The sequence below is a fragment of the Haliotis rubra genome, unplaced genomic scaffold, assembly GCF_003918875.1.
Source record: "Haliotis rubra isolate DU_JTF1 unplaced genomic scaffold, ASM391887v1 Scf199, whole genome shotgun sequence".
Classification (NCBI taxonomy): Eukaryota; Metazoa; Mollusca; class Gastropoda; order Lepetellida; family Haliotidae; genus Haliotis; species Haliotis rubra.
This window is the reverse complement of record NW_025765991.1, coordinates 1,360,041-1,422,285: the sequence shown is the minus strand read 5'-3', so window position 1 is coordinate 1,422,285 and position 62,245 is coordinate 1,360,041. Positions and strand designations below refer to the sequence as shown.

The following is a 62,245-nucleotide window of genomic DNA, read 5'->3' as shown; positions in this document are numbered from 1 at the left end:
TTTGAACACGTGTTTAATTCTTAGAAAACTGACTTCACTAACTGAAAAGTCATGACTGAATATTTCTCTAAGACTCCAGGAAGTTTATGTACATGATATATTAGTCATCACTTTAAAGTAGCATGTTGCATCATGTTATACACATCAGCAATAACAACTTGGATAGGAAAATCTGAAAACTGACGCTAACCAATTTTTTTCGATGATTGTTCGTTGGTAATGAAGCAATCATCAATTGTGAAATTTCAACCAATTCTCAACTCTAGTGTGTAGTAATGATATCTGACAGGACACGACGTGTACATATACAATTATACTCTCGTTTTTTCGATAATGATTAAACCCGTTTGTTTCGCATCCACCCTCAGTGGACCATGCTCCTGGACACAGAACAGAATACTGTATTCAAAATACAACCCAGTCCGAGGGAGACATGGTGTGTTTTTGTGTGGTGTAGTCGACCCTCTGTACCACAACCCAGTCCGAGGGAGACATGGTGTGTTTTTGTGTGGTGTAGTCGACCCTCTGTACCACAACCCAGTCCGAGGGAGACATGGTGTGTTTTGTGTGGTGTAGTCGACCCTCTGTACCACAACCCAGTCCGAGGGAGACATGGTGTGTTTTTGTGTGGTGTAGTCGACCCTCTGTACCACAACCCAGTCCGAGGGAGACATGGTGTGTTTTTGTGTGGTGTAGTCGACCCTCTGTACCACAACCCAGTCCGAGGGAGACATGGTGTGTTTTTGTGTAGTCGACCCTCTGTACCACAACCCAGTCCGAGGGAGACCCCCTCTGTACCACAACCCAGTCCGAGGGAGACATGGTGTGTTTTGTGTGGTGTAGTCGACCCTCTGTACCACAACCCAGTCCGAGGGAGACATGGTGTGTTTTGTGTGGTGTAGTCGACCCTCTGTACCACAACCCAGTCCGAGGGAGACATGGTGTGTTTTTGTGTGGTGTAGTCGACCCTCTGTACCACAACCCAGTCCGAGGGAGACATGGTGTGTTTTTGTGTGGTGTAGTCGACCCTCTGTACCACAACCCAGTCCGAGGGAGACATGGTGTGTTTTTTCGACCCTCTGTACCACAACCCAGTCCGAGGGAGACATGGTGTGTTTTTGTGTGGTGTAGTCGACCCTCTGTACCACAACCCAGTCCGAGGGAGACATGGTGTGTTTTTGTGTGGTGTGGTCGACCCTCTGTACCACAACCCAGTACTCAACGTTGTTTCCTCACTCACCCTAATTGTATTCGGCCTGCAGCCAGTAAGTATCAGTTGAGTAAGTGAGTGTTTGTGTTTTAGGTCCCCTTTCGCAGCCACATTCTAGCCACATTACGGCACATTACGGCACCCGTGGGAACAGTACCCCGTCTTCGGCCGGACATTTTAACCACTTTTACCCTGAAGAGTTTAAAGCATATCTTCATATTGTTTTCTGCAAAATGCTGTCAGTAAAATGTGAGAGTAGCTTGTCACCATAATTGTGTGGATACAATCGGCATAAACCCTTTTTCATAATTAATAATAAACCTCCGCTGAAAGCATCGTCGATTGTAGATTTCGAAAACCTTCAGCAACCCATGCTTGTTGTAAGAGGCAGCTAAAGAGCTCGGTTAGTCAGGTTCGCTCATCGTATCCATATTGCGTAGTTCGATTCTCATGCTGTTGATCAGTGGATTGTCTGGTCCAGACTTGATTATTTACAGACCGCCGTCATATAGCTGGAATGTTGTCGAGTGCGGCTTTAAGCAACAAACAAACAAAACGGTCATTTTGTATTTACATTTCATCTTCTATCAATTTGTCAGGGCGGTAGACTAGCAACTAGTCTCTAAATGAACATATTTTACAGAAAGAGTGAGTGAGTTAGTTTAGTTTTACGCCGCTTTTAGCAATATTCCAGCAACATCACGGCTGGGGACACCAGAATTAGGCTTCACACATTGCCGCCATGTGGGGAATCGAACCCGGGTCTTCGGCGTGACGAGCCAACGCTTTACCCACTAGGCTACCCTACCGCCCCTTTTACAGAAAGAAAAGTTCATAGTAAAAAAATATAATATAATGTAAGGAGACCTGAGACTTTCTTCATTTTCAACTGATGCTGTGGAAATCTAGACTTGCCATATTTTCTAGACTTGCGTGGGCTTTCTTGGATATATTTGATTCAGGGTCTGAAGCCTAGTGGTTAAAGCGTTCGCTCGCACGACGAAGACCCTGGTTTGATTCCCCACATGGGTACAATGTGTGAAGCCAATTTTTTGGTGTCTTCCGCTGTGATATTGACGGAATAACACTACTCTCGCTCTTACTCATTCTAACATTGAGGGGCGGTGGGGTAGCCTAATGGTTAAAGCGTTGGCTCGTCACGCCGAAGACCCGGGTTCGAAACCCCACATGGGCACAATGTGTGAAGCCCATTTCTGGTGTTCCCCGCCGTGATGTTGCTGGAATATTGCTAAAAGCGGCGTAAAACCAAACTCAGTCAGTCAGTCTAACATTGAAGTGGGTATGATACCATGGCCCAGAGTCCCTCTTTAAACACTATTTTAATGACATTTTACTATAATATGTTTTCCTTTGTCTAGACTGTCTACCGTGGTTGCACTACGACCGTCATGGCGTTTACACAAGGCCGAGGAAATCTCTTGTCATACTTGTTGATCCTGATCCCGTTTGGCATCGTCGCCTTTATGCTGGGAAAGTACTGCCAGAACTGTGTTGACGTGACCGTTGAAGAACGTATGCAACGCAGCTTGAAGGATCCAGAAAGAAGTGTAGGTCCGAGAGGGATGGCCCGAGTTTACACGTGGAACGGATATAAGTGGAGGAAGCTCCCAGAGTTCTGCTCCTATATGGAGACGAAAAACTGCCACAGACTCGTTTCACCAAGCGGAGACACACCAATATTTCTACACGATGTCAAAGACGACATTTGGGTATCTGGTTACATTGCAAAGACGGGATTGTGGGAACCCCAAAATCTGAACGTTATTTTGGAGCAGTTGAGGCTGGACAGTAAGATGGGCTTTATCGATTTAGGGTCCCATGTAGGTGCGTTTTCCTTGTCTGTTGCCAAAGCAGGTAAACAGGTGGTGTCTGTAGACCCCTTACCTTCAAACATTAGGAATATGTGTCAGTCGGTGGAATATGGTAAGCTTTCTGCTCAAATCACTTTAATTTTAAACGCTTTATCCAACACTCGCCAGGATGTGACGTTCAGTTTCACCTCGGGAACATAGCTGCCACTGAAATGAGGACATCACAAGATACGTCAGTATCTGGCTTCTGTAAGCGGCCTCTGATTGCCCATTCAGTTACATTGGATGATATTCTTCCTTTTGTGAAGTTTGATCGAGCTTTCATGAAGATTGACGTTGAGTCAATGGAATTTGAAGTTATATCAGGCGGAAGAAAACTTTTCAATCAGGTAGACGTGAAAGGGATTTTGATGGAATGGGAACACACGAAGGAAAGTCCGAAGGCAATCAAGCTCATCGATCTCCTTCAAGGCATGGGTTACACAGCCTTCTCTCCCTTTGATCAAGGTCACCCTTTGCTCGTCAGCCAATACAAGAACTGGACATACGATGTTATTTGGTTGAAGCACAAATAAAATATTCTTAATGATGCAACAACTTCTGATAACAGAATAATCGTCCTTCTATTCATTTGAATTAAAGATGTATCACGAAACCAAACTCCAGCTTGGCGATCAGAAACGAGCTATGTGTAAAATATCATTTTGCTGTTATCTGCTTGTTTAAAAAATATTATATAGGATCGCAGGTGAAAGCCTCTGAACACCATTCATTTTATCGTTCGTATGTAAAGGTAACTAGTGAAGGGGCGTTATTTGTGTAGTATCAAATGAAAAAAAGTTTTATGTTGAAAATATTGATTCTGATAACACAGACCAATTATCATTTCTCTCATTATTGAATATTTACTTTGACAAAATGTGATTTATCTCCATCTTGGAATGTATACTGACGTTCAAAAGATAGTACACACCTGATGCTTTGGTAAACTGTTTTCCTAAAAACAGCGTAATATTTAGAAAAGTGTTTTGATTGTGACTCACATTTCACAAACATTGTGTACCCATTGCAATAACACCATAGATATCGTACCCAATTGGAACATTGCTAGCAAAATGTTTACGTTTATAGTCTCAAAACACCATTTGTGCACTTTCTTTTGTACATCAGTATAGAAACATTCCTACCATTGAAAGTGCATTATCATTTGGTAAATGCAATTTGTGTAAACTGACATTAACATTTTAGAAAATACATTTTTCTTGAAAACTATGCTAAATTTTGATGCCACTAACAAAACCTTTTGTGATTGTCTGATCGGCATTCTAAAAGTTAGTGTGTTGAGAATGACGCATACAACTTTATGGATAAATGCTTCTTGTTGATATAGATTCTTACGCCGTTATGAAGCTGTTAATGGTGTAAAGGTTGTATGCTTCATTTTATTGACTCACTAGAATGCCGATCAAACAGCTGGTAAGAACTAAGACGTATATATTGAGACGGGGCAGCCATCAACAGCTTGATAACGCTGTAATAACGGTGTAACCTTCGTTTTAGTCTGTCTCACAGTCCCTGAACCACATAATTTTCCCTACTGCCTAACCCTCCCTGCAATGTAGTCTGTCTCACAGTCCCTGAACCACATTATTTTCCCTAATGCCTTACCCTCCCTGCAATGTAGTCTGTCTCACAGTCCCTGAACCACATTATTTTCCCTATGCCTAGCCCTCCCTGCAATGTAGTCTGTCTCACAGTCCCTGAACCACATTATTTTCCCTACTGCCTAGCCCTCCCTGCAATGTAGTCTGTCTCACAGTCCCTGAACCACACTATTTTCCCTATGCCTAGCCCTCCCTGCAATGTAGTCTGTCTCACAGTCCCTGAACCACATTATTTTCCCTACTGCCTAGCCCTCCCTGCAATGTAGTCTGTCTCACAGTCCCTGAACCACATTATTTTCCCTATGCCTAGCCCTCCCTGCAATGTAGTCTGTCTCACAGTCCCTGAACCACATTATTTTCCCTACTGCCTAGCCCTCCCTGCAATGTAGTCTGTCTCACAGTCCCTGAACCACATTATTTTCCCTACTGCCTAGCCCTCCCTGCAATGTAGTCTGTCTCACAGTCCCTGAACCACATTATTTTCCCTAATGCCTAGCCCTCCCTGCAATGCGAAAGCCTTAAATGAAGCAAGTCTAGATTTCCCAATCAAAATCACTGGGGCTCCTTTTCAATTTAAATGGATTTAGTTGTTACTATCAAAATGATATATATTCAGGGACTAAGCGTTAATCTACCTCCATTTATGCCTAGTGTCAGGTGGATTGTTGACTGTGCGTGCGTCATCATGAAGTCCAAAGATCAGGGGGAAATGATCCTCAGGGAAAATCTTTTCGGGGTAGAAGGGGGCGTTTAGTCCCCAACTGGCCTCTTCCAATTATGTACCACTTGTTATTATTCAATTACATGCTGTTGTTAATGTTAATCTGCTGTTTGTCATAACATACTATGTATATATACTTATCAAGATTTGGTTGTCACTTTTAGCTTGATAACGATGTAAGAATCTACATCAAAACGTCGCTCTATGTAATAAACAAGAAGTTGTCATCCATAAAGTTGTTTGTTTCATTCTTGACTCACCAACTTCTAGAATGCCGATTAAACAATTTACCAAAAGACTTAAAAAGATGAAAATTGTTATTTCCCTGCCTGCCTGCCATCTTGGTGATTAAACAAGGAAAGAATGAGTGAGTTTAGTTTTACGCCGTTTATAGCAATATTCCAGCAATATCATGGCGGGGAACACTAGAAATAGGCGTCAATGAAATGAAAAGTCGAACCCGGGTCTTCGGCGTGACAAGCGAACGCTTTAACCACTAGGTTACCCCACGAACCTGAGTGAAAAAGGATTCACCTGCTCGGGAGTCACTGTATTGGTTGTGAGAGGTGCATTCATCTTTCATACGTGCAGCATGTCATATCAGTGGGCGAGCAGTCCAGTATTACTCCAGCTCAGAACAAGCGGTCACACAACCAACACCACCTGGGGCCTCTTCACAAGGCGAACATACCGCTGCGATCGCTTTGTGAAATACATGCACACCCCCATGCGCCCAGATCTGCTGCTGGCGAGCGAATACTTTCAGCCGATTAGAGGGTGGTAGCTGTTCCCAAATTGACCTACTTAGACGCGATGGAGTCTCTACGGGGGAAGGTGACGATTGTAACGGGTAGGTACCTACTGTCAGCCTCGCCGATGTCAGGGTGACGGGTGGAGGAGGGGTGGTAGAGGTGGGTAGGGTGGTTACTGCAGACTCTGGTGGCGCATCTGTGACGACAGTCACCACGAGGACCGCAGCTGTAGTGGCCACTAAACTTTTCCTGGTCGTCGATATCGACGCGAGACGGCTTCCATGTCTCATACATCTACAAACCGTTACGTTTTGGTGGGCGTAGAGAGTCTTGTGTAACTCGCTTTGAAACGTCAACATTATAGCTCCACACCATCCTGTTTAGAGGAAGGGTAGGGGGTCAACAATAGGTTGTGCATAACATCATAACATGACGGGAATAGAGTATGGGACACGTCTTCTTAACAGGGGCGGATACAGCTTTTTGAGAAAGGGGTGTGGGGTGTGTGTACACTCTTGAGAGAAGGGGTTGGGGTGGTGCACACTACAATTTCACCAGTTTTCATGGGTCATATGATTAACTTTCGGGACAAAAGGGGTGGGGGTGGGGGGAGAGGTTGAGGTATTGTAAAACATATGTGCTGGACAAAAGACAATCTTTAGGTCTTTGATATGGAACTTCTTTCTACTAACTGGTATTCAATGTGAATAAGAACAATCCTGCGTGCACGGATATTTCAGAGAAAATAAATCAATGAAGGATTTTACAGGCACATCTTGCGGTTGCAGTGTGTGTGTTTGGCTTTACGCCGCGCCGCGTTCAGCAATATTCCAGAGCAATCTCACGGCGGGGACACCGTAAATGGGCTTGTACACAAGTGGGGAATCGAACCAGTGTGAGAAGCGAAAGCTTCAACCACTAGCTTCCTCCACCGCTTCCTGACCGACAACACGACAACAACGTATGCAGCCGGGCTGGGGTAATACTTATGCACAGGGGGACAGTAAGGCAACGATGAGAAGTTTAGACCCGGCCATCTTCTCCAAGCAAGAAGCGGGGTGTTGTACGGCGGCATTACGTCTCACGGAGCAGTGGTTGGTGGCTGAAACATTAATACTCTGCAATACATTGACATTTTTTAGGCTGACCTTTAGCCGGTTATCACATGACATTTTACTGATAATGGCCACATCTGTCAAGATGACTTTGCTTCTGTTCAAATACCGACAGCCTAGCTGTTGGAGCAGGGGACAGTTATTCAAAAGGTTGTATGTGATGCAAGCTTATATAATGTAAGTACATTAACAAATGGCCTCAGGTTTGTTTTCAACATTCTGTTTGGTTTCCACGTGAACAACTGACCTGTAGCGAGATCGGTATTACAATTTTTAAGTAGTGTGTACCTTAAAATGTTTACTTAATCTTTAGTACATTTGAAAAATTAAAATCTGATCCTCTGCGCCTTCGTGATTGATATTTTGTCCAATTATTGTAGGGGCGGTGGGGTAGCCTAGTGGTTAAAGCGTTCGCTCGTCACGCCGAAGACCCGGGTTCGATTCCCCACATGGGTACAATGTGTGAAGCCCAATTCTGGTGTTCCCCGCCGTGATAGTGCTGGAATAGCTGGAATAGTGCTTAAAGCGTCGTAAAACTAAACTCACACTCACTCCAATTATTTTAACAATTCTAGGACAATGAATAGTCGTTTTTCTCTGGCGAGGTTAACACTTTGATAAAACCCTCGGGTATGATGCTTACCAACCTACAGAAACATGGTTAGGATTCGAACCCGTTCGATCATGTTTCTCGCAAATCGGAGCATCACATATGTCTATGAATATCAAAGTCATGTCTCCATTTGATCATGACGTGAAGCCTACAATCGGAACACACTGTTCATTACAGGCGCAAGTTCGGGCATCGGAGCTGGTATCGCGAAGTATTTGGCGAAACAAGGATGTCGACTGTCTTTAACTGGACGGAAACAGGACAATCTGGAGGCTGTGGCAAAGGAAACTGGTCTGGGTGAAAGCGATGTTAGTAGTCCCATATTATACTGGCAATGTGATAATGAACATTTAGGTTCACATGAACTTAAAATCCAGCGTTAGCGTACAAAACTCATTCTTTATTACAGACACAGCTTTTTCTGAATATGGATGTACATTTTATTTTGTTGCATCAAGTGTCATATAATATCAAACAGTATGTCACTGTTCCGCGATAATCCCTAAAATTATGTATAGCAATGTTTCAAACACGTTTCATATAACGTTGCCTTGTGATATAGCTCCGTTTATCCAGAAACCTTCAATGTCTGACAATACGTGGTATTATATTGTATTCACATTTAATAAAACTATTCGGATTGTCTGCAGATCATCACCACGGTTGGAGATATAGCAAAACCAGAGGACAGACAGAACCTCGTGGACAGAACCATGGCCAAGTACGGTAGGATAGATATTCTGGTGAGTGCAAGGTAACACGGACAGTGGACACCGTGAAACCAATGACAGTGAGTGAGTGAGTGAGCTGGGTTTTACGTCGCTTTTAGAAATATTCAGGCCTTGAGATACCGGAAATGGACTTCACACATAGTATTCATGTTTAGAGTCGACCACGGGTCCTCTGACGAGAGATCATTGTCGCCGTCGGGCTACCCCTACGGCCCTAATGATAACAGAAGGACACAGTGCAGTGATTACGTTACTACAGTTTGCAAAAGCCACAAAAACATTTCCAGATGCAAGAAATGTCAATTATATTTACTGCCCATCGTGTAAATCAGATTATATCTCATTCATCGAAACTGGATATTCATAATAAATATAAATGCATGAATCACTGAATTACCTCCCTTGGGACCCACCAGAGGCCATGACCTCGAGTGTGTACCCGGTTATTTTTTAATTATTTAGCCCTGTATGTGAGACCTCACCAGTCCAATGCTAGCGGGTGATAAAGATATATGAGACCTGCTTCATTAGAGGCTCTCGACCCACATTCCACCTGACACGCCATAACATGAATGAAATACTGCTGAAGGCGCCGTTAGACCACACACTCACATATCTTGTCTAGTAGTGTAAATATATTCGTTGGGAGGGTTTGGTGGTGGGGGTGGTTTGTGGAGATAAAGAGACTGCCTGATTGGTTACAGGTCAACAACGCCGGCGTCCTTCAGGTGAGTCCACTCTCCGACGTCACCGAGGAACATTACGACAGCATCTTTAACATCAATCTGAAAGCACAGGTGTTTCTCACGAAACTCGCCATCCCACATCTGACTGAAACCAAAGGTATGCATTTGATGTATAAGGTTATTGTACTGGTAGTAGCAAGGGACAACGATGTAGATTCCTACACTAGCATAGATGTATGGTTACATTGTACTCCTGGTTACCTGACAGTGAGTGAGTGAGTGAGTGGATGGGTGGTTGGGTGAGTGAGTTAAGTTTATGTCATGTCGGCAATATTTTAGCCATATTGTAACTAGAAACTTTAATCTATTTATGTTTTCTAAAGATATGTGATCAGGGTATAGTAGGATTATATGTTACGGTTTTTTTGCATTCAGATGAGTATAAAGTATAATTTTTATACAATACAGGCGATTACTCACTTTCCGCAATCATAAGAAATATCTAGGAAAAGCATTTACATAACATACACAACATAACAGTCCATTTGTATAGCGCTAATTCCATGCCCAATGCATGTCTAAGTGCACAGCTCAGAGAAGATAGATTCAGAGAAGATAAGCTTGTCTGAAGAAATAGGTTTAAGGCTTGTTTTGAAGGTTGATAGTGATTCTGAAAGACGAATCATCTGTATCATATATGCTGTGTAAGAATAGTGATGATATAAAAGCGTTCGCGAAAAGGTGAGTGATATGTTGCCCCATTGGTAGCTGTCGTCACAAACACATGTAGAGGCAAGTCAATTTTTCATCTGAATACGGAACACATGGTATACGTCAAAATAGCGAATTGTATGTGACATAATTAAGGTCAATGATGCGTCAAATTTGGAATTTATCTCAAGTTCTCTGATAAACCTTTTTCAAAGCTTTCCTGAGGCCTTGGATGTGGCAACTAAGAAGCTCTTTGAAAGCTTCACAGTTTGAACATATAGTTTGATTATACCTCATACACAGTAAAATTAGATTGCCGCGCATTTATTTCTGCGTTTCTGTTTTGTTTTTTTGTTTTTTCATGAAATACATTTACTTCTCTTGTATTGGAACTTAACTGATTTCCGATTGTTTTCTTCGTTATGTTCATGGCTAAATGCCACTACTGAGCCCTGTGGGAGGTTATTACCGTCGACTTGTTAATGTACAAGATTGGACTTCAGTATCAATTTATCTATATGATGGTACGTTCTTACTGACTAACTGCACAGGATGCACACTGCTTTTTACATACACGTAGAACAGCATACTCAGAGACTTTAACAAACTCATCGTTTCTGATGGTACAGTGTCAAGACAAACTCTTGTTACCCAATGAAGGTGAGCATCAGAACATGCAGCACATTCCTGATGTTACTTCTGCTGTATTTCAGGAAACATTGTCAATATTTCGTCTACCGGATCCTGCAAGCCGGTAAGTAGCCACTGTTGTGTACATGTACAAACCACATGTGTGGCTTAGCAAATAGGAGAGAATGTCACTTACTTCGGGCTTCGTCTTTCAGCCGTGGTGTCACGTACTGGTGACGGCCTGACCTCTGTATCTACCGAGGCGTGGGGAAACGTGCCGTAAACTGGCTCTACATCACATTAACACCTGTCATGTGACCATGCTGTTGCCATGTATACCAAATCGCTTTTAGTGAAGCATCATAGACTATCGTATAGTTTCTGAAATGAACAGAAAAAACAGTTTCTAAATTATAAATCTAGACTTGTCACATAGTCTAGACTTGCATGGGCTTTCTTGGATATATTTGTTTCAGGGTCTGTATGAGGTGAGGTGAAATGGGGTTTAACGTCGGACTTAAGAAGAATATTTCGCTCATATGACGACGTGCATGCGTGTGTATGTGTATGTGTGGCTGCTTGTACTAGCCCAGACTGAAGCTGGTTTTATAGTGCTAGCCCACTGAGATACCATGCCACAGTGAAGCATGAATACCCCACTCAGACACATTATACTGACTCCGTGCCGACCAGTCCTTGTTGTACCCATTAATGCCGAGCGCAAGGCAGGGACCAACAAGTACCATATTTTAACGTCTTTTGGTATGACCAGGGATAATCTACTACAGGGATAGGTTACTCGCTTGCTTTCTTTACCATTTGTACTAATTAGCGTGTGCCTCGTCATGCTCCAACGCACACAGTGACTCGGTTCGTTCCCAGCGCTTTGAGACATTTTTTACATTTGTAATTAATTCAGATATCTTATTGCATGTGTGGAATGGCATGGACATTTGACAGAATGTTACTATCGCAAAGCGTTGTAAACACCTTTCCAGTTTTGTCAAATACTAAGATCAACAAGAAAGAAAGAAGTTTTAGAACTATATCACTCAAGCATTACAAGCATCAATAGCGGATCAGAACAGATCGGCAATATGTCATATTTTTCACACACCTCAAATACACCCTAACAAAAAAAATTAAATTATGAAACTATCACTATTACTTGCAAACACCTTTCACCTGATGGTATATTCCCCTCATAAAAATTAAAGGTGTATGTGAAAGATGTTTTAGAACAATAAGTAGAAACACTCAAACAACGCCCAGTAGTATATCAATGGCAGATCGGCGATATGTCATATTTTTCACACACCTCAAACACACCCTAACAAATTTTTTTTAGTTATAAAACGATCACTATTACTTGCAAACACCTTTCAGCTAAAGGTATATTTCGCTTCTATAAATTAAACGAATATGTGAAAGAAGTTTTTAGCGATACAATTTAGTCTTTCTTGAATTGAATTGAAGCCAGTGAGCTACAACATGCCGACTTGAAACTTTACTACAAATCTACTGTACTAATACTGACACTAATAGCAATTATTTAACTTAAAATGAAGTGACAGAATAGGTAACTTATCTTCTACATGTAGGTTTTCAGTTGTCACAACACTCAGCGAATGTAATCAGCTGTTGAAAATAAACCGGGCTCAATCTTAAAAACTACGCTGCCGCCATATTGGCTACACTGGTCACGTGACGAGGCGAGGCATACGCTAAGGGGCTTTTCGAGGAGTGACCACTCCCCGTTATATAGTCTCCCTGGTATGACGCGGCCGGGGATCGAACCCGAGACTTTCCGCTCTCTGGGCGGACGCTCAAACCAGTGTGACAGACTAGGGACATCACTATGAGCTTCAAACATTGAAACATGAAATAACGCCCTGTCCATTCGCTTGGGTGACTACTTACACAGACCGGTACACACTTGTATATACACGCATCACTCACTCACTCATCCTACACCGACACTAGTTTCAAGCTGTACTCGTCATGGACTACTATTCCTGCATTAATTGATCGAAGCGGACGTAATAGGTCACTGTACATACAGGTGATTTCGTTCTACCCAGACATTTTCAAGTGATAATTATATTTCTGACATCTATGAATTCATAGCTGATAAAACACTTTGTATTTTCCAGGGCGCTGGCGAAGGAGTGTACTCCATGAGCAAGATTGCTCTGGACATGTACACCAAAGTCCTTGCTCTAGGTATGTAAGTTAAAGTGATTTATATATTTAGTTTTGTTTGTCGTTTGACACCGCACTCTGCAATATTCCAGCTAAAAGTGGGCAAAGTGCAAACTAACCCATTCCGGATCAATGATCAATGGTAAGTCTATAATCCACGACGACAAACCACAACCGCCGGCTTGTCGTGATCTCATAACGTTCTGGTGGGTAGTAGATAAGCTGGTTCCCGGCTCTCTTTGCGCGCGCTAACTTGCGAAATATGCGAGACGGGACCCAGCTTAGGTAATTTAGAGACCCCCAGCGTCACCTGGCGGAGGTTGTAAAAGATTGCACGTAGACACACTCAACCTTTACCACGCCGCGGAGTTCAGTTCACAGTTTGCCGGGAGACATGTTCATTACCAATTATTTTCTAGCACATTAAGGTCCAAGAGAAGTTCTGTTGCAAATGACTCTATGGCCTGGTTCAAATCTCCAGTCTTTGTCATTTTGGGGCGGTGGGGTAGTCTAGTGGTTAAAGCATTCGCCGAAGGCCAGGGCCCAGATCCACAAAATGTTCGTAGCGCTACAACATTCGTAAGTCTATGAGAATCTAAAGTTACGACAGGTCGTAACGTTACGAACTGCTGGACCGGGCCCCAGGGTTCGATTCATACATGGAATACGATAATATGTGTAAAGGCCATTCATTGTGTCCCCGTCTTGATATTTCTGGAATATTGCTTGCAAAGCGGCATAAAACTAAACTCACTCCTCACTTTTGTCGTGTTAATAAAGCTTAAGCTCGTGCTGGTCTGCTTTAGAATTGTGGTCGAAGACTGACTACACTCCAGCGTCAGTTTAATATTGTGTTAAATGCAGCGTCAATCCTGATCAGCTCACTGTGAGTTTTAATTCACATTAACTATTTCGTTATCTGTGTTGGCAGAACTTGGACCCAAAGGAGTTCGAGTCAATTCTGTCAAGTATGTATAAACTCTATTGCTAAATATAATATATAATTCCACCGGTAAACCTTGCTTTTGTGTATCTATTTAACTCACATACGATTTTCTGAAACCAAATCGTCTGTTTTTCCCTTCGAAACCAGCCCAGGGTTTGTTCCAACAGACATCTTCCGGAGAAGCAACCTTGACCAGATGTCGGAGGGTACGATGCCAGAATGAGGTGGGTAGTACCAGATGTCGGGAGGGTACGTGCCAGATGAGGTGGGTAGTACCAGATGTCGGGAGGTACAGTGCCAGATGAGGTGGGTAGTACCAGATGAGGTGGTAGTACCAGATGTCAGGAGGTACGTGCCAGATGGTGGGTAGTACCAGATGTCGGGAGGGCAATGCGATTGCCAGATGAGTGGGTAGTACCAGATGTCGGGAGGTGTAGTACCAGATGAGGTGGAGTAGTACCAGATGTCGGGAGGGTAGTACCAGATGTCGGGAGGGTAGTACCAGATGAGGGTGGGTAGTGCCAGATGTCCGGGAGGGTAGTACCAGATGAGGTGGGTAGTACCAGATGTCGGGAGGGTAGTACCAGATGTCGGGAGGTATTGAGTACCAGATGAGGTGGAAGTAGTACCAGAATGTGGGTGACACGGCAAGTAAACCTGTTGGGACATTATATAAGGACGTTCGGTTGTCCGCTGTGTCCCGTGCATCATGGACGGATTGTGTAAAGCCACTTAACCTGGAGTCAGTATAATGTGTCTGAGTGGGGCATTCATGCTTCACTGCGGAATGGTATCTCACTGAGCTAGCACTATAAAACCAGCTTAAGTCTGGGCTAGTACAAGCAGTATATACTACTCGTTCAAGAACACACGATTTTTCATATGACATACACACGCATGCACGTCGTCATATGAGCGAAATATTCTCCAGCGCGACGTTAAACCCAATTTCACCTTACCTCACCTCCTGCATTAATTGATCGAAGCGGACGTAATAGGTCACTGTACATACAGGTGATTTCGTTCTACCCAGATATTTTCAAGTGATAATTATGTTTCTGACATCTATGAATTCATATAGCTGATAAAACACTTTGTATTTTCCAGGGCGCTGGCGAAGGAGTGTACTCCATGAGCAAGATTGCTCTAGACATGTACACCAAAGTGCTGGCTCTAGGTATGTAAGTTAAAGTGAAAAATATATGATTGTGGTTTTGTTTGTCGTTTGACACCGCACTCTGCAATATTCCAACTAAAAGTGGGCAAAGTGCAAACTAACCCATTCCAGATCAATGATCAATAGTAAGTCTATAATCCACGACGACAAACCACATTTCCGCCGGCTTGTCGTGATCGCATTACGAAGAAGAGAAGAAGAAGAAGAAGAAGAAATATAGTTTATTAATGTGTCACATGCTGCAGAACATTAAACAAAGACGGTACATTATTGCAAGAATTTAAAAGCAGCATCCGGCCATAAGGCCTATGAGACACAAATGTCACAGTTGTAGAAAACATTAGTAATAAAATCACACCCACACATACACACACGCAGGCCGAACCGTATGCACAAACACAAAACGCATACACCTTCACACACCCACACGCACGCACACATACACACACATACACACACACACACACACACACACACACACACAAGCGCACGAGCCTACAGACAGACACCTACGACAGACAGACAGACAGACACACACACACACACACACACTTACACTTTCTTAACATAGATTACATAAATAGCAAACATGTTGACCTTATTATCAAAGTACATTGTAGAGTTAACTCCTACGCGCGCGCTAACTTGCGATATGCGAGACGGGACCCAGCTTAGGTAATTTAGAGAGCCCCAGCATCACCTGGCGGAGGTTGTAAAAGATAGCACGTAGACACACTCAACCTTTACCACGCCGCGGAGTTCAGTTCACAGTTTGCCGTGAGACATGTTCATTACCAATTATTTTCTGGCACATTAAGGTCCAAGAGAAGTTCTGTTGCAAATGACTCTATGGCCTGGTTCAAATCTCCAGTCTTGGGGCGGTGGGGTAGTCTAGTGGTTAAAGCATTCGCCGAAGGCCAGGGCCCCGATCCACAAAATGTTCGTAGCGCTACAACATTCGTAAGTCTATGAGAATCTAAAGTTACGACAGGTCGTAACGTTACGAACGCTTTATGGATCGGGCCCCAGGGTTCGATTCCTTACATGGGTACGATGTGTAAAGGCCATTCATTGTGTCCCCGTCTTGATATTTCTGGAATATTGCTTAAAGCGGCATAAAACTAAACTCACTCACTCACTTTGTCGTGTTAATAAGCTTAAACTCGTGCTGGTCTGCTTTAGAATTGTGGTCGAAGACTGACTACACTCCAGCGTCAGTTTAATATTGTGTTAAATGCAGCGTCAATCCTGATCAGCTCACTGTGATTTAATTCACATTAACTATTTCGTTATCTGTGTTACAGAACTTGGACCCAAAGGAGTTCGAGTCAATTCTGTCAAGTATGTATAAACTCTATTGCTAAATATAATATATAATTCCACCGGTAAACCTTGCTTGAGTATCTATTTAACTCACATACGATTTTCTGAAACCAAATCGTCTGTTTTTCCCTTCGAAACCAGCCCAGGGTTTGTTCCAACAGACATCTTCCGGAGAAGCAACCTTGACCAGATGTCGGGAGGGTACGTGCCAGATGAGGTGGGTAGTACCAGATGTCGGTAGGGTACGTGCCAGATGAGGTGGGTAGTACCAGATGTCGGGAGGGTACGTGCCAGATGAGGTGGGTAGTACCAGATGAGGTGGGTAGTACCAGATGTCGGGAGGGTACGTGCCAGATGAGGTGGGTAGTACCAGTAGTACCAGATGTCAGGGTGCCAGGGAGGTACCAGATGCCAGATGAGGTGGGTAGTACCAGATGTCGGGAGGAGTAGTAGTACCAGATGAGGTGGGTAGTACCAGATGTCGGGAGGGTAGTACCAGATGTCGGGAGGGTAGTACCAGATGTCGGGAGGGTAGTACCAGATGAGGTGGGTAGTACCAGATGTCGGGAGGGTAGTACCAGATGAGGTGGGTAGTACCAGATGTCGGGAGGGTAGTACCAGATGTCGGGAGGGTAGTACCAGATGAGGTGGGTAGTACCAGAATGTGGGTGACACGGCAAGTAAACCTGTTGGGACATTATATAAGGACGTTCGGTTGTCCGCTGTGTCCCGTGCATCATGGACGGATTGTGTAAAGCCACTTAACCTTTCATACCATGCAACACCAAACAAACAGTTCCATAAGAATAATTATATAGAGAATATCCTTTCATTCAGCTGTATTTGAACAAACTTCACTCCCTGTTCATACTTCCTTTATTAAACACGGAGAACTCGACACACGGGATAGTCCGTCTGAGTCAAATCTCCCCAATGAATTGCACTCTAACTCAAAAACAAATAATCGTAAATGACTCAAATCAACGCCAAAGTAAAAAGGAAAAGCACACCAACTCTGCAGAATTTTGTTGTAATTTTTGTCAACAAAATAAAAAAGAGAGAGGCACGTGCGATGTTGTTTCATCGGTCTGCTTTATACATCAGCAGTAAACTTCATTGTGTGAGATGAATCAATCGCTCACTCAGTAGGATAAACCGTCACGTGACAAATTTGCCCGTGCCTCTCGCTTACCTGGCTGTTACCTGAGCCGTTGCTACACCCTTGTCACAAATCTTGCAGTATCGAATGAAAATAATAATGGTTTGTTAAACAACTTTTATATTTTTTTTGACAAAAATTATAATAAAATTCTGCAGAGTTGGTGTGTTTTTCCTATTTACTTTGGCGTTGGTTTGAGTCATTTACGATTATTTGTTTTTGAGTTAGAGTGCAATTCATTGGGGAGATTTGGACTCAGACGGACTGTACGGACAATGTATTCATGTCTTCGTGCACAGAACCTGATTGTATTGCTACCATTCACTAAAACATAGTCCTTCATTCGTTACTGTTCTGTCGCGTCTGGTTGTCATCATCATGTTACATATTGACGTACACTATTCACCTCCTCCAAACGACCCGATCGGATCTCGGTATAGGCTTCGCGCGACAGCTTGATTCCTGGCATTTTTCTATATCCATGCACCTGCATAGCTCTAATTGGAGTGCACTTGCGTCGGGAGACGAAAAGTGGTCTGATTGAAGTTTTGTGCAAAACACTCACTTTTGTGGTGGCTGTGGGAGCAGAATTAGCTAGTATGGAAGCGTCTAAGCAGGGTGCACCTATGCGGTGTTTTTTTCCCCATTACTATACTACTTTTGTTGAATACGAGGGCGGTGGGGTAGCCTAGTGGTTAAGGCGTTGGCTCGTCACGCCGATGGTCTGGGTTCGATTCACTACATGGGTACAATTTGTGAACCCCTTTCTGGTGTCCCTCGCCGTGATATTGCTGAAATATTGCTTAAAGCTGCGTAAAACCATACTCACTCACTTAACCAGCACGAAGGTGGCCTGTCAAATTCAAACCTGAAACAGGCAAACCAGTGGTCGATAACGTGAACAACATCGCAGTGTATAAGCAGCATATGCTGCTGGGGACGGATTCTAATCTGCGTTCATTGTCACGTGATGTTTTTATTGGACATGAGGTATAGTCCACTCTATACTCTATATGTTTATGACAGATGACAAAGGAACTGACCGCGGCCACGCCCCTCAGAAGACCAGGCTCTCCTGAACAGATTGGTCAAGTAGTCGCCTTCCTTGCGTCCGACATGGCAGCGTTCGTCACGGGAGACATTCTGTTCGCTGATGGCGGCTGGAGACTTTGACCTATGTACATGGATCGTTGATGATGAAGAGGATGACGACGACGATGACAACGCCGACGATAGTGATAATGATGGTTCTTTGCGCTTTTCCATGCTAGATATAATAATACTCAGAGCTCATCATTGCGCATGTATTGAGTACAAGGGTCATTAAACGTTCTTCAGATGACGATGTTCTTGTTTTCACATTGGTTTCACAAATACAACGTTCTCTTATACTAAATGAGCAAAATGTGTTTTAAAGTTTGTTATGAGAATAAACAACGAGCTACGAGAACCCACGTCGAGTGACGACGACCGATGAAAAGCCAAACTATTTATAGAAGAAATGGTAAACCCCATGAGCATTACAGAACAACCCTGAATTCGCTTTCTCTTATGGGGAAGAATTTAAAAACAAATACCGTTATAGTCAATTCTTTACTGTCAGTACTCACCCTCCTTGTGGATTCCGGGTATGACCAGAGACCCGTATCAGCCCATCCTGGTTGTAATAGTCAAGGAATCAAGTCGTCAGGTGCTTGGGGGTGTCATCGCTATCAACCACTTGAGGAAAGGGACCGGAATCATTTACAGGCCATGTGACAGGGGCATTGCTGAGTGCGGCGTTAAAGGAGGATACTAGACAATTGCAATAATTTGCTGGGTGAAAGATAAAGTCATCAGAAACATGTACCCCAATTTGTATTTCAAAAATATGGTTTATTATGCTTTTATCGCGAAAACAGTTTCTGTTATCATAATCCGCTTAGGTGCTTTTCACGTGATCTTTCCGCTCGTGACGTCATATGTGACTAGCGTCCGTCATATTGCCAAAGAACAAGCTTTACAGTAACACAAATCGTGTTGTTTCTGTCGTTTTTGTAAATGGTACGATGGTGTTTTCCGTTGCCAGGGGATGCACGGAATCATCGAACAATGGAAAAAGCCACGGTAAGAGTTCCGCCCGTAACCCCCGCTTGGAATGTATTCTGTTTATTATGATTATTTTAAGGGTTAGGGTTTAGGGTTTAGATTTAGCATTATGTTAGGTTACGGTAGGCTTTCTATAAAAACCATCTATTCTTACTATAAATCTTAGGCATAGAATGATAAAAAAAACCCGGGGTTACGGGCGGAAATATTTCCAGAACGACCATTTCTTACGTTTTCCAAGTAAAGAGACAGATTTAGGCAGGAGAAATGCTCCGATCATTCCGAGTCGGACGAATATGAAAGAGACATGCACACATGGGGTATGAAAATCCCAAAGCTTGGCTGAAGAAATATATCATTTATTTCCTTCAGTGTGAAGAGTGTTCACATAGTATATATACAATACAATAATTACATATTATTCCTCAAGCAATGGTCGTTGGGCATATGCGCAGTCCGTACCGTCCGCAGTCTGAACGTTCGTGGAACAGTGCTTTTTTATGTGACACCAACAGATCTCTGGTAGAATCTGTTGGCCATGCGGAACACATACTGCACACAGACTGCCGCGAAAGTGTCTCTGTCATCTGTGCACAGGTTAAAACTAGTCACACAGGATAACATGCGCAGTGTGAAATCCCAATCATTAAGGTTGTGGAGATGCACACTGAATTCCACACTACCAGTACCTATGATCTCACACCACAGTTCATCGCGGAGGTCAGTCAAGTGATCACAGTACTGGATAATATGGGTAAGAATATCTGTGTAAAACAGACCACACCTATGGCACAAGTCACTACCACCCTGGTTCTCCTTAATCACAGCACAGGTTGGCACCACAAAATTGGCTGCTGCTCTGCAGGCCGGTTTCTTCTGCGCAATCACCCAGGCTTGGTGCACACACAGGTTCGGGTGAATCTGGTGGAGCTCATGTAGTCCTGAATCCACTAATCTCTGTCTGTATGACGTCACTTCGAAGTTCATTACATACCTTTTCACAATTTTCTTCCACGCAGTCTGCTTTATTAACTGTCCCGTTTGTACATAAGACTCTAGGTGCTGATGCAAACCGTATTTATGAAGAATTCTCACAATGTCGGGAATAAAACCCGTGGACTTCTCAAACTCATGTCTGAAGCACAGAAGTCTGGTAAGAAACACCCGGTGAGGCAAATAGTGTCTCTTCATATTGATGAGTCTGCCTATATATAACAGCCTTCGAGTATCTATCACAGTCTCAACAGGACAAAGCCCTAGGAGACCAAGACAGATATCTGTCCTGGTTCTTGCTGGCAGATTTTGTATTTTCTTTACTGCATAACGGTATGCTCGTTCGAGCATGGTTATCTCATGTTTGGTGAGACCAGTCCAACGCTCACATCCATAGAGTGCCTTTGGTAGCACAGATGCTGCAAGTAACTTGCTGGCTGTCATGGGTTCATTAACTTTGAGTGGAATCCTTTCCGCAACAACACATGTGTGTTTGCTCTCAGTGTGTTACAAGCCTGCAGCACATGCTCGATGGATGACATTCTCTGTGTGAGTACTATGCCAACAGGTCTGATGATGTCAGTCTGGAGCACAGGTTCACTGTATAGTGTGATTTCCGGACGGTTGCCCATCGTGTTCGCATTATAGGGAAACGTCATGATCTCACTCTTGCTGGGAGACAGAGTGAATCGCCAGTCATTACTGTACTCCTCACACGTCTGCACAAGGCTGTTCAGAGCATGCACATTTGAGCTAACGACCGCAATGTCATCTGCTTGAGTAGGTGAGCACATATTCAGATCTAACAACATTGCACCTTTCTTGGTATCAGAGAGTTTCTTCAACAGCCCATTAATATATAACAAATACAGCTTAGCTGAAAGGACTCCACCTTGGCGAACTCCTTGTAGAAGCTCAAACACTCTAGATTTATGTTGCCCAAGTTGTACATATGATTTCATACTTGTGTACATCCTGTCAATAATAGTCCACAGCTGTCCATGAGCCCCTGCTTCATACAGTTTGTATCTGAGACCGTTATGCCAGACAGTATCGAATGCCTTCATTGTATCCAAGAAAGCAACGTGTATATCTTGTTTCCTTTCATGGTAATAATGTCTCTTGCAGACTAAATGACGCTTCTAGAGCTGACAAGCCTGTTTGATACGCCATCTGCTGTTTACTGGGAAATGTTGCCGTAGACTTCAGCGGTTGTAAGTGTTGTATCAGTGCCATTTCAAATACCTTTCCAATGACAGGACTGAGCGATATACCCCTGTAGGAGTTCGGATCTTTTCTCGATTTGTTACCCCCTTTGAATATAGGGACCATGACGGATACACACCAGTCTCTCGGAAGACTTCCTGTGTTCACAATAGCACCGAACAGACATGACAGATGAAGCATCAAACATTTCCCACCGTGTCGTAAGTGTTCATAAACCAAACCATCATATCCTGCAGCCTTCTGGTTGGGGAGTTGCGAACACAGTGCTTCTATGTCTACTGCACTAAATGAAATACATTCACCACTCTCTGTTAAACAACTCTTCCTGATGGTGTCTACTGTTTGGTTGACATGCTCTGGAAATGCCCTATTGAAATGTACTGAAGTGAGCCGACCAAGCTTCCATCACAGCATCGGGAGTGCTGTGAGTAACACCATTATATGTCTGTTTTATGAAGGACACATCCTGTTTACCATATAAGGCGCCAGGCTAGTAATCCAGCGAGCTTGGAGGTGCCGGGATCGAGCCAAACTGTGACCGGGTATAAAAACAACAACCTTGGAGTCAACTTTGTGTGCAGACTCTTTCAGTGTTGTCACAACCCCTAGTGTACAGTACACAACCCTGTGCACTTTAAAGAACCCACGAATCCGTTGGTAGATGACCAGATGGTGGCCACATGAATACGTGCAAAAACCCAGTTGCGGGTACAGCAACGTGCAGTGAACTTGGACAAAGTACTGTGACTATCTGTCCCAGTCCACCCAGCTGTGAATGGGTACCTCGTAAGGATGGAAAAGCCACATTAACTCGGTGCGATAAGTAGGCAGCAAGAGTTGTATGCTCCCCAGTGAGTTGAGATTGAAAAATACGATGTGCCGTTGTGATGGATATCCAATGATCGAGGAAAAACAAAGCGCCTTTGAGCAGTTGTAGTTGTATGCTCCCCAGTGAGTTGAGATTAGAAAAATACGATGTGCCGTTGTGATGGATATCCAATGATCGAGGAAAAACAAAGCGCCTTGTACTGACTTTGTGATATCCAGAGCGCTATACAAATGAAGGGACCTGGTGTTAGAGTCCAGAGCGCCTGTGACACAGGCGTGTTTAGTCAAAATGCCCCAATTTATTTAAAATGATTCATATAGGCCAAACATACATAGGTTTGTCAACTTTGATATTATGTTCTTAATGAAACCAGATTCGCTATTTGTCAGTAGTGTGTGCCGTGAAAGTTGTTCTGTATTCTCATTGGCTGACAAGATGTCATTCTAAGGCTATGACCAAGTACCATAACTATTTCCATAATCAAATACTTGGGAGACATACATTGTCCTGACTAGTATTTTATAATTCACCAGTTTTCGGGGAATAACTTATCTGCGTCGCGAATATTATCTCTGCTCGACCAGGCTGGGATCTTGTATGGAGACTTGATACGTTATTAATGAGAACTAGGATCCTACTTTTTTTCAACAAAATAATTCCAATGTAATTTTAGTAGCAGATGATTTCTGTTAATTACAATTCGCGTTGTTAATTACAATTCTCAATGCACATACGATTTTCCGATTTTAGATTTTCATTTTGTCTATTTCATTCTGTCTTTTGTCTAGTTCTTGTGTGTTCTGTTTGTGTTATATTTGTACTGGTGAGGTATTCACAAAAGCAAAGCTTTGCTTGTTTACCAAACCAGATTCTTTCAAGAATATAAAAATATGTTTTAACCATTTCTATTTTCCCCCGTCTGAAGCATAATTATTTTGTTTTTAAATCCAAGACACCCTACAGTCACCCATTTGACACAAAAGGAACTGCAATCACATTTAAAAAAAAATAAGTCTTAGGGACTGGTCATATATTTATAGGGGTGGGTTTGCTGGTTGGATCTGTATCACATTTTGCTGACAAATAGCTTGTTAAATGATATGGTCTATTTCTAAATTTATTTTGACCTCAAGCGGTGCCTCCGTTTCGCTTGATTCGTCTTCTTCATCTTCACTGGAAGATTGTCTTGCAAGATGTAAAATCGGATCGTATTGATACGGTCTAACATCCATTTCAGAAATGACATCAGGAACATCTTTTACTGCTTCAGAATCCATGGACACTGTTAAGTTGTGAGGTAAAATCAAAGAGGAAGCCATCAGCAACAGGCACGTACTACGTCATGTTAGCTGCTCATTAACTGTCGGGTGTTTCCGTAATAGGCGGAAATACGAGTACGTTTTTTATGTTTTTATTGCTATTTTACAAAGTTTTTAATCACGGAAGGTGACTTTTAGAATATCCTGTACAATATATCAAAAGTTTTGTTTTCGTTCATATTCTTCTTTAAGCAACATATAACAGGGTTCGAACGAACACCTTGTGTCACCTACTGATCCGAACTTACGTTGTGTCCCCATTATGTACGACATTGACAAAGTCATCAGTGAATGTAACCCCGCCTGTTAAGCAGGCAACGCATACCACGTCCCAGATTACACAGTAAGAGACCGACAGCCTTCAGGCCTTTACTTGACATTAAAACCTTCATCCACTAAATCGTCGAGTCAAGGCTCGATTTTTCACAGACCGTTGTCATATAAACTCTGTCAAAAAAAGAAACGCAACCCCTGTATTTTAGAGATTTTGATCTGAAGTTTTAGGACGACACGGCATTTTTATTATTTAAGACAGAAGTCTGAAATTTGGCAGAATAATAACCCAGATGGGCATGTTTACAATTGTCATTTCAAAAGTCATCTCACAGACACCAGTTTGTCACCAGGGGGGGCGTCTTTCTCAGTATCTCGTATGAGCACCACGCGCTGCAATCACTGCACGGCATCTCCTTGGACAAGAACGGATAAGACGCCGGATTCTTTCCTGGGGAATGGCTCTCCACTCCTCCTGCAGTGCAACGGCGAGCTGTTGCAGCGTCTGTGGCGGCGGCTGACGTTGACGTACGCGTCGATCCAGAGTATCCCACAGGTGTTCAATAGGGTTGAGGTCTGGTGATTTAGAGGGTCATGGCAAGACATTGACGTTGGAATTCTGCAGAAAGTTCATTGTTGCACGTGCAGTATGAGGCCGGGCGTTGTCCCGTTGAAAACTGTGTCTGTTGGTCAATAATCGGGAGAAGGTGAAGCTCTAACACGTGGTTGATGTAACGTTGGGCTGTCAGGTTCCCTGGAACGATCACCAAGTCTGATTTCTGGTTGTATGAGATGGTTCCCCAAACCATGACGCTTTCTCCGCCAAATCTGTCCACCTGTCGGACGCAGATGGGCGCAAAACGTTTATGACGTCTCCTATACAGACGCTGTCTTCCGTCGTGACGTTGCAAAAGAAAACGTGATTCATCAGAAACCAGATTCGCCTCCAGTTTTGTAAAGTCCGTATCCTTACGTTGTTGCACCACCTGAGTCGTCGGCGTCGATGTAGGGGGCGTAGTACAGGTCCAACAACTGGTCTACAGGCACGTAAACCCGCTTCTTTCAGACGGTTCCTAATCGTTTGAGCTGACACTCTCCTCAAACCTGGTATTTGTGTGGCAGTCACGGTTGGTAGGGCATGCCGATTACGCAGGTGATGGACCCGGATGTACCGATCTTGAAGGGGGGTCGTGATTCTTGGCCTTCCACTTCTCGGGCGATCGTTGGTCAAATTGAAGTTGTTGTAGCGGCTCCAAAGTCGGGATATCGTTGTTTTGTGAACATTTAGGTGCCGTGCAACATTTCCAAAACTTTCTCCGGCTTTAACACGACCAATGGCGATATTTCGGTCGGCAGCACTCAATCGTGGCATTTTAACACAGCTTTTCGGCGACAAATGAATGAATATAATACGGAAGCACATGGGCTTTTATACACCCTACATTAACTGCCATTTTCATGATTTGCATGTGTTTTTTTTGTGCGAAGTCACCATGAGGGTCATTTCATGCGTTGTGACGGAATAAGCAATAAAATACACTTATGCGTACAAATGCAGTTGTTTGGATGGTAATCTTCATTAATTACGTGTATCATTTCAATACATTCGAATAAAATTTAGTTTGGAAGCAATAACTTCATTCAAACGAATTTTTCATATCTGAGGACAGGGGTTGCGTTTCTTTTTTGACAGAGTTTATATAGCTGGAGTGTTTCGTAAATAGCAAAGTAACAAACAAATAATTGCTCCTGGTGTAATTATGTAGCCAGTCTGTCTTCCACATGCACTAGGCTGTTGAGTTTGGGCGTTTGAATCAAACATGGTGCTGGTGTGTTTCAGCACCCTTGTTTTTCGCTGTTTTTGAACAATGTTTCATTTCACTCAAACTCAACGAATATTGAATCAGTTGCTTCACTGCATGTTCCAACATGTCGTTTAAAGTGCCCACTAAGCACACAAACAGTTGCATTTACCTGAGGGTATCAATGATCTCACCACCACCTCAAGTTTACATATAACTATCAAATTTTAGGGTGTTCCCATACTTTTTGTTTGTAGTATATGTACATAAAACATAGCTAGTGCTTTAAGTGAGTATGAACTTTTGATGGGTAGTATATTAAGACCGCAAGTATAGCAGCGACGGACAATTTGAGCGTATTTTCATCTGAATGGGACAAATTAAAGAGCTGCAAGGGTCTCCTGAAACCTGTGACGAACTTTCCCTGAAACATCTCCAACGCTTATGATTGCACGTTTCCCGCTTTTTCACCAGACTTGACATTTTCAGCAGATGTATACCCTGACGTCCAAATGGAATGTTAGAAACCAAACTGGACCTCACTGTCTGCTGCGTTTCTGCGTATGCACAGTTGTCCAGTCTACTATTCGTAGTGCTTAGACGAGGCACTAGTTTTAAAATGACTGTGAGATTACGATCAATTCATTTACCAAATATGCATTTTCTAAGTGAATGTATAGCCTCGTATAATTAAACAAATATTAGTGTGATAATATCACATCACTTTTTGGTCAGATGAGTCAAAACAGAAAAGTAAGCTTTAGACTGACACAATATCCATTTCTATGATGGAGGTCATGTCCAACTTTCTTTCAAAAGGCGTTTCATCAGAGTTACAACTCCATTTAAAGGCAGCTTCAAATAAAGGTTTTAAAAACATTTTTTAAGACATGAGCAAGTCCCAGTTTAACGCATCACTGATCGAAAATATGTTTCGTGTCATTGCATTATCCATGTATATTCTAGGGGTTTTTACGTGCACAATTGACTTGCCTTTGTACCTGTTTTTTCACATATGCCACCGATGGTGAGGTGAGGTGAGGTGAAATGGAGTTTAACGTCGCACCTAAGAATATTTCGCTCATATTACGACGTGCATGTGTGTGTATGTGTGGCTGCTTCTACTAGCCCAGACTTAAGCTGGTTTTATAGTGCGGATCGAAACCTGACCTGCCGCTCTCCGGGCGGACGCTTTTACCAATACTCCACGGAGGCGGTTTGCCACCAATGGGCAGGATACACCTTGTCACCGTTATTTGATAGTATTTGGGGCGGTGGGGTAGCCTAGTTTTGTCATTCGTAGACACTTCCAACTTACAAAACGTGACCGTACTAGTCTTCTTTAGGCTTCGTCGTATGTACGTCTGGATTCGTAAAAAATCTAATTCACACATAATTGTATCGTGTCAAGGTACCACTTTATCGAATGTCAAACAACATATCAAGGTCGAGGTCATATTAATTCAGGTAAGTTATTCCATATACGTTAAATTAATCAGGGAGGAAGGGAATGGTGATAGAGTAGTTTAAAGTTGGGAGAAACAAACGGAGAGTATGTGTTGACAATTTAACCAAGGCACAGTCCGGGTTTGAACCCATGACACCTATGATATGTCATGATGCCGCACACTGCTGACCTTCTTGAGCATTTATGTAAGCGTGCTGAAATGGTAAGTCAGGCGTCAATTAGATACGGTCAAAAGCTGACATGTGGAGAATTTGCTATGTGCATTTAGACCTTGAATCATATGGGTTTGACCAGCACACGGGCCGGAGCTGTACAGTCACGTGCTCTGCCAAAGCACATGACTTCAGCTGAAACACCAGATACGGCTTTACTGAACGAGACCGAACACTCATTTCTGGAATGGTTTCTCCATTATACAGCCACAAGGTGTGATTTAAGGCATTCAGGTTTTTCGCAGTGAGAGTGATTGTGCATCATGGCTGTCAACATTGCTGGGTTAATCTCTGTCCTGGTGTTCTATATTCTCATCCTCGTCATTGGCATCTACGCCGGAAGGAAGAGCAGCAAGTCAAAGAGTCTAACAGAGATCTTCCTGGCAGACAGAAAGATGGGCACCGTTGTGTCCCTGTTCACTATCACAGGTAAGATTCCCTCGTCAGGTGTTGTTGTCACATAACCCCGTGTCTCTGCGGAAGCTGCCGGGAAAGGTTGTTTTTGTTGTTTGACAATACAATCCAGTGATCAACATCATGAGCGTCGTTCCACGCAACGGGATAGGATGACATATGTCAACCAAGTTTGTGAGCCTGGCCACCCCATCCCGTTAGTCGCCTCTTACAACCAGCATGATTTGCAGAAGATCAATTCTAACCCGGATCTTTACTGGTCAACTGGGACAGGTGTCCCCATGATCTGCTTCAAGGCGACCTTAGCTGTGCTTGCTTGCAGGCTTATGACCCGCTATGCTTTGAATAAGTCCTAAAATGTCCTATGAAGTATATTGGGCGGTGGGATAGTCTAGTGGGTAATGCGTTCGTTCTGCACGCCGAAGACCCGGTTTCGACAGATTCAGAACCTGAGGAAATCTAGACTTGCTTCATTTAGGGCTTTAGCATTGCAGAGAGGGCTAGGCAGTAGGGAAAATAATGTCGTTCAGGGACTGTAAGACAGACTACGGGTTCGATTCCCCACATTAGTACAATGTGTGAAGCCCATTTCTGGTGTCCCCTGCCGTGATATTACTGGAATATTGCTAAAGGCGGCGTAAAACTAAACTCACTCACTCATGGTGAAGTATAACGATGTGTTTGTGATTCGATTGTGTACATGCATATACCTGGTACCGCCACTCTTTGAAATACAACAACCTTGCTATTTAACTCATTCGGCTACTGTTACGTTAACTTACCAGCTGTCTCGTGTTGATTTGTACAGGTAAGACAGTACAGGCAAGAGAGTACAGGTAAGACAGTACAGGCAAGGCAGTACAGAGCAAGGTAAGAGGAGTACAGGCATGAGTGAGGTACAGACATGAGGTAGGAGTAAGACAGTACAGGCAAGACAGAACAGGCAAGACAGTACAGGCATGAGAGTACAGGTAAGACAGTACAGGCAAGACAGTACAGGTAAGACAGTACAGGCAAGACAGTACAGGCAAAACAGAACAGGCAAGACAGTACAGGCAAGAGAGTACAGGTAAGACAGTACAGGCAAGACAGTACAGGTAAGACAGTACAGGCAAGACAGTACAGGTAAGACAGTACAGGCAAGACAGTACAGGCAAGACAGTACAGGTAAGACAGTACAGGCAAGACAGTACAGGCAAGACAGTTACAGGCATGAGAGGAGTACAGGTAAGACAGTACAGGCAAGACAGTACAGGCAAGACAGTACAGGCAAGACAGTACAGGCAAGACAGTACAGGCAAGACAGTACAGGCAAGACAGTACAGGCAAGACAGTACAGGTAAGACAGTACAGGCAAGACAGTACAGGTAAGACAGTACAGGCAAGACAGTACAGGCAAGACAGTACAGGCAAGACAGTACAGGCAAGACAGTACAGGCAAGACAGTACATGTAAGACAGTACAGGCAAGACAGTACAGGCAAGACAGTACAGGTATGACAGTACAGGCAAGACAGTACAGGCAAGACAGTACAGGTAAGACAGAACAGGTGAGACAGTACATGCAGACAGTAGAGGCAAGACAGTACAGGCAAGACAGTACAGGCAAGACAGTTCATGTAAGACAGTACAGGTAAGACAGTACAGGTAAGACAGTACAAGCAAGACGGTACAGGTAAAAGAGTACAGGTAAGACAGTAGAGGCAAGACAGTACAGGCAAGACAGTACAGGTAGGACAGTACAGGTAAGACAGTAGAGGCAAGACAGTACAGGCAAGACAGTACATGCAAGACAGTACATGCAAGACAGTACAGGCAAGACAGTACAGGCAAGACAGTACGGGCAAGACAGTACAGGCAAGACAGTACAGGTAGGACAGTACAGATAAGACAGTACAGGCAAGACAGTACAGGCAAGACAGTACATGCAAGACAGTACAGGCAAGACAGTACAGGCAAGACAGTACAGGCAAGACAGTACAGGCAAGACAGTTCATGTAAGACAGTACAGGCAAGACAGTACAGGCAAGACAGTACAGGCAAGACAGTACAGGTAGGACAGTACAGGTAAGACAGTAGAGGCAAGACAGTACAGGCAAGACAGTACAGGCAAGACAGTACAGGCAAGACAGTTCATGTAAGACAGTACAGGTAAGACAGTACAAGCAAGACGGTACAGGTAAAAGAGTACAGGTAAGACAGTACAGGTAGGACAGTACAGGTAAGACAGTAGAGGCAAGACAGTACAGGCAAGACAGTACAGGCAAGACAGTACAGGCAAGACAGTACAGGCAAGACAGTACAGGCAAGACAGTACAGGTAAGACAGTACAGGCAAGACAGTACAGGTAAGACAGTACAGGCAAGACAGTACAGGCAAGACAGTTCAAAGACAGTACAGGCAAGACAGTACAGGCAAGACAGTACAGGCAAGACAGTACAGGTAAGACAGTACAGGTAAGACAGTACAAGCAAGACGGTACAGGTAAGAGCACAGGTAAGACAGTACAGGTAGGACAGTACAGGTAAGGCAGTAGAGGCAAGACAGTACAGGTAAGACAGTACAGGTAAGACAGTACAGGCAAGACAGTACAGGCAAGACAGCACAGGCAAGACAGTACAGGTAGGACAGGTACAGGTAAGACAGTAGAGGCAAGACAGTAGAGGGCAAGACAGTACAGGCAAGAGACAGTACAGGCAAGACAGTTACAGGCAAGACAGTTCATGTAAGACAGTACAGGTAAGACAGTACAGGTAAGACAGTACAGGTAAGACGGTACAGGTAAAGAGTACAGGTAAGACAGTACAGGTAAGACAGTACAGGTAAGACAGTACAGGCAAGACAGTACAGGCAAGACAGTACATGCAAGACAGTACAGGCAAGACAGTACAGGTAAGACAGTACATGTAAGACAGTACAGGTAAGACAGTACAGGTAAGACAGTACAGGCAATACAGTACAGGCAAGACAGTACAGGCAAGACAGTACAGGCAATACAGTGCAGGCAAGACAGTCCAGGTAAGACAGTACAGGCAAGACAGTACAGGTAGGACAGTACAGGCAATACAGTGCAGGCAAGACAGTACAGGTAAGACAGTACAGGCAAGACAGTACAGGTAAGACAGTACAGGCAAGACAGTGCAGGCAATACAGTACAGGTAAGACAGTACAGGTAAGAGATGGTGATGTGTCACTCGATATAGTCGGCACATGACTAGTTACAGGGCTATGGTGGGAATATCAATATTACCCTGTATCGATAAGTTTTCCGTGTATTTCTTCAGCCACATGGGTAGGAGGCGGGTTCATCAACGGCACTGCTGAGATAATGTCACTCCAGGGCTTAGCGTGGACTCAAGGTCCATTCGGCTATTCTGCCTCTCTGTTCATCAGTAAGTATGGGTACTATGTTAACTGCTATTTAAAGGCACGGTGTCACACCACATTTCTCTAAAAAGGCTATCAGCCCTCACGGAATCTAACACATAACTTATTCCCCCAAAATTATGTATTCAGATTACAATATTAAATAATAAAGTTCGAATGAATTAATGCAACGTTGCGTTAAATCGGCTTTAGCGCCCTCTACCGACCGAACATTATTTCAAGCGAACCCCTTGGAGCGCTCTTTACGAATATCACATAACGCAACTTATGTGACAAATATGTGACATTGTGCCTTTAAGAATCACAGTAAGAAAGTAAGTAAGCAAAAGTAGAAATAGAAGTAGAGTAGAGAAGTAAAGTAGAAGTAAATTGAGTAGAGGTTAGAGTGGGAAGTAGAAGTGAAGTAAAGGAAGTAGAGTAGTGAAGTAGAGTAAAAGTAGGGTAGTAAGTAAGAAATTAAGGTAAGAAGTGAAGTGAAGAGTAAAGTGTAGAGTAAAGTAGAGTAGAGGTGTGAGATTGAGAGTAAAGAGTGAGTAGAGTGAAGTGAAATGAAGTGGGGAGGTAAGTAAGGGTAGGTGGAAGTGGAACAGGTAGATGTGTGAGAGTGGGGAGAGTAGGTAGGTGGAAGTGGTGGGTAGGTAGGTGGAGTGGAAGTGAGTGAGTGGGGAATTAGAATTGGTAAGTGAAGTGAGAGGTGGGGTGAGTGTGAGAGTGAGTGTGAGGTGGTGGGGTGGTGTGGGGTGGGAGTGGAAGTGGAGTAAAGAGTAAAGTGGAAAAGTGGGGTGGAGTAAGGTAGGTGGGGTAAAGAGTGGGGTAGTGAAGTGAAGAGTGGAGTGGGGAGTAGGTGGGGAGTGGGTGGGGAAGTAGAGGTAGGTGAAGTAGAAATTAGGTAAAGTGATGGGAAATTGAAGAGTAGGTTGAGTGGAGTAGATATGTAAGTGGTGTAAAAGTGGTAAGAGTGGTGGAAATTAATGAGTGGGGAAGTAGGGTAAAATTAGAGTAAAGTTAGAGTGTTAAGTGAAATTAAAGAGTGAAAGTAAAGGTGGAAGTGGGGTTGGGTGAAGTAGGTAGGTAGTGAGATGTGAAATTGAAGTAAGAGTAGAGTAAGGTAAGGTAAAGTAAGAGTGAAGTGGCAGTGGAGTGAAGTAAGTGGGAGTAGAGGTAGAAGTAGAGTGGGAGTAAGAAATTAGAGTAGAAATGGGAGTATGTAGAGTGAAGTAAGTAAGTAAAGAAGAGTAGAGTAAGCAAGAGTAAGAGTAAGAAGTAAAGAGTAAGTGAAATTAGTGTGAGTAAGTGCGAGTGTGTAAGAGTGCAAGTGCAAGTAAGCAAGCAGAGTGGAGTAGTAGAGTGCGGTGAAGTAGAGTAAGTAGAGCAAGTGAGAGTAAAGTAAAAGAGAGTAAGGGTAAAATAAAGTAAGTAGAGTAAGAGTAAAGTAGGGAGTAAGAGTAGTAAGTAAGGTAGAAAGTAAGTAGAAATGAAAGTAGAAGTAAGTAGAGTAAGTAAGTAGCAAAGTAGAAATGAAGTAAGAGTAAGCAAAAGTAAGTAAAGTAAGAAAGGCAAGTAAAGAAGTAAGTAAAAGTATTAAAAAGTAAGAAGTAAGTAAGAAGTAAGTAAGAAGTAAGTAAGTAAAAGAAAGTAAGTAAGTAGAAATGTAAGTGTGAAATGAGTTAAAAGTAAAATTAAACAATGAAATAAAATGTAAATTAAGTAAGTGAAGTAGAAGTAGAAAAAAAGAAATAGAAGTATGTAGAGTAAAAGTAAGAAGTAATGAAGTAGAGTAAGTGAAATAAAGTAAGTAGAAATTAAAGTGAAGTAAGTAGAATAAAAGTGTAAATGTAAGTGAGTAAGTAAGAAAAGAGTAAAGTAAGTAAGGGAAAAGTAAGAGTAAGTAAAAGAAGTAGAGTAGTAAGAAGTAAGAAGTAAGAGGTAGAAGTAAGTGAAGTAGAGTAAGTAAAGTAAGTAAGTGTAAGTAAGTAGAGTAAAAGTGGAAGAGTAAAGTAGAGTAGATGTAAGAGTAAAAAATGGAGTTAGGAAGTAAGTGAAGTAAGGTGGGTGAAGTAGGTAAGAAGTAGTATGTAAGTGAAATTAAATTAAAAGTGAGTAAGAGTGAAAGTAAAAGTTAAAGTAGGTAAGTGTAAATTAAAAGTGAAGTAAGAGTTAGTAGGTAAGAAATAAGTAGTGTAAGTAAGAGTAAGTAAGTATGTAAGTAAGAGTAAGTTGTGGTAAGTAAGTAGAAGTAGTGGAGTAAAAGTAGTGAAGTGAGTAGGGAAATTAAGTGGGGTAAAGTAGAGTGAAAAAATTATGTGAGTAAGTGGGTAAGTATTAAGAGTAGAGTAAGTAAGTAGAAGTGGAGTAAAGTGGGTAAGAAGTAAGTGGTGAAGTAAAAGTGAGATGGTGTAAGTAGAAATTAAGTAGAGTAAAGTTAAGAAAAGTAGTGAGTGAAGTGGAAGTAGAAGTGAGTGAGTAAGTAGGTAAGTATGAAAGTGAAGGTGGGGTAAAAATGAAGTGGAGTAGAGTGGGGAATTGAAGTGGAGTAAAAGTTAGTGTAGAAGTAGGTAAGTAGTAAGTGAAGTGAAGTAGGAAGTAAGTAAGTAGAGTAGAGTAGAGTGATGAGTAAGGTAGTGTAAGAGTGGAAGTGAGAGGTAAGAGTGAAGTAGGTAAAAGTAAGTAAGTGAAGTAAGAAGTGAAGTGAAGTGGAGAGTAAGTGAAGTAGAATTAGTGAGTGGAGTAAGTAAGAGTAGAGTAGTGAAAATTAAGAAAAATTAAAGTAAAGAGTAAGTAGTGGAGTAAAGTGAAGTGAGGTAAGTAGAAGTGTAAGAAGTGAAGTGAAATATTAGGTGGGAGTGAGTAGGTAAAATTAAAGTGGGGTAGGTAAGTGGTAAGAGTGAAGTAGAGTAAAAGTGAAGTGGGAGTAGAGGGAGTGAAGTGAAGAGTAGTGAGTGAAGTAGAGTAGAAGAGTAAGTGAGTAAGTAGGTAAGAAGTAGAGTGAAGTGGGAGTAGGTGGAGTGAGAGTAGGTAAGAGAGTGAGTAGGTAGAGTAAAGTAAGAGTAGGTAAGGTAGTAGAAGTGGGAGTGAAGTGGGTAAAAGTGGAAGTGGGATGGCCTCCCGTGGTGTAGTGTGGTGGTGAAGAGCGTCCGCCCGGAGAGCGGAAGGTCGCGGGTTCGATCCCCGACCGCGTCATACCAAAAGACGTTAAAATATGGTACTTGGCATTGTATCTCAGTGGGCTAGCACTATAAAACCAGCTTCAGTCTGGGCTAGTACAAGCAGCCGCACATACACATACACACGCCTGCACGGCGTCATATGAGCGAAATATTCTCAAGCACGACGTTAAACCCAATTTCACCGCACCTCACCTTATTAAAAACTTCACACAAGGCAACACGATTCTGTTAGTTATGTTCATTGTACTCTCGGTGTGACGATACATATTTTTCATGATTTTAAAAACAATCACATAATACCATAATCAATTGAAGTTCTCGGGATTATTTTTATCAAAGCTCACAATCATTGCGCGCGTACTTATTGGTTTGTCGCATTTTCATCGAGAGGGGTGAGTGTTCTTGGAAGTTACGATGGGCGAATGGTGACGAATGTCATTACGCGCGTTCTGATTGGTTTGTCGCATTTTCGCACATATCAAGCATCGAGAAGGGGACGAGTCTACTTTGAAGTTACGGAAAGGGGCGAGTGGTGACGAATGGTATCGTTGTAGGTGGCTACTTCTTTTGCCCAAAGATGAGACGTGCCAACTACGTGACCATGTTCGACCCCTTCCAGGACAGATACGGCACACGTGTCGGTGCACTCATGTGCATCCCCCAGTTCCTTGCGGATCTCTTTTGGGCGGCAGCCATTCTCTCGGCCCTAGGTAAGTCAAACATATTAGGAAGCGGATGTTTTAGTAGAGGTATGACACAAACAGTCTAGCATTTTACAAACAATAACTGGTCCCAAGGCATAATAGGATATTGCCTAAAGTGATCGACAGTAACTCCTAACTTAAACATAAGCTTAACCCATTTATGCATATCGTCCCTTTTTGGGACGGGTACTTCAAAAAAGCATTTGTCTCCTATTGTTGAAGATAGAAACTTGCAGAATAGACATGAATGAAGCTGAGTAAATTGTTTAGTTGTTGAACCATTTACATTACTTGTAGAGTTTAAGTTCTTTAAGCATGGCCACTTTCTGTGGTAAGGCAGGTCCCCTGCCAATTCGGCGAAGTGTGAGGTAAGATGATTTTTTTTATTGGTCCCTATTTTAACTATGTAAGTTCATTAGATTGTGTTTAAAACTTTCGTTGTTCAAATAGAAAAATAAAATGAAAATGGTTTGCTTTTTTTCCAAACTCAATTTTCCGCCAAAGTACCGCCCCAAAAATGGGACAATATGCAGATGAGTGAACTTAAATTGGTAATATATTTGGCTTAGGTGGGGGACATCAACCTCTTTAATCTTAGAATTGACTGTTTTCATTTGAAAGCTTTCATCGTTTAAAACCAAACTGGCTTTTATATGAAACTATGTTTATTAACAAATTGAAAACTGAACATTTCATGCGCATTCTTTATAAAACATCATTTATTGGACACACTTTTGCAGTGCAAAACAAGTATGGAAAAAATCATTTACTGCAAAATGACACCTCATTCCTTTCATTGCTTGCCAAAAGAAACCAGCTCGCAAAATCTGATCATATCTAAGGCCCTATGCATAAATGGGTTAAGACAGTTGTATCGCTAAGCCAGCCTATTGTTATTATTATTTATTACCTACAAGGGCGAAATATCGGGGTTCATATTTTTCACATGATGCATAGGGCGAAATATCACTTTGTCATGGCGAATGACTATGCAATGACGTCACGTTTCTTCTGTAACGTTGCGTTCTACATGCTGCGACGGCGGGTAGCCATCCTATGTTTGAAAGTAGATTTGGGTTTATTTTCCTTAGTTTGATGACTTCGGTAATATAATATAATAAATAAATAAAACGAGGATATCCTATCAGTTCCGAAATCATACCATGTTTACGACACTTGTGCCTAAATATCGGTATTTATCTTACCTCACACATAAATGTCGCTTTCTGATTGGCTGAGCGCTCTTCTATTATTTTCAATGTACCCCGCTTACAAGCGAGTAACATTTCAATGTACCCCGCTGTCAATGGCAACTCATTTGGTACTTCATGGTAGTAATTCTTTATCTCGAATAACATTGAATTACGTATGATGTACGGAAATTACCGATGTTTTGCAAATGCAAATTGATGGAAGGGAGATAACTCTAAATCTGTTTTTCTTGTCAGCAAAATCTAGCGATGGCTACAAAAAGATTTGTACCAGTGCTTCAAACAATTCAAAATTAACATTAAGGTGTTCGGTAAGGGAACATAAACAAATATCGAGGGTACATCAACCCATGCCCCCCTCGTGACCAGTGAACAACTTATAATATCTCAACTCGACGGTGTTCATTACTAAGCCTGTGTTACTTTGCACTTTGTGGGGCCTTGGTAGTTCGCCATCTCTCGAACAGGATCCACCGTACATATCATCCTGGACATGGACAAGACGCTGTCCATCGTCATGTCTGCAGTCATCGCCGTCCTGTACACCTTCCTGGGTGGACTCTGGTCAGTCGCTTGGACGGACGTTGTTCAGCTCATCTGCCTGGCCGTGGGTCTGGTGAGTGACGAGGGGAGTGAGTTAATGAGTGAGTTTTGTTTTACGCCGCACTCAGCAATATTCCAACTATATGGCGGCGGTCTGTAAGTAATCGAGTCTGGAGCAGACATTCCCGTGATCTACGGCATGAACATCGATCTACGCAATTAGGATACGATGACGCAGTTGGGATACGATGACATGTGTCAATCAAGTCACCGAGCCTGGCCACCCCATTCCGTTAGTCGCCTCTTACGACAAGCATGGGTTGCTGAAGATCAGTTCTAACCCTGATCTTCACGGGTATCATGTCAAAGAAGGATCAATCACGCATTTATAACCCATGAAGAGCCGGGTTAGAATTAATCTTCAGCAACCCATGCTTGTCATAAGAGTCGTACAGCTAATGGGAAGTTGTGGTTTGGCTCACGGACTTGGTTGATGCACGTCATCGTATGCTAACCGCGTAGATCGATGCTCATGGTAGCTTGGGGTCAGTCACTGGATTGACTGGTCCAGACTAGGTTATTTACAGGGCGGCGTTAAACAACTAACAACCAAGCACACAGTAAGAGGTGCTTATCTTCCTAAAACGTACCACTGCATAATCATATGCGTAAACCACACACCGTGTGTCTGTAATAGCTTCATGCACATATAGTGTCTGTCTGTTCCTACGTTAACTCTGTGTCGTAACTAACATATAATATACTCATGCCAATAATGGTTGTCACCCCCTTCAATTTTTTTTAATTGGAGAGGGGGTGTGGGGTGGGGGTGTGAGGAGTGTGTGGAGTTGGGGTGGGGAGGGGGCTGACAACCATTATTGGCATGAGTATATAATACAGAATTCGTGTGATATTATGTCATCAGCCGGCATGGCAAAACTTACACAGACGGCAGAATATATATCTCTTAGGCATACGGCCTTGTCCCTTCGTCAATCCGGGATCGGGTGGTCAGGCTCGCTGACTTGGTTGACACATGTCATCGTATCCCAATTGCGTAGATCGATGCTCATGCTGTCACTGTTTGACCTGAAGACCCGTGAAGATCCTGGTTAGAATATTGATCTTCAGTAACCCATGCTTGTCGTAAGAGGCGACTAACGGGATCGGGTGGTCAGGCTCGCTGACTTGGTTGACACATGTCATCGGTTCCCGGTTGCGCAGATCGATGCTAATGGATTGTCTGGTCCAGACTCGATTATTTACAGACCGCCGCCATATAGCTGGAATATTGCTGAGTGCGGCGTAAAACAAAACTCACTCACTCTTTAACCTTACATTAGCATTGTGGCACTGGCAGTTATAACGTTATCAACATTGCCCTTTAATACATATTTAGAATATATCTCAGCTATCCATTCTTCATTAACAAGGGCGTACACTAAACGAATAGGCCCCAAACACACCTTGTCTCCTGGCGTTTGTCTGTGATTCGGAACAAATAGAATACATTTTGTATGGTCCACCGACAACCCTCCATGTGTCACATTTCTCCAATACATTACAGGTTCACTGCATGCAAAGTACAGTATCCCTGTATACGACCTGAACAATCCCTGGTATTTTCTGACAGGCAATAGCTGCTCCATTCGCCCTGATGCATCCGGCGGTTGACCTCACCAGTATTCAAGACACATGGCAAGGGGAGATAACTCCTGGACAGATAGGAATTTTCATTGACGTCTACTGTCTCATCGTCCTAGGAGGTACAACGTGGCAGGTCTGAGAAAAACCCCAGATTAATTTCATTCATTTTATTAATTGACTCGCACTGAGACGCTGTTGGTCTCCCTTGTGTGGGTGCTGTCGTGACTTTACTAGTCACGTGACAATTATAGTCTTTGCCCTGACGTTTTATGTATTATTTGTGAAAAAACAGACATACAATTTTCCTCAAACTAAAATCCTTCTATTTCACCTTCATTTCAGTATGTTAACATCTGATTGGTGCATGTGATCTAAATAAAATAATATATTTTAAAGGGAGATAATAAATCCTGATACACGTGGATTTCTCTTTCACCCACCACCATAAAAACACCAAACACACACAACCAAGCCATAGCTGCTGTGTTCAGAAAACGATTGTCATTCAAGCCGGCAGTTTATGCCCGAATGCATGCATGATTCGCTCATATGACGACGTGTATGCCCGAATGCATGCATGATGCACGTTTATCTCGATTTCAATGTTGTGTTTGTGCGAACTTTTCCCTTTCCACGAACAATAATTTTTCAAACCTCAATCTCAAACAATACTTTATTGGGCAATACAGGCTATACGACCACGATTCATGTTTTCTTCAAACTTGACTTCCGGGGTATTTAAAACAAAATAGGTTCAAATACTCCATTGATACTTAAATGTCATTTCCAATATAACGTTTATTTTGCCTTTCAGTAATATGATTAATTGTGCGCGCTGAAGACTTGTTCATGGAGGTCACCATATTTTTGTAGGTAGAGAGCTAAGGGAGGTAATTTGCGATGACTTATGCTTGCGTATGATGTGCTAAAGATCGGCGCGTGGGCAAATATTCGAACGTCTTTATGCGTCCGCTTGTCACGCTGAAGACCTGGGTGCGATTCCCCACATTTATACAATGTGTGAAACCCATCTCCGATGTCCACCGCCGTGATATTGCTGGAGTATTGCTGAAAGCGGCTCAAAACCATACTCACTCACTCACTCTTTGATAATTGTCGACTAGGGAAATCCATTGCAGCAGTATTACTTGGGATATACACAGGTTTTATGCAACCTCCGACTCTTGGTATTATATCAAACGTGACGCATAAAACCAAACATACCGAGGGTTCCATGATAGAAACAGAAGGGATCGTCCCCTCTTTTGAAAGTATTTTACTGCCTTGACCAGAAGTTCAAAGCGAACAATTTTAATATGAAAATCAAATTATGAACGTCAATGTTTATTTCAGGAGCTATATCAGCGGGCACTTGCCTGTCGAACCCCCCGAGCAGGCTAGGTCGTCCACCATGATTGCCGGCATCTTCTGCCTGCTGCTGTCGGTTCCACCGGCAATTATCGGCGTCGCTGGAGCAGCAGCTGGTAAGCAGTTATTTCGAGTATTTTCTAATCTGTGACGAATTTAACTGATATACATGCAACTCATTGCCATAACGTTACCTCCTCCACCGTGGATAAACTGCAGATGTTACTTCAGACCAGAAATACCATAGAGGTCACACCGCTTTTCTTGAACTACGACACGGTTAAGAGAATGGGATCTTGAGGTTAGCATCTCCTAATGAATTCTTTAATACCTCGATATCCTGATGATGGTACAGATTGGAACGCTACGTCGTACACTGGAGAAGTCCCGATCCCCCCAAGCCAGATGGGAATGATCCTTCCCCTGTCTCTCCAGTATCTGTGCCCCACCCCCGTCGCCGTCGTTGGTCTGGGTGCCGTCTCCGCTGCAGTCATGTCCTCTACAGACTCTACTGTTCTCGTCACCTCGTCAGTCTTCACCAAGAATATCTACAAGACTCTCATTCGCACTAGGGTAAGCTTTAACATTGACGTGGATGGTACTCTAAATATCATACCATTAGACTGAAGCTGAATAACGGCAATGCAAAGTATGAATGAATACCAGGATGTTATTTGGATATGTATAGTTCTATAATTTGAAAAGTTAAAAACAGTTACTCTCCCCAGTTAAAACTTCTAGGGCCGAAACCCGTCAGTTTAAAGGCACTACCGGTATATGACACTTCACTTCTCTAAAAATAAATAATGCATTTTTCTCAAAAATAGTAACTATCAGCCCCCAGGGGGGCGAACATATAATTTATTAAAACCAATACATAAATACGTGTTTACATTACAATATTAAAATGAAAAAGTTGGAATGAATTAATGCAACGTTGCATTAAATCGACTCTCACGTCCTCTACACGCTGAACTTTTTAAGCGAACCCCATAGAGTTATATCCCTTGGAGCGCTCTTTACGAATGTCCTCAGCACAACTTGTCATTGAAACCAGTCCGGCAAACACCGACAACACTGCATGCGAAAGTTTTCGATGTACGGAGCAATTGTTTCCATTCCATATGTGGCATGTGTTCTCTGTCTGGAAGCTGTTTCAATTATAGATTTCAGGCAAGTCGTAAGGGATAATAAGTCTTTTATTGCATCAATAGGAAGCTAAAGTGAGTGCATATGCCCCAATATATATAATATAGGCCACAATATTGCCTTCAAGTAATAGTGAGGTAAGAGACATATTAAGTTGTACCAGTATTAAGGGGCGTATGTATGCTTAAATTAGTCCCTTTCTATGGTGTGTTCCGAATGAATAATGGCAACTGCGGAGTTTTCTAATACCCTTGGTATAATGACCATATCGATAACAAGGTGTTTGAGAAGACTCCGCAGTTACCGTTATTCAACTAGAACAAATTTCTGAAGAGTGAATTCTCCGCCAGGAAAGTTTTGGACAAAATGTACTCTTCATGTTGTACTCTCGGTTGACGTGCTGTGACATTCGTGACCAGAGCTACAGATAAAACTTTTGGGGTCATTGAGTTATGTACTCGCTTGTGTTATCCTGGGTGTCCTAATTTTCCTTTGATTAACCAAATAAATTGTACCCACCTCACTCAAACTTCATTGGATATTTTGCCATTTTTCATTACTTGTAAAAATATATTTAAATTTTGTTGGTGTTGGTTTACGTGTTTGTGTTATATATATATATATATATATATATATATATATATATAGTTGATCTGTAATAAGAGAAACGATAAAAAAGACTGCAAGTTTCCAAGTTCATGTGCTGAAATAGAACCTCTCAATATTTCTCAGTTATTTTATCCATCTACCGGTACGCAAACTAAGCTTTGACATTTGTGTGTGTACACATGTAAGTAAGCCATTAAACAGCTGATTGAAAAACAAATATAATCTGAAGTTATCTCCCTTGGACCCCAGAAGGTTTCGTTGAATGTTATCGAAATACAGCTTGGCCAAGCAAACAAGGTCTCGATAATAAACTACATTTCCATATATCCGTTTGATATATATATTGGAACATATTTACAATTGAGAGTTGACTTTTCACTTAACGTTAACCACATAGAAATTTAGAAAATTGACGTCACAGCGTTACAATACCTTGGAACATTTTAACACCCTTTTGGTCATGTGCTTTCGTTGCTTTAGGTTGATGGCAGTCTCTATAGTCTTTTAAATTAGTTTCAACTGTCTCCAGATCGACATCTTCGTCCTGATAATCCATGTTTCCTTAACTCAGAATATCATTTAAGACATTCGAATTCATGTCAAAAACAGTCTTAATGTTTCCTAGATGATGCTTACATCGTTTTTAAGTTTATGCATCCATAAATGTCCCAAAAGTCGTTATTAAATGTAGATTAATTTATGTACATATCCAGACCATGACGTCAGAATGCAATGACGTCATACTATTTTGATGACAAAACTGCAGTGAACGTAAAGGCACATATCTGGAGCGATGTTGTAGGTAAGATGGTCGAGTTCACAGCATGTTCTGCACTCCCAAACATGATCTAAACAGACTTCTTCAAAATGTTGTGATTTCATTTACTGAATCGCGTTGCAGGCTTCTCCTCGAGAAATGATGTGGGTAATGAGACTGGCTATCATTGTGGCCGGAACACTAGCTACCATACTGGCCATTGTGGGGAAGAGCGTCTACGGTCTGTTCGTCCTCTCCTCCGACCTCATGTACGTCATCCTCTTCCCCCAGTTTATCAGCGTCATGTACTCGAAAACCGTTAACGCCTACGGGTCTCTAGTTGGCTTCATCATAGGATTTGTAGTCCGCATAGGGGCTGGGGAGCCTCTCATCAACCTCCCGATCTTCATCACCTTCCCATTCTATACAGAGACAGACGGTCAGAGGTTCCCCTACAGAACCTTCATCTGTGTCATCACGTTCGGTGTCATATACTGCGTGTCTCGGTTGGCGGATGTCTTGTTTGACAAAGGAATTCTTCCGCAAAAGTTCGATGTTTTAAAACGGCCAAGGAACATACCACATGGTGAGGCTGCAGAGGTTGAAGAGATGCTTGACAAATAATCAACGTCTCACACATCAGACGGTGGTGCGTTTGAGACCAGCGTTGAAGCAAAACTGTTCCAAGAATTAACAATGTTTGCAATTTTAAGATGCTATACATTTTTATTACACATACTTAGACAGAGGCCATACCCGGATTACAGTGTATTCATTACTATGATGAATGTTATAATTAGATTTGTATTCAAGTTGAATTGAATTTACAGGCAGCACATTGTTTATCAAATCCTTGAAATTTTCGTGTATGTTATGTACATAATTTGTTATTTGACAGTGAATGTCCTAATTCTCTTACAGTACATACTGATGTAAATGAAATGTAAATGTACAGTGTAGATGCGCATACATCTGTAGATATAAATGAATCCATTTAAATATGTACATAATAGATTTATTACACCTTTGAATACATGCAGTAACTCTATATTTTCGTGGTTTTCTGTACAGTGGATATTGCAATGACTATATATGTCGGCAGTGGCATTGCCTTGTTGCTATAGTGATCACTGGATGGTTCCAGGGGCATGGAAGGATCAACAAGTATCACGAGAGACATTACATTCTTCTGGACTCATCTCTGCCTCTCAAATATTATTAAGGTAATTAACAACCTGGGACATATTTTTGAAGTAGCACTACCTGTAAAATGTATGTCTACATGTTATATCAACTGTAGGAATAGCGGATGAGTGAGTGAGTATGGTTTTACGCCGCATTTCGTAATAGCGAATGGCACCAAGAGGCTGGGACTACTTGACCCTTATACACCCGATGTCTACCATACATATATTTTTCACCACATTTGTGTCTATTATGCCCAATGGGATCTGTGTCATCAAATCCCCTGACTGGCTTTTCTCTGATGTTGGTAGTACATGTTCAAAATTGTAACTGTATATTGAGGTTAATGTCAGATACGCATTGGGCATCTGAAATGGGCTTTCTTGCCGTCTTGTCGTCTGGTACTCCGTACTATGATCCGATACCCGTGCTTCAAACAGTTCAAAATTACCATTGAGGTGTTCGGTAAGCTAAATACGTTGTTCACTGGTGCTTCGGGGCCCATGGGTTCATGTACCCTCGATGGTACATCAGCCTATGTCCCCCTCGAGACCAGTGGACAACTTCTAAAGTCGCTCAGATGAACGAATTATGTACGTCTAGATGGACCTATTTAATGGTGGAATAACATCTGGGATTCTCAAACAAATACTCATGATATACTCTGAATTGTAACATCGGCTGTGCTTTTTGTAGAGATTTATGATGGCTGTGGAAAGGGTTTGTAAATTTCTTTTGAAAAATATCAGATAGGATGTTCAAAACTCCACCACCAATATGACTTGCATCTATGGCCAGTTGGAAAGTTTCAAATATGTCACTGTTAGTATGTATGGAATTTCCTTCTTCAAGGCTTCAAGCCTTTTTTATTCATCTGGTGGAAATGTTGTTTCACAGGCACAACATCACATGCATCTACACCATGATACATTAAACTGTACGGCCGGGTTTAAAGGAGAATGCTAGACAATTGCAATACGTTGCTGGGTGAAAGATAAAGTCATCAGAAACATGTACCCCAATTTTTATTTCAAAAATAGGGTTTATTATGTTTTTATCGCGAAAACAGTTTCTGTTATCTGAGCTTCGGCCATTATGCATATTCCGCTGGAACTAACGGGACCTTTCAGCTCGTGACGTCATATGTGACTAGCGTCCGCCATATTGCCAAATTACAAGCGCTACAGTAATACATATCGTGTTGTTTCTGTCGTTTTTGTAAATGGTACGATGGTGTATTCCGTTGCCTGGGGATGCACGGAACCATCAAACAATGGAAAGAGCCACCATTTCTTCCGTTTTCCAATTAACGAGACAGATTTAGGCAGGAGAAATGCTCCGATCATTCCTGTCGGACGCATATGAAAGAGACATGCACACATGATCAATGGATCCATAGCCACCATTTCTTCCTTTTTCCTGAAAGTTTGTTCAATGACCATTGATTTAGGTGAAAAGAAATGCACCCCATCATTCCGAGTCAGACGCATATGAAAGAGCTGCATCCGCCTCTGCATGGGGTATGGAAATCTCAAAGCTAGGCTGACGAAGGAAGAGGTACCCACGAGATTCATTTATACTCAATCATTCCCTGTTACAACTTACTGTCAGTGGTATTTTTAACATAAATTAAATCAAGTCCGATTGCCAGTCGAATTGCCCCTGCTACAAATTGCCCCAGCAGATTTGGTCAAATTGCCCCAGGGGGTAGTCAGAATGCCCCAATTTATTTACAATGATTAAATATAGGCCATAAATGCATAGTTTTGTCAACTTTGATATTAAGTTCTTCATATAAAAGTATATACATAGTTATGAGTTTACTAATGGAACATTTATCAGAAATATTACTTCCTAATAACTTTTATATGAACATAATATCAAAGTTGACAAAAACATTTACGGCATATATTTAATCATTTTTAAATAAATTTGACCAAATCAGAATGAATGACCAAATTTGCTGGGGCATTTTGTAGCTGGGGCAGTTCGACTGGTACCCATGAGATATATATTATCAAAATCAGTAAGAGATTTCACATGAGCTTGAAAATGTTTCGCTATAACGTTCTCTTCGGTTTGGAGCCCTAAATGCTGCAGTCTACCCGAAACATTGCCGAATACAACGGCAAATCATGAAGTACTTGTTGCTTTCATTGTTTTCCATTTTGTCCAATTACGCACGTTGGCATCAGACTCACTATTTGTCAGTAGTGTGTGCGGTGAAAGTTGTTCTGTATTCTCATTGGCTGACAAGATGTCATTCTAAGGCTATGACCGAGTACCATAACTATTTCCATAACCAAACACTGGGGAAACATACATTGTCCTGACTAGTATTTTATAATTCACCAGTTTTCGGGGAATAACTTATCTGCGTCGCGAATATTATCTCTGCTCGACCAGGCTGGGATCTTGTATGGAGACTTGATACGTTATTAATGAGAACTAGGATCCTAATTTTTTTCAACAAAATAATTTCAGTGTAATTTTTGTAGCAGATAATTTCTATTTTCCCCCGTGTGAAGCATAATTATTTTGTTTTTAAATCCCAGACACCCTACAGTCACCCATTTGACACAAAAGGAACTGCAATCACATTTTTTTTAAAGTTCTTAGGGACTGGTCATATATTTATAGGGGTGGGTTTGCTGGTTGGAACTGTATCACATTTTGCTGACAAATAGTATTCTTGTTAAATGATATGGTCTATTTTAAAATTTATTTTGACCTCAAGCAGTGCCTCCGTTTCGCTTGATTCTTCTTCTTCATCTTCACTGGAAGATTGTCTTGCAAGATGTAAAATCCGATCGTATTGATACGGTCTAACATCCATTTCAGAAATGATATCAGGAACATCTTTTACTGCTTCAGAATCCGTGGACACTGTTAAGTTGTGAGGTAAACTCAAAGAGGAAGCCATCAGCAACAGGCACATATGACGTCATGCCACGTTACACCCCCTCTGCTCATTAACTGTCGGTTGTTTCCGTAAAAGGCGGAAATACGAGTACGTTTTTTTGTGTTTTTATTGCTATTTTACAAACTTTTTGTTCAATTTTAATCACGGAAGGTGACTTTTAGAATATCCTTTACAATATATCAAAAGTTTTGTTTTCGTTCGTATTCTCCTTAGAATAATGTTCAGAGAATGGCGGAACAAGTTTAATCTGCCTTGAAAGATCAAATGATTTATCACATGTTTAGGTAATTTCTACATCAGCATGCATTTTATCATGTTTTTATCCAAGACTCTCTCCGTTTTCTTTCTTCCTCAGCTTCAGTGTCTTAAGTCGAATGTCTCACTCGAATTCTAATTCCTTTAAAGCTAAAATGTCAGTCTTCCCCTCAATCAAGCATCATCTGCCAAACTTTTTTCCCCAACAAGGGATGTGATCAAAGTGTTCTTGACATCGGCCATGATTGTTATTTCACACGATATAAAAAATTCGAACCCGCACGAGCCCCCAATTTCTGTTATGTGTTGATTCTTAAGTTCATACCAATGTAGAACTCAGCCCAGAAAAGAACTTGGTGTTAAGCCAACAAATAACATATGGGATGTATATGGGACAGGGATACAGCACTTGTCATAGATGGATGTGCCCTTTTGCAACAAATGCAGTGGCCAAAGGTTGGATTGCTTCAAGATATATGCTCATCATTCTGTCAAATAGTTTCAGCAAAAGCAAAGAACAGTCCTTCAGTTCATGTGGTTTTTGATAGCTATGAGGTTATAACCACAAAAGAACCCGAACAGAAACGTCGTCGTCTCCAAAGATCTTCAGTTGCTGATTTCGAAGTCGAAGACACAACCCCAGTTCCATCTGATAAAAGTGGCTTCCTATCAAACAGACACAACAAGCAGGCGCTTGTCTACCTGATGGCAGAACACCTGAATGATTTCAATATCAGCGTACAGCATGCTGGTGATGAAGGCGATGCAGATGTTGTGATTGTTAAGCAAGCACTGACAACGGCCCTAGAGCATCCTGTTTGTGTGTGTTCAGATGACACAGATGTTCTGGTACTACTGCTCTACCACTGTACTGATATGCATCAGGATATTTTTATGAAGACAAAAACACTCATATATTCTGTCACAAGAGGGCGACAATCATTAGGTCCCAATATGTGCCAATGTCTTCCATTCATCCATGCTATGTCAGGTTGTGATACGACATCAGCATTCTTTGGCATGGGCAAAGTCAAACACTTCAAACTTATACAGCAGTCGGAGGAACTTCAAGGAGAAGTAAAGGTGTTTGGAAACACAGCCACACCAAAAGAAACTATTGCTGCAATTGGAGAGACATATGTGTCCTTCTTATATCAAGGAGAAAACCGACCTCTGGATGAAGTGCGGTACCTCAATATCATCTCGTCAAAATATGTCCCATTAGTGAAGATGCCTCCAACTAGCCGAGCATGCTACTTTCACTGTTTGAGGGTCCACCATCAAGTAGCTACATGGAAACAACTACAGACTGTATTGGATAGGGATAGGTTTGGATTCAAATCAGTCGATGGTGTTGTTGTGCCAACGATAACAGATAAACCAGCTGCTCCTGACGACCTCCTGCGTGAAGTCCGGTGTTCCTGCAGTAAACAAGAGGAGGTATCCTGCACCTCGTGCAGCTGTGTGAAGAGACGAATGCTATGCAGCATCCACTGTAAATGTTCTGGGAACTGTTTGAATCCTCCTCCAACAGTCTGCCTGGATTCTGATGATGAGACATAGAGTAACTCCATGGAAAGTCAAATAACCTTGTTACACTATTGGTAAGCACAAGATTAAATGTTTTTGCTGATGTATCTGATGTTATTAAAATTTACATCATGTACAATGTAAATTACAGATGAGTTTCAAATATGTAGTTATAAGCAATTGGCCAAAAACTGACATTAATCAATTCAATAATTGATTCAAAATCCTTACAGTTTTAATTACCCAAGTGACACAAAGATTGTGCTAAAACCAAGATGTGATTGAATACAATTTTAGGACATTATTTACGTATTTTCTCATCTTATTTTAGGATTTTGCCCCTAAATGATAATTTCCCCAAGGTTGATTTTGGTTGTGTATGCCATGGTGAACAAGTACCCTATTTGGGTTCATTTAGTCATAAAATTTGCTTGTTATACTAAATGTAATTCTTTTCCAAAATATTTAACGATTTTCTCATCTTTTTTTAGGATTTTGGCCCAAAATGACCATTTCCCCAAGGTTGATTTTGGTTGGGTTTTCCATGGTGAACAAGTACCCTATTTGGGTTCATTTAGTCATAAAATTTGCTTGTTATACTAAATGTAATTCTTTTCCAAAATATTTAACGATTTTCTCATCTTTTTTTAGGATTTTGGCCCAAAATGACCATTTCCCCAAGGTTGATTTTGGTTGGGTTTTCCATGGTGAACAAGTACCCTATTTGGGTTCATTTAGTCATAAAATTTGCTTGTTATACTAAATGTCCAGGTTTCATACAATTTCTACTGGACTAACAATATATTTTCTGAAATTAACTAAGTCTACAAACTCATACAAATCAAGACATAGTTGATACAATGGCAGTATACAATAGTGAGTGAGTGAGTTTAGGTTTACGCCGCATTTAGCAATATCACGGCGGGGGACACCAGAAATGAGCTTCACACGTTGCACCCAGTATAAAATAGAATGGTCGTACAAATCTAAAAGATTTAAAGCACAAAAGTGATAATGGCAACATAGCACTCTCCCCTTTCGGGAAAGACATTTTGAAAATAGTAAAAACCTTCTTTGGTAATTAAAGTAGCATTTAATTTGATGAAATGTCAATGGATTGTCATCAGTGTTCACTTGAATAGAAAACAAAGCAATACGAAGACATAAAGTAGTAGAACCAAAGTACACTTGAATAGAAAACAAAGCAGTACGAAGACATACAGTAACAGTAGGCAGCATAATACCAAAGCAGTGGCTTTTTAAAAGAAATAAAGACGATGATGATATTCTCTCACTGCAACAGTAGCCAACTTTCCAAGATAGGCCAAGGCTGAGTATCCAGGGTCAGAATGATCTCCAGGATTTACACGTACCACTACCTCTCATTGACTATCGACATATTCAATGAATTACACTTGGAACATTGTTACACAATGAATAATTACACTGCCACTTCACAATATGGTCACATTGATGATAGAACACTGTCATGGATTTGGATAAATACCCCCTTCTGAGTTACCTCTCAATTAAGCAAACTAATCTTGAGCCAATATGTAAAGTAAAGCACTTTAAGTAATGACATGGAATTATTATGTTTTATAATAATATGCTGAAGGCTGCAGTGTTGGGGAGCCTTCATATTCTCCGGAAAGTTCTTGGTGGGTTCGACTAGGCAGCGTTTCCTGGGAGAAGTCCCATTTGCTCTCTTAGCTGCGTGTAGAGGGGGCAAGGGCCCTGAGCTGATGATGAGCCTTACCAGCCTGACTGTGCCAGGATCACCAGAACCCTCTCTGCTGCATTTTCATCTTAATCTGTAAAACATAATAATTCCACAGCTTTTAAGCGTGCCAAGGTTGTTGGACAAAATCTGAAATTTGAGATTAATTTTGGTGATGGTAATGTACTGCTGGACGGTACACCGAAGAGTAAACCAGGTGAAATCCTTCACCAAGTCTGTCCAGAGTCGGTCATTTGTGGGGAAGCTTTCTGAGAAACCATTGCATCGTGTGTACATGCAGTGCGGAGAGTGGAAGGTCGCGGGTCGCGGGTTCGATCCCCGACCGGGTCATACCAAAAGACGTTAAAATATGGTACTTGTTGGTCCCTGCCTGGAGCTCGGCATTAATGGGTACAACAAGGACTGGTCGGCTCGGAGTCAGTATAATGTGTCTGAGTGGGGTATTCATGCTTCACTGCGGCATGGTATCTCAGTGGGCTAGCACTATAAAACCAGCCAAGTCTGGGCTAGTACAAGCAGGCGCACATACACATACACATGCATGCACGTCGTCATATGAGCGAAATATTCTCAAGCACGACGTTAAACCCAATTTCACCTCACCTCACCTCACCTCACATGCAGTGCGTGGAACAGAATAGCACTCCCTTCGACGCCTTCGCGTCTTAAATGTGAACTGTGGGCTTTCTTTTTGATGCTCAGGACCAGTCATTTCCCACTCGTAATCGCCTTCATATTCTCCGGAAAGTTTTTGGTGGGTTCGACTAGGCAGCGTTTCCTGGGAGAAGTCCCATTCGCTCGCTGGGCTGCGTGTAGAGGGGCGAGGGCCCTGAGCTGATGATGAGCCTTACCAGCCTGACCGTGCCAGGATCACCCGAACCCTCTCTGCTGCATATTATTTTGTAATCTGTAAAACATAATAATGCTGATTTGTAGTTGCTGTCATATTTATAGTATGCGTATAAATACGTTTTTGTCGGGAACATTTTTCGGAATCTGTTATGAGAGAGTATATCGAGTTTTAGATTTGCATGGATATTACACGTTTCACATATTCCAAGTGATGATACAGCTCTTTCCTGTGCTGGTGTCACAGATGGCATTATGTGGAATAATTTATGTTGATTGCACCAGCCTACTCATTAAACAACAAAGATTAGGCCTTAAGTAAATTCTGTTTAATATCTATTAAGGTGACATTAATTACTATTGAGCCACTACAATGATGCGAACTGACAGAACATAAACAGGGTGTAATTGAATTAATCGCGACAGAGAAGACACATGCAGACCTGCGTGACAACTGGAAACACGGCAAGAGTGCAAGGAGTGTATACATATCAACTGCCTCATTTAATAAAACTAGGACGTTTCTGCTAAGGTTGATAACCCAATTAAACCTTGCACACACGAGATGGAATAATTAAATGACATTGTTTGCATTTTATAAAATGGAGAAATTAGAGATAATTTCATGTTTATTCAGCTTTCACTTCATTCTGGATTAATTACACAAAGTACGAGGTGACATCTGGGACTGAGACATCATGGTAAACCTATTCCTCTCACCAGACATTATACAAAGTACGAGGTGACATCTGGGACTGAGACACCATGGTGAACCTATTCCTCTCACCAGACATTATACAAAGTACGAGGTGAGATCTGGGAGTGAGATCATGGTGAACCTATTCCTCTCGGCAGACATTATACAAAGTACGAGGTGAGATCTGAGACCATGGTAAACCATCTCACCAGACATTATACTATTCCTCTCACCAGACATTATACAAAGTACGAGGTGAGATCTGGGAGTGAGACACCATGGTGAACCTATTCCTCTCACCAGACATTATACAAAGTACGAGGTGAGATCTGGGAGTGAGACACCATGGTAAACCTATTCCTCTCGACAGACATTATACAAAGTACGAGGTGAGATCTGGGAGTGAGACATCATGGTAAACCTATTCCTCTCACCATGGTAAACCAGACATTATACAAAGTACGAGGTGAGATCTGGGAGTGAGACATCATGGTAAACCTATTCCTCTCACCAGACATTATACAAAGTACGAGGTGAGATCTGGGAGTGAGACACCATGGTGAACCTATTCCTCTCGACAGACATTATACAAAGTACGAGGTGAGAACTGGGACTGAGACACCATGGTGAACCTATTCCTCTCACCAGACATTATACAAAATACGAGGTGAGATCTGGGACTGAGACACCATGGTAAACCTATTCCTCTCGACAGACATTATACAAAGTACGAGGTGAGATCTGGGAGTGAGACACAATGGTAAATGTTAACAATGTTTACGTTTCGAGTCTGTAATGTTAACAGCTGAGGCACTTTCATGCCGGAAACAGAATTGAGACATTTGCGCTGGCAGTTATTTGGTTACAAAAAGTGTCATCACTTTTACGTTGTCATTACATACATTGCCGAGGGGGACAGGTGAACCATCTGATTGTCATTACCTACATTGTCGCGGGGGACAGGTGAACCATCTGATTGTCATTACATACATTGCCGCGGGGGATAGGTGAACCAACTGATTGTCATTACATACATTGCCGCGGGGGATAGGTGAACCATCTGATTGTCATTACATACATTGCCGCGGGGGACAGGTGAACCATCTGATTGTCATTACATACATTGCCGCGGGGGACAGGTGAACCAACTGATTGTCATTACATACATTGCCGCGGGGGACAGGTGAACCATCTGATTGTCATTACATACATTGCCGCGGAGGACAGGTGAACCATCTGATTGTTGATGGATACATAACGTCGACTCGTGAAATGAAATGGATAGTATGTTATATCTTATGTCTCGACTTTCATACACAGGAGAGAGTTACTTTTAGAAAATAATTTTCTGACATTTCTGATGATAGAAGTAGATAGAAAGCCCTTTCCACATCCATAAGAAATCTCTGCTAAACGCAGAGACGAATGTACAACTGTGACTATATCATGAGCATATAGTTGTTTCAGCAGTAATACAGCTGTACGATGTTGTTTCTATACAAATTGATTGGGACCGGACAATACCTAATCTATTTGTCGATAATAATTTTTTTTTCGCTGCTTCATATGACAATCCAGAATTGGTACACATGACATCTGTTTTGTTTATCATGAAAGATCTTGAAAAGAAAACAAATAATTATGTTACATGCATGTACATGCAATTTACAGATAATTACAGATAGATGTTATATAATGGTACTTTTTACGGTTGGTTTGCGGTTGTATATTGCCAATTTAATACATCCGCTTTTCATAATTGGCGTTGATACAGATCGCCAGATTATTATAAATTGGACTCCTTTTGAGGTTTATTAGAGCTTAGCCTTTCCTGCTTGCATATTACAATTACCCAACAAAATATCGCTTTGACATATATACCTGGTCTGATTCCGGGCTGAAACTAATATTTATGTCATAATAACAGTAGCATAAATTGAAGTATTGCTTAAATCTATAGAGGGGGAAACGATATTCCTCGCAAATACATTTTCCTTGTCTTGATGTCATTGAAGATCCGGGTTATAATTGATCTTCAGCAACCCATGCTTGTAAGAGACGACTAACAGGATCGGGTGGTCCGGCTTAGCTGACTTGGTTGACACGTGTCATCGTATCCCAGTTACGTTGATCGATGTTCATGCTGTTGATCATTAGATTGTCTGGTCCAGACTTGATTATTTACAGACCGACTCGGCGTTAAACAACCATCCACAAACCAACTACTTATGATTGAACCATTGGTCCGTCCAACCCACACACACGTACGGCAGAAAGGTGCCAAATATCTCCTCAATTGCACTTTTGGTTTTCTTAGGAGTCAGAAGGAGTCTGCAGTGCAAGTCTGTGTCCCACCAGGCAGAGAGGGTGGGGGGGGCTGTGCTATCGCTTCATCTGTGGGATGACTCGGTTCCTCCTTCACTCTCACTGGAGCCACTTCATCCTGAAAGAAGAATTATTACAGTTTAACCGACAGCTAAAATGTCTAAAGTGATATTTGAAATGTAGCATGATTAATTGATCATGATACACTGTTGAAACGTTTTTACCATTTTGAATTTCAATCATTTTATGTAATAATATAATATTCAGAAACAAATTAAGATGAAGATTTGTTGTTTGAAACACCTTTTTCTGTGGAATTTTTGTTTTTAATTTTTAAAGCATTAATTAATTAATTACATTGAACAGTATTTTAATTATTCAATTGTTGAACTGTTTATTTGCCTTGTTTGCTTCTGCCATCTTGATCGCATTCATGGTCAGGGCACTGAATACAAGAAGACGGTTGGCTTCATTGTGGTAGGGTAGTGATCGAAACCTGGGGTCAAGGGCAGTTGCTTCCTGTTGATGTCAGGCTCAGTATATCTGGTCTTCAGATCTTTGACAATTGCCGACTTCACAGACTTGACAAGGCCAGAATCACTTTCAGTGACAGCCATGATTTCAGAATAAGCTCCTTTAATGGTAGCATCAAGGAAACTGTGGTCACTTTCTCTGAACAGAGGATTGTTGTTATTGTCTTCAATGGTCGAAGAACATTTACCGCATCTTCTACTGCGCTGACATCTTCCTCTGACAGAGTAACAAGGGTGTCTGCATTTTTCCTGATATCCTTCACTGTGAGAGTGGCAAAGATTGCAGCTTGCTGCTCGAGATATCGCTGAAGCATGTCGTAGCTAGAATTCCATCTCGTAGACCATGGCTCCTAGTATGGTGATCTACCTTCAGTTGGTGGCGATCTATAGCCCATTTTTATATTGTGTTGTCCCCTATAGTTAAAATGTTTTAGATTCAATTACTAGTTTTACATACATATCTGTGATATTCTAGTTGCTTTACTGTCCTTTGTCGGCAGGTTTTATAATCTCTCTATATATTCTATTTCAATGTCAAGTGTTCTCGTCACGATATGGCTGAAATATTGCCGATGTGACGTTAAATAATAACTCACTCACTCACTCACTCACTCACATCTCGTGGAAACATCTTGGATCAGTTTGTGATCGGGCAATTCAAAAAGTAACTGTTTTGACCTGAGAACAGATGCAGCATATGAGCTTCTGTGAAAGAATGAAACTATTCTTCTCACTCTCCCCAAAATTCTGGACATCTGCGGCACCTGCATGGCTTTTTGGCTTGCTATGTTAATTGTGTGCGCAAAGCACCTTGAGGTGCAAATCTCGACTGCTTTACAGCACTAACAATATTGCTAGCATTGTCTGTGCTAATGGCAATCTGAGAAAATTTGCCTAAGTTCCATTCGTCAACAGCTGATTCCAGTATATTAGCCAGGTTTGCCCCAGTGTGGCTCTCTTGTAATGTTCGTGTTTGAAGTACCGGGTTTTCAAGTTGCCAGTCTTCGTTAACATAGTGAGCCGTGATGGTAATATAACTCTCGGTGGAACGTGAGGTCCAACCATCAGTGGTGACAGCCATTGATGATGCACGAGCAATACTTCCCATCACACTTGATTTTACTGTCTTGTACATTTCAGGTATCACATAATTCGTGAAGTGGGTTCTCGATGGGATTTCATATCTCGGTTCAAGTGTGTGGATGAGGTACTTGAAACCGATGTTCTCTACAACTGAATAAGGTCCATCGCAATAAATGTACCAATTCCATTTGTTATTGCTTGCGCCCGTGTCGAACGAGACGACAGTTTGGTCTTGAAAGCCTCACTAAGTCTAAGTTGACCTGCTAACGATGTGCGTTTCTAATCGTCAGAAATGTTTAAAGGTTTTGAACATTTTGATTGTCCATAATCATTGCAATCAATATCGGGGTGATGTCGCCGAAGACGTGTGGATATGTTAGTTGTGCTCCCCATGTACCTGATTCGCAGGTAACACAGACGACAGACGGTCTCGTCTTTTTAAACAAGTTTCTTACCGTCAATGTATTCAATTGGAAAACCAAATGCTTGCCAAACAGAAGATTTGAATGAAGCCGGGGTTTTTCGACTTCACATTTGATTTCGCTGCTTACCAGTCCGTCTTCAGTCATTGTTTTGACAGCTCAAAAAGCACATGGCATCTGACAGTGAACTTGAGCTTGACATTCGCAGTTATGCGATCTGATTGGTCATTCATTTTAACAGCCACCAATGAGCAAACAGCATGGCTGTGTACTTTCGTTTTCCTGGAAAGGCGTGTTTGTGTGAAGTATTTCGAGTCATGGTTTCATGCAGAACATTTTATCATTAACAATTTTTGTCAAATTATTAATAACACAAGCTTTATTGATTGCTATGAAAAGTAGTATATTCAGATGATAGGTATGCTTTATCGTTTGATGGAAAATATTTATGATCATAAACGTTTTGTCACTGAAAACAAGGCTGAATATTTTCGGAACGTATAGTAAAAACATTTGAGCGATTACAGCAGTTTTGTGCCAAACGTCGATCTAATTTGCACACCAGAGACAGATATAGACACTCTCAGGTAAGATGCGTTTATTCAATTCAATCTTAACAACACGGACGCTATATTATGTGAACAAGATCATTTACTGTAATTGACAGCACACAAAACACTGTTTACAGTTTTGTATCGTAGCGTATCGATTCACGGGCAAAAATGTATCGCGTATCGTATCGTATGCCATAGATCGCGATGCACCGCTGTACCGATGTATCGTTGCACCTCTGCATTATAGTTCTCCTCCGGTAAAGGAGCGTGGGGTCAGACAAACGGACATGCTGATGGTTGTATCGGCCAGACATTTATGTAGATAATTGTGTACAGGATATAAAAGAATGTGGCATGTGCTTGCTGCGCACGAATGCAACTACCTAACGATTTGGAACTAAAGCGACCTCTTATTATTTCTTCCAGTTGATCTATCACTAAAGCAGATGATTGCATGAACTTATTCACCCCTAATTTGTATAACTGAGTAATAGATACATCATGCTATTTATTCACCTACGATTAAACATTTGACTGTAAATACAGCACGCCATTGTGTTGTTTGTTTGTTGTTCATTAATATCACAAACCTGACCGACCAAACGTGAATCAAATCTTTGTTGTGGTTGTTTTGTTCTGAATAGCAACGATTTGAGCAAATTTACAGCTAAGGCAGGGCCCCGAATAGTCTTTAGTACGAACCAAACGATGTGTGGATGTGTCTGATGAAACAACATTATCAGTGTACAAACATCAAGTCAAAACCACCAGATGCATTTCTAACCCAGAGCCCACGAGGTTGTATAGATGTGAGGATCCTTACATATGGAACACAACCAGGAATGTTTCGTTTGACAGACAATAAGATTATACGTGTCAAAATAAACCAGGCTGTGGGACAGAGCATGGTGTAGATGTCCCTCGTGACCCATGACAGGTATATAAGCCAATATAGTCTTGGTGCAGGTGTATCAAACGTTTAAGTTGGAACCGAGCCGTTGTTCAGCCACACACACCTGGTGAAGTTGCTGGCTTAAGAAGACAGGTTAATTTCCTTGCTTTCCAAGATCAGACAATGACAACTGATGCACATTATGATTGTGTCCTGGAGTGCTGATTACCGATCGACTCACACGCAATGAGTAACTATAAGAGATTATATTAATGAAAGTTAAGGACATCCATAATATATCCATGTCCAGATGAAGTCGTATAAATGTTCTGAGAACTCATGGCAAGAGAATTAACAAAAACACAGACAAATAGTGCCAATCACCTTGTGTTCTGTACGAGGCAAACTATGGTTCGCCAGCGAAAAGACTTGCTACCCTTTAAACACAGAGGTGTTCAGCAGAGACAAGTTAGACATTAAATATCACGAGAAGTAACAGTGAAACTGTTCCAAGAGATGAACCAGAGCCACTCTGAAAATGAAAACTGTTAAAAGGATTTTTAAACAGGATTAACATTTTGAATTTTTATTACATAATGCCATTCAAACATGAATATATACCACATCTGCACCATCACTTCTAAATATGCACCAACACCAAAACCACTTTAGACCCGCCCACTCGTATGCATATATTTATTTTCAGCGGTGACGTCATACCAGAGCGTCCGCTTCGTATGTTGACCTTTCTATGGTGTGTACGCCATCGACTTCCAAATGACACGAAGCTCAATATTTTGAAAGAAGCTTTTGTTATCATGATTACGTAATCTGTTGGAAACTGACACCTGCACTTTGAGTTTTGATGATTATCCAGCCCCATTGTGTGGCATATGACTGTACATCCAATTCCGTAAACATCACCGGATGTACAGCTTGTTCAGCTTGACCTGATCAAGTGAATACTAATGCATTACGTGACCGTGTCACAACTGGTTGGGTCTACTTTTGTTAAGGGGTGCACCATTGTCATGATTGTCAACATGTCCGACCAGCCGAGACAAGGTCGCCGTTTAACATTCTCTGCTCCCCTATTTAATGAAGTTAACTCAACCTGCAGTTTGTGCCCTTTGACCTCCCGGGTCATGCATATGTAGAGTAGCTCAGGTCACGCTGAACAAGCTGTACATTTTCATCTTTTTTCCTAAGAAATTCTATTTGACAAGAAGAAAGGCATGGATTGTTTACTGTCGTACTGCGGGCTTTGTAAACCCTCCGCGTACGGTCATTTGTGTATATATCGGGCATTCCTCTCGACCCGGCAAACAAACACAACAGACCGTACAGGCAAATTTCGACTGAGACAAAGAGTTTCATCCCGGACGCGACAGTGCTTGCGGGTGAGTTTTAAGGGTGAGTGAGTGAGTGAGTTTAGTTTTACGCCGCTTTTAGCAATATTTCAGCAACATAACAGCGGGGAACACAAGACATGAGCTTCTCACACAATGGACCCATGTGGGGAATCGAACCAAGGTCTTCGGCGTGACGAGCGAACGCTTTGACCACTAGGCTACCCCACCGCCCGAGTTTTAAGATGTTGTGTCTGTTTTGGAGCAATATATACAATCCAGCAGCTGGCTACCAAAACAATTTTCCAGTGCTGATGTAATAAATCTCATATGTTCACTCATGTCCCATTTACGATCACAGAGACATGGTGAGCAAATAACAAATAATCAAATAATAAGTCATAACAGATAAATATCCATGGAGTGGTCAATTTGCATGTTAAAGTGGTTTGTGAATTGTTGGGTGGGATGGGTTAGGTTAGGGCAAAGACTAATTTATGGTATTCTCTCTCTGTCTCTTTCTCTCTTGAAAGCAAGGTGTAATACGTAAAAATGAAACATTACTGAATATGTTCAACATTGGCATGAACTGAGTTATTTATGAACCCCTTGTGTAAACATCATGGCAGCCAAAGATATTTGAAGGTAAATCTTTTAACCCACTTTCAAAAATGGGAAATCAGGAAAATATGTTCATTCAGATAATGTATTTATTGTTTGTAAGTGATAAAATGCTAAAATGTTTGCATGAAATGCCACTTTAATACTATTTTAGGATGTACATGGCAGCATTTCACGTCAATGAAAACGGCCAGAATACCCAAGCAGTGACCAAGACTCGAGAACCCAAATCGGCCATCAGCTACCCCCAAACCATAACGGGGTCACGCCAGTGAACGAGGGACCAACACATGGTATTTAATACAGACAATCTATATTTTTTGCCTGTTTGCTCCCTTTTGTTGAACTGATGCACTCCAATCCACCTTGCTACATGTACTGCATGTTTTTCTCTACCTAAAGGACCGCCTCCGTGGTGTAGTGGTTAGAGAGTCCGCCTGAAGAGCGGAAGGTCGCGGGTTCGATCCCCGGTCGCGTCAATCCAAAAGACGTTAAAACATGGTTCTTGTTGGTCCCTGCCTGGCGCTCGGCATTAATGGGTACAACAAGGACTGGTCGGCTCGTAGTCAATATAATGTGTCTGTGTGGGGTGTTCATGCTTAACTGCGGCATGGTATCACAATGATCTTGTACTATAAAACCAGCTTCAGTCTGGGCTAGTACAAGCAGCCGCACATACACATGCATGCACGTCGTCATATGAGCGAAATAATCTTAAGTACGGCGTTAAACCCCATATCACCTCACCTCACTACCTAATGAGTTGTCAAGAGTTGTTTACAAGGACACTTGCTTTTCATCCTCAAATATTATTTCCCTCTCAGCATTTGTTAAGACAAAAGTATTTACGTTATTAGAGCAGATTTACTACTATTGTTATGGTATACTGGAAGCGTGTTACAACAATTCTCTGATTCAATGTAAACTTTATTCACAGAGTATATGGAATTCTCAGGGCTACTGCTTGAGAGAAGAAACAGCTCTCCTTCCTACAGACTTGCAGGACATGACTATGAGGCCTGCAAATAAATTATTTCTCCCTTTTACTTTGTGCTGTTTATTTCTTGATTTGACCGCTTGTCTTTGGGTGGGACTGATCACACTTCACAGGTTATTACTACAAAATAACACAATGAAGACTGTCTTTTCACTGGCTGACAGTTACGGAGAATGATAAGGATATGTCAGTTTTATTTTCTGCAGCTATATTTCTTTATTATATCTATTATCAGCTGTTAAGGAGGTTACAGCAAATTTTCTTTATCATTCTACATTTTATGTAGACGTATACACCTGAAGAGAGGCTCAACACATAGATCGAACATTGGCGTTATCATGACTGCAAATTTTACGATGAACGCTGAAGAATTAATTGGTTTCCATGAACATATGATAGGCAGGTGTCTTGTGTACCAGTCTGCAGTAGGCCTATTCAAAACATAGTTGGCTTATATCTTGTGAACTGGTGGAATCGCCGTCAATATTCCTGTCGGTCTTGCCGCTAGAAATACTTTCAAGTTGAAACATTTGTACGTATGTGATAATATCGGTATCTAGTATGTCATCCAAATCCAGGTTGGAATTCATTGGTTGACTTATATAGAAGCAGATCTCAGTAAGCAAACAGGCTCGGTACCACTGCATTTTCATGTTTTGATGTTGCGACTGACCGGTATGACGTCACACGACCACGTGACCATCTGCCTCATTATCTTGCGTAATCGCCAAATAGGCGCGTTTTAGGTTCCTAATACATGCTATATAATGAAATATTGCTGTTTCTAGTGTATTTTGTGAATATTATGCCAAAACCATTGTCTTTAAATCCAACACAAGAAAATGGACCGTCATTCGGCTTGCTCCTTTATAAGACATACGTGACACAGTCCCTTGACCAAGAGATATACACAGGCCTTTGCATATTTACAAGTGGAGACCAAAACCCTGGTGTTTCATTCCAACACAAGAACATGGGCCGTCATTCTGCTTGCATATACCTAGGGGTTTATTAATAGCGAATATAAACCATGTGAAGAAAAATTCTTTAACCATTTGTTATGCAAGTAGAAAATTTGCAAGAGTCTACTAAGGCCGGTTTGGGATCACCGGAAGAAACACAAATAGATCATCTATCTCAGGCGATTCCATTTGAAGGTGACCAGTTTAAGGATTGGATAACATATGTTTGTTTTGCGGATAATCCTGAGGGGAATATCGGAATAGTTGCTGTTCAAATAGTCCTCTTACTCGCCTAATATAATACACTAAAAATAACATACTGGCGTACAAACTAAGATATAACAGGAGGATATATATGCCATGTATATATAATAGGAGGATATATATGCCACCCAAATGCCCCTCTCGGTAGTCCAGGTGTTTTTCCCACAGCCATTGGATAACAAACCAGGACTGGTCATGATCAAATTTCAAGCAAGGCTTCACACTGCGCGCACATTGGCGTTTACTGATGCGGGCTAATTATAAATACAACTTAATCCCTTAAGTCTCAATAGCTGCCAACTGGTTCCAACAGCGGCAGGTAGGTGGCTATGATTATCTTCAACTTCAACTTTTGTATTCTCTTAAAACCACCATCGGTGGTACAATAGCAAAGAATATACAATATTTACAAATGTACATAAAAC

The 62,245-nt window shown here is 41.8% G+C and overlaps 3 protein-coding genes and 1 long non-coding RNA gene across 5 annotated transcripts; all 4 read left to right on the top strand.

Annotated features, from left to right (window-relative positions):
* Positions 1–6,066: 6,066 nt before the first annotated feature.
* LOC124275163 (uncharacterized oxidoreductase MexAM1_META1p0182-like) lies at positions 6,067–18,871 on the top strand. 2 transcript variants are annotated; one of them, XM_046710661.1, is made up of 9 exons: positions 6,067–6,277; positions 8,085–8,215; positions 8,558–8,650; positions 9,343–9,481; positions 10,749–10,789; positions 12,819–12,888; positions 16,295–16,331; positions 16,455–16,530; positions 18,499–18,871. In XM_046710661.1, the coding sequence occupies exons 1-9, from the start codon at positions 6,241–6,243 to the stop codon at positions 18,643–18,645; spliced, it is 771 nt and encodes a 256-aa protein (XP_046566617.1). In that variant the 5' UTR covers positions 6,067–6,240; the 3' UTR covers positions 18,646–18,871. The 2 variants fall into 2 exon arrangements, with proteins under 2 accessions (XP_046566617.1, XP_046566618.1); XM_046710662.1 differs by lacking the exon at positions 16,295–16,331 and adding an exon at positions 13,799–13,835.
* Positions 18,872–27,946: 9,075 nt separating this feature from the next.
* Positions 27,947–38,894, top strand: LOC124275178 (high-affinity choline transporter 1-like). Its single transcript, XM_046710676.1, has 4 exons — positions 27,947–28,112; positions 35,205–35,360; positions 37,033–37,181; positions 38,742–38,894. Exons 1-4 carry the CDS (start codon positions 27,947–27,949, stop codon positions 38,892–38,894), a joined length of 624 nt encoding a protein of 207 aa, XP_046566632.1.
* A 1,254-nt stretch (positions 38,895–40,148) lies between these two features.
* On the top strand, positions 40,149–43,686 carry LOC124275164 (high affinity choline transporter 1-like). The gene is made up of 3 exons (XM_046710663.1): positions 40,149–40,239; positions 40,479–40,696; positions 42,783–43,686. Exons 1-3 carry the CDS (start codon positions 40,167–40,169, stop codon positions 43,260–43,262), a joined length of 771 nt encoding a protein of 256 aa, XP_046566619.1. The 5' UTR covers positions 40,149–40,166; the 3' UTR covers positions 43,263–43,686.
* Positions 43,687–58,821: 15,135 nt separating this feature from the next.
* Positions 58,822–60,593, top strand: LOC124275162. Its single transcript, XR_006898221.1, has 3 exons — positions 58,822–59,027; positions 59,752–59,890; positions 60,535–60,593. It is a non-coding gene; the product is annotated as an uncharacterized LOC124275162 (long non-coding RNA).
* Positions 60,594–62,245: the final 1,652 nt, after the last annotated feature.

What these genes read in the sequence shown, in the direction of transcription:
- LOC124275164 (XM_046710663.1), top strand. Translation starts at nt 40,167, where the DNA reads ATGATTGCCGGCATCTTCTGCCTGCTGCTGTCGGTTCCACCGGCAATT. An exon ending in CGTCGCTGGAGCAGCAGCTG is followed by an intron (nt 40,240 to 40,478) that starts GTAAGCAGTTAT and finishes ATGATGGTACAG; the next exon opens with ATTGGAACGCTACGTCGTAC. An exon ending in AGACTCTCATTCGCACTAGG is followed by an intron (nt 40,697 to 42,782) that starts GTAAGCTTTAAC and finishes ATCGCGTTGCAG; the next exon opens with GCTTCTCCTCGAGAAATGAT.
- LOC124275163 (XM_046710661.1), top strand. Translation starts at nt 6,241, where the DNA reads ATGGAGTCTCTACGGGGGAAGGTGACGATTGTAACGG. An exon ending in GAAGGTGACGATTGTAACGG is followed by an intron (nt 6,278 to 8,084) that starts GTAGGTACCTAC and finishes TGTTCATTACAG; the next exon opens with GCGCAAGTTCGGGCATCGGA. An exon ending in ACATCTGACTGAAACCAAAG is followed by an intron (nt 9,482 to 10,748) that starts GTATGCATTTGA and finishes GCTGTATTTCAG; the next exon opens with GAAACATTGTCAATATTTCG.
- LOC124275178 (XM_046710676.1), top strand. Translation starts at nt 27,947, where the DNA reads ATGGCTGTCAACATTGCTGGGTTAATCTCTGTCCTGGTGTTCTATATT. An exon ending in AGCCATTCTCTCGGCCCTAG is followed by an intron (nt 35,361 to 37,032) that starts GTAAGTCAAACA and finishes TCTCTCGAACAG; the next exon opens with GATCCACCGTACATATCATC. An exon ending in TCTGCCTGGCCGTGGGTCTG is followed by an intron (nt 37,182 to 38,741) that starts GTGAGTGACGAG and finishes ATTTTCTGACAG; the next exon opens with GCAATAGCTGCTCCATTCGC.